Source organism: Pteronotus mesoamericanus, unplaced genomic scaffold (genome assembly GCF_021234165.1).
Source record: "Pteronotus mesoamericanus isolate MK-2021 breed Mesoamerican mustached bat unplaced genomic scaffold, CSHL_Meso_final scaffold_36, whole genome shotgun sequence".
Taxonomy (NCBI): Eukaryota; Metazoa; Chordata; class Mammalia; order Chiroptera; family Mormoopidae; genus Pteronotus; species Pteronotus mesoamericanus.
Window position 1 is genome coordinate 17101255 of NW_026555313.1, and position 72089 is coordinate 17173343.

A 72089-nucleotide genomic window follows, 5' to 3' on the forward strand; every position below is an offset into this window, starting at 1 on the left:
CAGCTCCTGTCTTTCTTTAAGTACACAGACCCAACTCTGATTTTTCTAGTTGAAAACTTCTAAGTGAGAAGGAATGTTGGCAAAAGATGGTGGAGATAAAGGTTTCCATTGTGGGTATATTCTGGGTTACTGAGAATTTCCCTCACCCAAATTCATCTTCTTTGCTCTCTTCTCCCATGGGTCTAGACAGTTATTTTGAGGTCCCAAGGACCAGTAGGATTTTTTCTTCTGCTTCCCACTCTTCAGTGGTCATTGAATACCAAGAAAATACTCTGCAACTTTCTTTACCCATCGGTGGCCCTTACATTTCCTTATGTTCTAATTCAACCTTCAAACGTGTGTGCTTTACTCCTGTTCCCCTCCCTCTGATCTAGACTAAGAGTAGGGCCCTAGTAGTTTAGAATGTGGATGCATCATTATGTATTAGGATGGGAGCATGGTTTGTATGCCTGGCATATGGGTAATGGCTGGTGGTGGGGTTTGAGTTGAGTAGGCAGCAGACCAGGTAGGAGAGAAGAACTTAGGGAGACATTAAAGAGGGAAGATACCAAGCAGCAATGCAAGCTGATTGGAGACAGGAGAAAATGGCATGCACCAAAATAATAAAATGTTAACAAAGACATTCACTTAGTTTACAATGTGGACTGCTCTTTACTACTGTAGGTGTAATTATTGAAACCATGAATTTTTGAGGAAGAGAATGCTAATTACTGAAGTATAAACCTTAAGAAACTCCCACATTTCGGTATGAGGAGGAAGAAGAGGGGAATTTGTCATAGAGTGTGAAGGAAAACCAGGATAATGTTTCTGAGGTCAGCAGAGGAGAAAAAGAGCTTCGAGGTACAAATGTAGTGCTGGCAGAGCCAAATGATGCTGAGGGCTCTTGGACTTGGTACCTGAAAGCTGTTGGTGCCCTGGGCAGGAACTGCTCTGGCAGAATGAATGTTTGGCAGCAGGGACTCAGACAGTAAGGGGATGAAACAGATACAGGGTCAGTAGTTATTCAAAGGGGTTGAAGAACTTGTCTGTGTATAAAAGATGAAACAAGGCGATGCTAATGAAACATGTTCATCAGATGAAGGAGGTTTTCGTTGCTTTTTTAAAAATTAAAGCTAAGGAAACCTGTGCCTATTTGTGTTTCATCTTCTTTCTCAGGGGATCAAAGGAAGAGCTAAGGAAAAGTGGAGTTTAGCAATAGAAGGAAAAGTCAAAGTGTTTACAGCTAAATCCTCCATATCCTTGGTAAGGAGGATGTGAAAACACAGGGAGTTAAGCATGCTTTCATTATCCCAGATTTTCCAGTGTTATCACTTGGAAAGAAACAAACTCCAGCTTTCTGAAATTAATTGCTGAGTTAACTTTTTGTTTAATTTTGAACTTTTGGATTTTGGCATCTTAAGGGCAACTGCTGTGGACTGAATGTTTTTGTGTCTCCCCCCAACCTCTGCAATTCTTATGTTGAAATCCTACCTCCCAATGCCAGGATATTTGGAGATGGGACCTTTGGGAGGTGATTAAGTCATGAGGGTGGAGCCTTCATAGAGGGATTAGTGCCCTTATCAGAAGAGACTCAAGAGATAACTAGTTCTCTCTCAGTCTTTCTCTTCCCCGTGTGAAGGAGACAGTGGCCATCCACAAGTCAGAAAAGGGCCCTCACCAACAACTAAATCTTTCAGTACCATGATCTTGGACTTTCCAGCTTCCAGAACTGTGAGAAATCTATGTGTGTTACCTAAACAGCCCAGTCTGCAGTATTCTGTTATAGCAGTCCTATGGACTAGGATAGAAAGGCAAATTCTACCTGCTCTGCAGCCCCAGACAGTGAGGCTGCTGTCCCTCCCTCCCCCCTCCACTTGAGTCTTTAGGCTGTCTACCTCAGTGTTCCCAGATTATGATCAGCTTTCTGTTGACAGGCTGCACCGAGCGAGCGCTGGCTCATTCATGGGGAAGACGGTTGTTTCCTGTTCTCCAGCCATGACAAATTGCTGACTGTTGGCATCACTGATGAAATAAGTAAGGTCTCTGCCACCCCAGCTTCTATTACTTTTTAATATGAGTTACTTTAATAGAAGGACTTAAATGTTTCTTTCTATTGCTTTGCCTCAGCACTTCTGGGGTCATAAATTCTTCTTCCTCTTGTCTGCTATTACTGGCATATCAATCCTTTCTAGTTCTGTGAGCACTAAAATTGAAAGAAAACAAGGTTGTGTCTTTATGCATTTTTAATTTAACAAAATCTCAGCTTTGAAGTTGAGGGAAACAATGCTTGTGGCAGAATGGTGTGGCCACCAGGAAAGCCTTTGGAGGGGCTGGATCAATGGAAACTTTGTAGGCAACTGTCTCCACCCTTATCTTCAGGGGACACTCAGCTGAATGTGTGTGTACTCATTATAAATTCCAATCAAGTTATAAATCTTACTTATTCCCCCTCTTGTTTTGTCTCCCCCTTGAGAACATACAGAAACTGACTGGAAAGGAAGGGTTTGAGCTCTCAGCCTTGGAGACAAATTCACGCATCATTTGATTTGTCGCCAGAGCTACAGAAAATAGTATTTAGCTGGTAGGTTGACAATGAAGGGAAGAGTGTCTCCATTCTTAAAACTTTCTCTTTAAGGCAATTTCCTTCCATGCTTACTTAGATCCAGTGTATCAAAGGCTATTAGGAAGTCCTTCCTCACCTCTAACTCACATTGCACTCTTGCGGAGAGAGCTTATTCCCTACAACTGGAAAAAAGTGCAAGTTGGCATAGGGCCCAAGAAAGAATGAAATAAATGTCCCTTTAGGCATGGCCCAGAGGCATGATTAACACCACTACTCATCAGCATAAAATATATTCAATTATGAGGGATTACGAGGCTTGGGAAAGCAAAATACTAAAGCAGATGAAATATGAGCATATTAGTAGAAAACAGTGCCACAGGAGAGCAGAGACCGAGGCTGCCTCCAGATGGAAGTTCTGGTCAGATGATGCAAAGGACATGAAGCTACACATTCCACTAAGGATTGCCTCCCAAATTCTGGGTTCTTGAGAGGTTCTATACTGTCAGGAGGTTATGGAGCTGGAGAGATGCAGCCTGCCTACTCTGGCTACGTTCACCCTAAAGAAGAAAATGCTTTGCAAGATCTTTGTTTTCCTTGCAGCAGTGGTTGCTAAAATACATCACTCAAAGGAGCTCCATTGTGGGCTATCTGTTGAGATGCTCCACAAGGGGGAACCACTTGAATAATTCTCCCAGATTCTTTCCTGTGGATTTATACAGTTTAGGCAGAGAGGAGAGTGGGTTAAGCATGCTGTGCTTTTGCAGTGGGGGATGGAGCAGGGCGCTGACTGGTTAGATGACAGCATGCCAAGAAAAAGGCAGAGAATCAGAAGAATGGCAAGAACCATGTTTCGAGGTACAAATTAGTGACCCCAGAACCAAGATTAGAAGGCCTACATGCATGGGGTGGAAGACCAGCAACCCATCAATTAGCTGAACAAGTATTTGTGGCATTTTCTGTTTGCCCAGTACTATTATTACTCATTATACCTTTAAGGATGCAGAGAAAAGCTAGTCTGAACCCAAAGCTATGCTAGGGAGAGTAGGAATTAGGATAGGACTGACATTAGAGAAGCAGAGATGGATACTCTTAATCTTTCCACGAGGCAAGGAACACTTTTTAGATGATACCAGAGCTGAATTTCCAGAAATAGAATAAGATACTCCAAGATTGGGGCACGTTGTTGGAGAGCAGTGTTGTGGTTAAGAAAATGGTCTTTAGAGTTAGGGAGATCTAGGTTTGAACTCTGCTTCTTATACTCACTGGTTGTATGACTTGAATGAATTGCTTTACTCATCTCTGTCTATTTGTTCTAGAAAAGGAATCATAATTACACCTATCTCATAAAGTTGTGGTGAGAATGATGTTCAGTAATGTATGAAGTAACACAGTACCTAACACATAGTACTACTCAATGCATTTTTATAAATATTATAATCACTTGAGATGAAGCTGAGAAATTGAGCAGAGAATAAGAGAAATGGGAATTCAATGAGGTGGCAGAAACAAATGGCAGGAGATTTGAAAATCTTTCAGGCACATTTGCCTAGCTTACGGTTGTTTGACTTAAACCGGGAATACAATGTTTCACTTACTGGAGGGGTCTTCTGGAGATACAGTACTTCAGAAACCTAATCAGAGTGTTTCACCATATGCATTGGGATGGCTTGAGTTGGACTCATGATGAATGAATAGGGTATGAGATCAGGTCCAGAGAGAGTGGCTTAAGTAACACTGGCAGGGTTATCTGCTGCTTGGCCCCATGGTGGTGTGGGAAGGGTAAACCCATTGACATCTAATTGGCTTTTCTGTTCCCTAGACAGAAGTATATTACTTGGACTGCTTTATAGAGGAAAGGCTTCAAGCAGCTTTGCAAACAAAGTTCAAATGTATCTGTCTTACTTAGGACTTGGGATGCAAAATGGGAGTTACTCTCATTCGTCCCAGGATAATGGAGAGGTGGTTTTCCTTCCTTCCTTCCTTCCTTCCTTCCTTCCTTCCTTCCTTCCTTCCTTCCTTCCTTCCTTCCTTCCTTCCTTCCTTCCTTCCTTTCTTTCTTTCTTTCTTTCTTTCTTTCTTTCTTTCTTTCTTTCTTTCTTTCTTTCTTTCTCTTTCTTTCCTGAATCTGTCCTCTCAACTTCTTTTGAACAAAAGCACTACCAGGGCATCACTGGTATCGCTTTGTAATTCATTAATTTTTTCATTTATTTGACAAAACTTTATTGAGCTCCCCTTACATGAAAAGCATCCTATTAGACCTTGGGAATGAGCAAAGCATCCCTAAAGGAACTCCTAAGGGAAGTAAGCCAGATTAACAAACATCTGTGATCAAGAAAGAAGAGAGCAATAATGAAAATAGGTGAAGAACTGATCCCCTCTGCCTCTGGGATGTATAGTCAAACTACAGAGCAGGGATGGTGAAGAGGAGTTGTAAATCGGAGGCAGACCCTTCGTTCTTTGTGAGCTATAGCAGGGTATAGCCACATGATGGCTAATAAGCAGATCTCTCCAAGGAAGCAGAATAAAAGGCATGAAAGAGATATCATTAAGATAATAAACATACAGCATCTTTCCTGGTACCCTGAGTCTCCAGATCATTTAAACCTCCAGCTATGCTACTAGAATTCACAATAATTGCTTTCCAGGTTTGTGTCACCTGGCCAGAGGGAATGTTGGAACAAGGGAGGATGGGAGGCATGTCCCTGATCTCATTCATATTCTGAGCCACTTCCACCTAGATTCTAAGCCCCTTAGTATGTGCATCACTGGTAGCAATTTCTTTCCTTGAAAACCAGTTGACCCAATAAAACTGAAGGTAAACCTTAAAGTGGAGCAGTCTGCTACAGGAGCTGAGAAATGGCAGCAGGAGCGGAATTCTTTCATGTCTATCATAACAGGAAATTACACATACCCTTTTAGGCTATATGACACTGTGTTAGGGTGACAACAGAGCAAACTAACACAGGCAACAAGAAAGCTCAAGCCAGAAAGTTGAAATAGATGCCCTGCCCAATAGGAGTGTGTAAATATCTGTTGAATAGATGAATGAATTGCATATGCATGCACCATATTTTTCAAGCCCAAGATTTGATTTGGTTTCCATGCCTAGAGGACAGATGCCTACTGGGAAGTCTTCCAAATTGCCAGTCTTGATCTTTTCTTAACTGCTCCCAGGGGATCCAGAGAGTGATTCTGGTACCTGGCATGAGCAGCATGGCACTGTGCCCTGAGAGGGCCAATGTACAACTCATATTGGCCTTAGGTCCAGGCACCCGCTATGCAGAAGATGGTATAGGCTCAGATTCCAGTCCACTCAGGCCAGATCCTGCCAACTCCATCTCTAAGGGCATGGTCTGTACAGAACCCACATGCCAAACTACCCATGACTTTGCCAACCAAAATATGGCAAGGGGTCCTGCCCTGTCAGCCCCACCTAAACCAGGCAGCAGATGGGAAGCTGGGGCAGGGGGTGGAGAACAGCTGGATGACATTTGCTGCATAATAGCTCTTGAGGGATTTGAAAATCACTGTTTAATTTTCCTTCCCGCCTTCTCATGTAAACAAATGTCCTATATCAGGGCTGTGGAAATCAGAATGTTTAGTGGTTGAAGTTCATCTTCACAGCTCTCCAGGCTTGTTCTTCCTGACTGCCAACATGAACATATAAGTGCACGTGCGCGTGCACACACACACACTCCAGAGTGCACACACACAGACACACCTTCATCCATGGGGCAATTTGGCTGACTGTGCACCTAAAGCCTATTTCATTTATTTAAGGCTTTGTCAGGGACCCAAGCTTCTTCTCTTGTCTCTTTTAAAAATTAAATCTGGCTCTTTGGGGTTTCAGCAGGAAAACTGAATGCAAGATACTGTAATTCTAGATATTTATATCCCTCTGTCATTTGCTCAGTTGGTCTTCTGCAGCTGTGGTCTGTTAGGAATTATCCCACCAAAAGAAAGAGCAGAACTACACATATTTAATAAGAATTTTTTCTCTATTTTTTCCCTGGCTGTAAATTGCCACTTGAGGGGAGGGAAGTTCTGCCACAGGAGAGACTCTCAGGGGCCAGGAACTGTTGCCCAGGAGCTGGGGAGCCAGGCATGCCAGGAGAGAGGAGGGAGACGGGAGCCCGGAAAAGCTGGAGCTGGAGTAGGGTCCCCAAATTTCATACAGAGGAGAGGAGAGAGGTTATGCTGATGCCCCTTGCAGAAAAAGTTAAAGCCCACTTCTGCTGTTTTAGCCCCTGGTTTGAAGGTCAGGTGTTCTCTGGTCTGGGCAATCCATTACCTACTTTCTTCATTGCTTCTGGGTATATTGCTTTGGGCCCAAAAGAGACACTTTGGGACCTTGGAGGGCTCCTGATACTCTGGAGCTGACATTGTGGATCATTCCTTTTTATAGGCAGGAGTGGCAGGTCCTTATCTGGGTGTGAGCTAACTCAGCTGCAGGCCCCAGAGACGCAATCATAAACAGCCAGTCCTTAGCTTCAATCCTAAATGTCCTCTAGGTGCACAAACGCTCAGCGGCTGCATATCCATTTGCCTTTGACTATTGCTGACAGTGTCCCAGGAATCTTTGGTTGGGGGTGTTTGCATAGGTGTTTCCTGAGTCTCTTTTGCAATAACCCCTCAGCCGAGGCACGGGCTTATTCTTCCTTACCAGAGTCAAGAGAGAGGAGACAAGACTTTTCTTCTCTTTAAAAGCTGTGCCCTTTCAATTAAGAGGCACTCAGTCCAGCTCTCTGTACTGTGGCAAAATCTCCCCAAGCTAACTCATCACGTTTTGGGAGCTCAGCATAAAAATTACAGCTGCCTTAGAGGCCGCCTGACCCTGATGCATCAAGCCCTGGAGTGAGGCCAAACCTCCACTTAAAATAACAATCCTGTACAAAGTGGTACAATGACATGTTAAATATATATAGATGGATATAGATGTAATATGAAAATATATATTCTCCCTGCTCTCACCGTCAGACGCAAGCATGTTAAAGGTATTAACAATCAGCGCTCCTCTCCAGAGGGATCTTCTAGTTATATGCTTTGGAACCCAGACAGGAAACGTGAATCATGCAGCAATGCAAAATTAATCCAGACAAAATGAAATGGTGTAGCCGAGTTATCTGGGATGGAAGGTCCTCCAGGGCAGGAGGTCTAACCTGTCCCCTGCCCAGGTCTTCCCAAGATCCATGGGAGTAGAGAGGCTGTGTTTGAGGGGGTGCTTGCTATGGAACCCAGGAGCTACTGAAAGCAGAGTGAGTTGGTACATCTTTTCATTCTGAGGGGCAGGATACCCTGGGAGGAAATCTCTGTGCAACGGCTGGGCCTCCAAATGGCTGTCCCTGACTGTCTGGGGCATGTGTACAAAGAAGGCACAGATGTGGTTCCCACCCTCCCACTCCCTCAAGGCTAGCCCCAGGCATGCAGAACTGGAGGTTATTTTTCTACTCTTACAATGTAGCACCTTTCCACTGCAAAATACTTGCTCTGGCTTTTTGTAGTGTGATGTGAAATCCCTGGTACTGACAGACTCACAGATCAAATTTCCGGAGTAAAAGAATAATTTGGTAACACCTCTGTGTTTTCCAGCCCCTTCTAGGCTTGCTGGCAACCACGTTACAGCCTTCTCTATCAGTTCTAGCATTTACTGCTTTCTCCCTCTACTTTTTATTTTAATCTTTGATTTTGGAGCTCTGACATCTGCCCTTTTAATAACTTTTAAATTGAGATGTAGCAATAAAGTGTACCCTAATCTTACCTGCACAGCTCAATAAATGCTTATATGTAAATACACCCAATCAAGTTGAAAGACCCATCTAGTGGGCCTCAGCCCCTTCCCCATCAGATATAGCCCCATTTTTCATGTCTTTCACTGTAAGAAAGGTTTCTCTTTTCTAGACTTTCATGTGAATGAAATCATCCAATAAATACTCTTCCCTGGCTTTTTTGATTCAACATTGTGTTTTTTAAGATTCTTCCATGTTGTTGCATGTGACAATAGGTTTTTGTTTTTTAATGCTCTATAGTACTCTATTATATGAGTATACAGAAATTATTCCCCTGTTGGATTGTTTCTAGTTTGAACCTATATGAATAAAATGAATCTAAATATCCTTTTACATTTTTTGTGAACATATACTCTCATTTCTTTTGGGTAAACTTATGAGTGAAATTGCTGAGTCATAGATTATTTGTATGTAGATACTTCTTTTTTTATTGTTTACACTATTACAGATGTCCCCCATGATCCCCCCTCCACCGTCCCCTGCCCCCCTCACCTTTACTGCATTGTTGTCTGTGTCCATGGGCTATGCATACATGCATATATGTTCTTTGGCTTATAGCTTTCAGTTCCCCCTACCCCGCTTCCCCTCTGAGATCTGTCAGTCTGCTCTATATATCTATGTCTCTGGTTTTGTTTTGTTCGTCAATTTATTTTGTTCATTAGATTCCATGTATGAGTGAGATCCTAGGGTATTTGTCTTTCTCTGAATGTCTTATTTTGCTGAGTATAACATTCTCCAGGTCCATCCACGCTGTTGCAAAGGATAAGAGTTCCTTCTTTTTTACAGCAGCATTGTATTCTATTGTATAAATGTACCACAGCTTTTTTATTCACTCATCTACTACTGACGGGCACTTCTAAATCCCATGTTCCAAAGTGGTTGTAACAATTGACATTCCTCTCAGCAATTCATGAGAGTTCCAGTAGCTTCATACTCTCTCTAACACTTGGTTTTGTCTCTCTCTCAACTTATAGCTGTTTACATATGAAGTTGTCACTTGTTGGCTTACGTGGTACCTTTCCCCCTTAACCACACCTTAAATTCCTCAAAACGTACTATGCATGAATTAGGGTTACAAGTTCTCTGGGCTATACTAATGTTGAAACTTGAAAGTCCCATGTCCCAGGGACCCAGCTGGGGTGGTTGGTCATCCTAAATGGAACGAAAGTGGCTTTGGAAAGGGACTGACCTGGTTGGAATCCTAGTTCTACTAGCTGTGTGAAATCAGTCCGGGGAAACTGTGACGGACAGATGGATAGCTATGTGACAGGGCAAACATAGTAAAATGTTAATGGAACAATTGGAGTGATGGATATACATGTATTAACTAAAATTCTTTTAACTTTGCTGCATGTTTGGAAATTATAAAATCTTGGGAAAAAGATAAAATAGGGAAAATTCTGTTTGACTCTAGGGCACCAGATCTCAAAACTCAGAGAAAACTTTCTTTCATGTCCTGAAGCCACTGAAGAGAACAAATGCCCTCATCATTCTCATCTTCACATTGAAGCTGCCCATCCAGTTCCTCTGCTTCCTAAAAACCTTTCAAGGGAAAAAAAGAGAGAGAGAGAGAGAGACAAAGGAGTAAATAGCAAATAAGAACAAATGGGGAGAGCTTGCCTTTAAATGCCAGCAGGCACCTTGCTTTTCTCAAGGTCTTCTTGTGAGCAGAGTAGGTAGGAAGCCTGGTATCACCCCCCACCCCCATGACCTCCTGCTGGCCTCAGGCAGAATAGGCTGGATCATCACCCATGACCTGATGCCTTCTTGAGCCATAGTGTCTAGCCTCTCTGCTTCTAACTTTGCTGTCATCCCTGGCAAAGCCGACTTACTTTTGTCCTCTTTCAAAGCCACCTCTTGTTCCCATGGCAACTTACTGGGGGTCTTCTATCACCATGGGAACATGGCTGCTGGGTTTAAATACACCTTATCATCACAGCATTAAAAAATATGGAGAGAGAGGGAGACTGGTTGTCAAGGAAACAGAATTCAGGTCTTCTCTGTGAGAGAGAGGCTAGGGAAAAGGAAGTGCTGTTTGGAGTTTAGGACAAATGCCACACCCAAACCTGGTCCTGATGGGGTAGCCATGCACTCAGTCACTGTGCAGATTCTATGGGGTGTGCTCTGTGTGTGTGTGTGTGTGTGTGTGTGTAATTGTCTTTCCATCTTGGCTACCTGAAGAACCTCATAGGAAGGTACTTTGGGGATTTCAAGGGTCTCAGAGGAAGCTCTTATATCTCAGCCTGAAAGTAAAGGAGTAGCATGCACTCTCTCCCCCAACCCCACACAATCAATGAGCAGGTCACTTTCGGGCACCTCCCTTGTCATTGAGAGGGTAGCAACTCCACGGTAAGCATCCCAGGAAAACCAAACCAAAAGAAAGACCCAAGGTATAGAACAAGAGGGCATAAGAAGAATTTTAATGATGGGAAATATGACTCCCATCCAGGACATGACTGAAAAGATTGTATATGAAAGAGTCCAATACTGTTTCTTCTGTGTCATCATTTTTTTTTTTTGTGGCAAATGGGACACTTGGTCAGTCAGCCACCCTGTCTCAGGGATAGTTGATGAATATTGGGGTCATGGACCTTCCTAATCACAGTGAGAGCTGTATGCAACCACTCCGCAGTGGAGGAGAAAGGAAACCCATGGCAGACTCCTAGGTCATGTGCTTCTCGGGACCAGTCAGTGTCCCTGCACATGCAGTCACAGAAACAAAGATTCAAAGAAATGAACAAAACAAATACCACCTAATTAATCTCTAGGTCATTACTTCCCAAATGCCCAGTCCTTAATCACCCCTGGGAGTTTATCTGTACTAGGCTTGGCCCCAGGAAGAAACAGAAACATGTCCCAGGTTCAACTGAAAGCTCCTCCCCCTTTTAGGCAACTTCCAGGTCCCCAGGGCCCTCAGGCTGTCATTGGTTGCTCAGAGCCACCTGGGGAGATCTCTTGCCCAGCTGACTCCCTTTTCCAGGCCCAGTCCCATCGCCCCAGTCCTCCCATCCCATGGGCAAGGAGAGAGAAGAGACAGGGCTCTGGTCTTAGAAAATTCTAGGTTTGAATTGAGGCCTTGCCATTTTCTAGATTTGTGACCTTTGAAGAATCTCTGATTGAATTTTTAAGTTTCTATTTCTAAAATAAATTCATAAGATGATTCTAAGGATTAAAATTTGTCATGAACATAAAAGTGTTCAGCACATTATGAGCACTATCCACTGACAGGGACTGATACTTCTGGGTACCACATTCCCAGTCTAACATGGAGTCTTAGATGATAGGGGTGACTGAGGGCTGCTGGTCCAGGTCAGAGCCAGGATGTGGCCATTTTTGGTTTTGAGCTGATGGAAGCAGGGCCCATGCCCTCAGGGCCCAGCACAGGGCCCTAATAAGTTCAACAGTGGCTGCTGACTGACGGCTGGGTGCTGTTGACTGGGTCTTTTCGTGTCCTACACACTGCTCCACACAGGTGGGTGGCACAGTGTCCACCACATCCATGGGGCAAGGCCTCTTCAGCAGTGAGAGTCGTAGTGCCTAGGTCCAGACTGAGCTGAGGCAGCATGTGGAGTAGCAGCGGACAGCAGGCAGGAGGGCTACGACTTGCTATTCTCCTCCAGGACTGATGTGATCCATTGCCTGGCTGCCAGGACGGGACCTCTCAGCAGCCCTGACTCAATTATCTTGAGCTCACTCCCCACCCTGGTCACTGCCCTATTTTCTCCTCTTAACACTTGTCCACTGGGCAGCCAGCCTGGTAATAGCTTCAAGAAAGACAGCTTATCAATCCCTCTCCCCCCAAAAAACAATTATTCATGGCCTCCCCTGAGTTTTATGAATGACAAAAAAATGTCAAGAGGAGTGCTACCTCTTGCTATCACTGAGAACAGAGTGTGGGTCAGATTGGGACTGATTAAGATCAAAGGTAGGCTGTTGGATAGAAGAGCAATGAAGCAGAAGTTGGGTGCAGAATGCAGGCAACAGGATGCAGGGGTGGAATCAGGAAATCACTCAGGACCAAGCTCCCAAACCTGGCTGTGCAGACCACCAGGGGCAGGTGGCACTGTGCCTGGGGAAAAACCACAGGGTACATACAAATTGTACTTTCTTATAAGTAAATGAAAACCTCATTTTATGTAATAAAATGAACAAACATATATTTTGATGCAAAGTGTAATTTTTGGATGAATTGTTAAGAAAACAATTGAGACTTCCAATTATTTTCCTTGCTACTCGGTCCTCTGGTCATGTTCCTAGAGCCCTCAAGGTATGAAGGTATTCTCTTCTGCCATGAGAGTATTTCATTCAATCATCCTTTCATTCATTCAACAAATATTTATTGAGTGATGACTATGAGTTAGGCAGGGGAGCTGCAGTAGGGAGTAAAACACATGAAATTTGAATTCATGGAACTTACATTCTAGGGGAAATCTTTAAAAGTATTGATGAGCCAAAATTTTTTCATTTGTGTTTGAAGATCTGGTCAAAGGAAATGGTGAGCTTCCTTTTCTGTCACCAAATCTGAAAGCAGAGATTAGATAAGCAAGAGTTGCTTGTTGAATGAATGACTGAATGAGGAACGGTGTTCAACATTGGATGAGAAAGACAACGGGCTGACTCCTAAGGTTCTTTCCAATCTCTGACTCTATGTCTTCTCATTCCTGTGTGCTCAGGACATGGGAGGGAGGTACCTTTGTCCCTGGAGGGGTTTCTGGAGCTCCTTTCTATTTGTCTCTTTTAGAGTCTCATACTTTGATGTCTTAAAGTCAAACTGAGCTTTCTTCTGGAGCCTGGGCAGTCCAGAGTCTCCAAGTCTTTCCATCACCCTGTCTCCCTTCATCAGTCAGGCATTGGAAACGCTATGGGCCAACAATCTGAAAAAAAAAAAAAAAGGCTGCCTGTGAGAGACAAAAAGGAAAAATTTAACATTTCTCTCCTAGTCCTGTTTTGACTGCTGAATGCATTTGCTTTAAACATGGTCGAAGACCCAGCAAAGACAGGGTGGTTCTTCATCAGAGATGTATAGAACTCTAGCTCTGAAAGTCAGCATCCAAAATGACCCAGTCCAGAAACAGGAAGGAGAGGTACATAGTGCCTACATACTCTTCCCTCGAGCCTGGGTGCAGCAGGTAGAGGGGACGAGAAGGAGGTCCCTGGGCATCTGGGTTTGGTTGGACATGAGAGTGATAGGCTCCAGATGGGCTCGCCCTGTGGGATGGCCATTCCCATTGGTTTGCTTGAAAGTGCATGTGTGCATGTGTGCGCGCGCGCTTGTGTGTGCGTGTGTGTGTGTGTTGCATTCGCAGAGCAATTTAGGCACATTCACATGCATTAACATATAACTCTTACAACTCATTCATAAGAGGTAGCATTGTTATTTTAGAGTTAATAAAGCTGAATTTTAGAAGGGTAAAACAAGTCTCTGGGTCTAGGTCTAATGCATCATGATGCCTCTCATGACATCTCTTGATGTCAAAGACAGAGTAATTCAAATTCCCAATTCCTTCCAGGTAGGAGAGGTGCCTGGCTCTTAGAAGACCCACTGCCAGAGTGACTCCTCATCAGATTCCACTGGAAGCAGCTGCAGGCCCTTAAGTGCCCAAGAAACTACCAGCTCTGGAAAAGGAGACAAAGCTGGTCCTGTACCTTCAGAGCTGCTGCCCTTCAAACAGGGGGCTCTCCTGCACTGCTGAGCTGCTCTATACACAGGCCTCAGGCTGCTGCCACTTTTCCAGGCTTCCCTGTGAACATCTTCCATGCTAAGGGATGGTGCAGCTCCAGAGCCAGCTCCCCCAACAATGACTTAGAAGAGAGGCATCTTCTTCCCAGCTCTGAGCACCACTGGCATGGAAGCTTGCTCAGAACTGGGGAGATATTCCTCACTTTTTGCCTTTCTGGGCAATCTGTCACCCAGAAATAGGGTTATGGAGGGATGTTTAATGTGGAAATAAAGTCTTCTAGGCATCTGGAGGAATAATCCTGTCCCAAAAGCACTGTGTCTCATTCTGGCTGCAGTGGAGGGACAAGGAGGGAAGTGCAGCAGGGAGAAGGTGAGGCTCCAAGGGGGCAGCTGAGTGAACACGGTGAGGCCCTAAGGAGAAAATGGCTGAGGAGTTGCAGCCCTGGGAAGGTGAGTTGATCATCCTTCTTACCTGGAAGCCTAACAATCCTTAAACAATTCTGCTGAAATCCCAGCCACCCAGTGACATAGGTGTTTCAGAAACCCTGGCCCCATCCCGTGTGTGCCAGTATCTCAGAGACAGGGAGCAAACATCTCATTGCACCAGGAGTCCTGTGTTACCATGTGGCTTTCTGGATCCGAGGCCAGGCAGAAGTTGAGTGCCGTTTACTCCGTGCCCAGGATGAGCTTGGAGGCCAGAGAGCAAGAGGAGAATGTGGTTGTCTAGGACAAAAGCAAACCAAACTTTGTTGCTATGAGAAACAGGGAATTGAAAAGGGTGATGTGTCCCTCTTGTATTTCCAGGACACAACACTTGCTTCAGTTTCCCTCAAGTCCATTACCACCCAATTCTATTGAGGAGGTCCTCTGTCATTTTTATTTTTTTAGATTTAATCTATTTATTTTTAGAGAGAGGGAAAGGGAGGGAGAAGGAAAGGGAGAGAAACATTAATGGGTTTCCACACCCCCAGCTAAGGACCTGACCTGCAACCCAACATGTTACCTGACTGGGAATTGAACCAGAAACCTTTTGGATCACAGGCCAGTGCTCAGTCCACTGAGCCACACTAGCCAGGGCTTAATACAATATTTTAAAAAGTCAAAATCAATGCAAAAAATTCTTGATGAATAAAATCCAAAATTTAAATAAAGGATTAGTATTAAATTTTTCTTTCATCACAGGTTTCAGTACAGCTCAGCACAGCACTGGCTACAGATACCATTCAGTATGCTTGGCACTGGGAGGTCCAGTAAAAAGCAAGACAAACATGATCCCTGAAACTTTCCACTAGTGGAGCTCCTAATATTAGTGGTCTAGAGAAATAAATGAGGAAATCCTCAAAGGTTGACAACTGCAACTGGTGAGACAGGTGGAGTTTGGTGGTAGAGATGGTTGGAATGGAGGGTGAGAGGAGCTTCTCTGGGGGTGTGATTCTCCTGCTGCAGCTTGAAGAATGGGAAGGAACCTGTGGTTATGGGCAGCTTTTTGTCCCTTCAAAATATCTTGAGGCCCTAATGTCTAGTACCCTAGAATGTGACCTTATTTGGAAATGAGGTTTTTGCCGATGTAATTAGTTAAGGTAAGATGGGGTCATAATGGAATCCCTTTAACCCAATATAACTGGCGTCTTTATAAAAGAGGAACATTTGAACACAGACATGCACACAGGGAGAATACCATGTGAAGATAAAGACAGAGGTCATGGTGCTGCTTCTATAAGCTAAGAAACGCCAAAGATGGCCAACAAACCACCAAAAGCTAGGAGAGAAGCCTGGAACAGATCCACCCCTGGTGCCATTAGAGGGAGCGTGGCCCTGGTGATGCCTTGATTTCAGACTTCTAGTCTCCAGCACGTCGAGAAAACAAATTTCTGTTATTTAGGTCACCATTCTGTGGAAGTTTGTTATGGTAGCCCTAATGAACCAGTGCATTAACCGGATAGCAGTGACAAGAGATGTCCAGGGAAAGTGGGTGGTGTGAAAAGGCCCTGAGGTAAACGAGGGTTCAGCACATTTGGGGAGCTGGAATAAGGTAAGTGTGCCCAGAGCACAGAGAGTGAGGTCAGTAGGAGGCAGGAGCCAGGTCATGTAGGACTTTCTGGATTAAGTCTGTCTTTTATTCCTTGTATTAGAACACCTTCTACTTTTCCTATGACCCCTTACTTTATGATAATACTACTGAGTTCAAGCCCTTTTCAACACCACTGAGCTAAAATTCTGCTCATCTTGGGAGAGAGGACAAGGGGCTGGTGGGGGCATAGAAAGCAGAACAGGATGTGAGAATTTAATGGACCTCATGAAGTCCCCAGTGGACACTTCTGGTCCTGGGGGTTTGTTTGATTACACCAGCCTTTGCCAGTTTAGTAACTACTGTCAAGTATTAAGACATTCAGCCACCAATACCATCGAAGTGAAGATTTCAGATGAGAATCTGAAAATGGGGAACAAGAAGGCAGAGAGAAAGCTTGACATTGTGAAAATCCCTAATGTAAAGTGGATAAGAGGGCAAAAGAAGTGTTGAAAATCTGATGAAATGGATTTGCTTTCTCATTGCCCTCTCTTTCATAGAAAATCAAGCTGTATGGGAGAGGGGAGATGGCAGGAGAGTTTGTCCTGCTCCATCAGCCACCATGGAAGCCTTTCAGCCTACTGCCCCCTGGAATCCCATCCTCAACGGCAGCTTGTCCAGAGGCCCTGATGGAAGGCACTCCCCAGGCTATAAAGGTGGCAGGTGTATTCTTTAGGTACAAGGACAGCATAATTTTCAAGCATGGTGGTCAACCTTCCTCTGGGCAACATAACCTTAGATCCAGAGCCACAACTGTCAACTTACTCAGCAATCTTGTCATTGGCAGGGAAGTGACACTGATCAACACATGATTCTAATATCCAATGTAAGCTTATTTTTACTCTTCTCTTATATCTGCATCACCTTTTGTTTGGGTTCTTTGTCATCATTAATAAAACTGTAGGAACCTGGAGAAGACATCCAAGAGGGATTATTCATGTCTGAGCTAATCTTTCTTATCACAGGGATCCTGATGGGAGATGGGCAGTGACTTAGAGGTCAGAGGTCAGCAATAGGAGTCTCTTGGGCTGGATGGAACTGTGAGAAGGATCCTTTATTAGTCCCCAAAGTGTGGCAGGTGGAGCAATGTCACGGACAGCAAAATGAGGACCTGAAATAACACCACAGGGTTCAGGGTGGAGTTTTGACAAGATACTGCATATCTTTGGAACAGGTGGCCTCTTCTATCTCTACAATCAAACAGAATTTTTTTTTTTTTCAGCTCGTCTGTAACAGACTGCTGCTGGGGATCCTAGAACCATTGTGTTTTTTTATTTTATTTTTATTTTTTATTTTTATCTCTTTTCATCACGGACTTCCCAGCAGATCCCCAGCTGGAAAACCCTGCCCTGCCTCCCTCTGAACACTGGGAGTCCAGGGAGTCTGTGCTTTTGGGGAGCCCCAGGAATTACTGGAGGTGTGTGTGCACAGAAGGGTGTGGACAGTAGCACCCTTTTTTTTTTTTTTAAGTAGTCTTTTCTAATCTCCACCCAGAGGCACCTGAGAGAGTGGATTTAAAACCTCCAGTGAAATTACCTTGTCTACTGACTAGTAAACCAGTGAAAGAGGAAAGAAACTAGATTTTCCTTAAGAAACAATTCTTATCTCTTCTTTTTCTCTTCTCCCCAGTAAACAGCACCCCAAATTGGAAGTATCACGTGTAATTTATTGTCCCACTTTAAATGTTTCTAGTAACTGTGAAGATTATACTTGGATCAGGTTCCATTTTACTGAACTCCACTTGGGCTCCGAATTCTTTTACAACAGTGTAATTGTGCTAGAATGGATGCATTATTATAAATCACATTTCCAGATTCCAGTCTGGAGTTTGCATGTGATTTTTAGCTGCACAGCTAACCAGCAATGCGATCTTAGGGAAGTCATTTAAACTCTTTGATTCTTAGTTTCATCTACCATAAACTTGGGACATTACATATAGCTGTCTTAATTCCTTATAGATTTGCTGGGAACCAATAAGTTTATTTTGTAAAAGTATACTGTGAACTCTAAAACCCCACCTAAACGTTAGCTTATTCTTGATGGAACATTGATCACAATCGGAGAATCTATTGCGGGCTGTCTGCAATGCGGGGTAGTGGTATGAAATCCAATCTGCTTTGGCTAATTCATCTTCCTCTTTGTTTTCCAGCATTAGATATGCCACACTCCACTGTAACCTTGCATTTCCTTACCCTGTCAGCAGGGAAAACAGTGCTGGTCTGTCTCCTTTCAGCTCTTGTATCATTTAGTTTTTACTTTTTCCCAGTTGATATGTAGGACTTAGGTAATTTTGGTGGCTATCTGATTTACTGATGCTGGGCAAAGAGGAGGACTCAAACGAGACATTCAGTGCCAAGTCAGATCTTGAAAAAAGCTCATTTCTATTAGAAAGCTTCCCAGTGCTCATGAGTGTTCCCTGTACATCTGAAGATGCCAGGAGCTCACAAGAAGGGAAGTGAGGCCAGTAGGGCAGAATTGGAGGCAGAGATTGCATCAGTAGGCTCCTTTCTCTCCTTTTATAATCACATCCTGAGGACTATCATGGGATGTATAATTTAGCGATGATAAGGTAGGGGAGCACTGGGTTAGGAGAAACCTGGGTTAGAGAAAAAAATTAACATACAGCTGTAAATTACAGATACTTTAACCTAGGTTGGAGATACCTAGAGTCTGCTCCTAAGGTGGCACCCTGCAGCCAGTGCCATAAATCTTTAAGTTACACTTTTCACCCTCATGCATCTCTAGTGGGCATGGACTTGGGGAGGCATTCCAGAAAGCAATCAGGCATGATTTCATCAAATTGAGTTTACACATACCCTCTGACCCAGTAATTCCAGTGCCAGGGCTATATTGTAAAGGGGACATGTATGCTCACAACAGAATGATTTGTGATGATGGTGAGAAGTTAAATGCAACCTGGGCATCCATCCCTGAGAGAATCGGGTAGGGGGGAGGAATGCAGTGGGTGTATACCAGGAAGCCTCTGCAGCAGTTAGCAGCCATTGATTAGATGTAAACATAGGAAAGATGAATCTTAAAGTGGAGCTTGTGAAAAGGTAAGAAATAGAATGAGATCTATAACAGGACATTTACACAAATTAAAAATGCATGCATACAAAACAGTACCCATTTGCATTAATACATACAAATAAACAGATAAACATTGAACCATTAGAATGACTGACTGTGGGTATGGGGAATGGGGAGGTGACTATGTGAATAAAAGAGAATAAATAAATACATAAAACAAATGAGGATCCTTGAATGGAAAAATATAAGAAGTATGATTTATTCAATCCTCTGTACCTGAGGACCAAAATAAATAAGTTAATAAAAATGTGAAGTATTCTACATTTTTCAGTTGGTCTGAGCTCTCTAGTCTGTACATTCCTCGATGACCCAATGGTATATATAATAAAAGGAGAGGGTGTTTTGTTGAATTAAAACCAAAAAAAATAAAAAAAAAAAGAACAACTTGTTCTGCATGATCTCTCAACTGGGTCTTACATAAATCCCTTTTGATCCTCAGGACTGCTCAACAATTCCTATATTTTTCTCCTGAATGCTCCAACATGCCTCCCTCATGGCACCCTTTTTTCTTTTTTATTTTTGGAATTGAATTTTTATTTTTAATTTTTTTCATTGTTCAAATATATTTACACTTAACTCTTTAAGCATCCGACCTCAGTTAGTTCTGCCTTCTCCCTTACTCTCTTCACATGAGCTCACCAATAACTTTCTGGAGATCAACATCACCTGTCCCATTTAGGGCTCTCAGTTATAAACAACAGACACTAGCCTTGTTATCTTTAGCAAAACAAGGAGTAGAAGCCAACAGAATCCACAGGAGGCTGGAAGAGCAAACTTGGAAAATAAACAGGACTCAAAGGAGGTTCTGGAGCAGGGCTGAAGGGTATGGCTGGATGCTCTTGAAGCTGCTGCCTCTGACATGCCTGCTGCCCCCGCAGGACACAGGTGCTGGACAGCCAGTAGACTGACTGTGAGAGGCCATAGTAAGCAGCCTCCAAAATGGCCCTGGTGACCTTCACCCCCTTCTCACACCCCTGGTAGTCCCGCCTGCACTGGCAGGGCTTCCCTGTGCATCCAGTGGGATCTTGTGGAGATAACAGTGTGCTACTTCTGAGGATAGGTTATAACAGATGCTGTGGGTTTTGCCTCTCTCTCCCTTTGATCATTTGTTCTGGGGAAAACCAGCTGCCATGCCATAAGGTCACTCAAGAAGCCCTACAGAAAGTTCCTTATGAAGAGAAACCTGAGGCCTCCTACCAACAGCCAGTGATGAACTGTGGTCTGCTAATAGCCTCTTATGTGAGTCAACCATCTTTGAAGTGGCCCAGTCAAGCCTTCAGGTGACTGCAGGCCCAGCCAAAATCTTGACTGAAATCTCATGAGAGATGCTAAGCCAGAAACACCCAGATGAATTCCTGACCACCAGAAACTGAAAGAATAAATATCTGTTGTTCTAAGTCACTAAGTTTTGAGGTAATTTGTTCTAGAGCAATAGTTAACCAAAATAACTCCCTTCACTTTTGAGTCACACTCACTGCACTGAAAGACCATCTGCTTGACCGAACATAAGTCTTGGGTAATACTCTGGATTCCAGAGGCTAGAGGAATGGAATGAAATGAAGAGAGGCTATTTCCTTTTTTGCCCCTTTAGATGAGGAGGGTACTGTCTCAACTACTAGTGCACACAAAGGGCAGCCCCCTACCTGGAAAGGTAGTTGGAGGTTGGGCAGTCAAGATGAATTCCTATTACCCCTTTGCATCTGAATTCCAGTGATGTCTCTGCCCTTCTAATCAGAATCTGCCAGGACCACCCTCCTCCCTCTTCCCTTCTTTCCTGTCCCTAGTGGGAAATGCATACTTTCTTCTCTCCAAAGCTACCCTTGAATTTTGCTTGGGCTCTTGGGCTCATTTCCCCCACTGGCCTCCTTTCTGTCTTCCCTGTTAAATGTTTGCTCTGAATACAGGATGTTCCCTTTGTGGGTAAACATCCTGTTCTGGATTTTCTTCCCTAATTTTTTCTCCCCAAGTAGGAACAGTTTCTTTGTATCTGGGACCTCTTGCACAACTTTTCCTGGTGAACCCCTGGCTGCACAGCCTACCTGGGTAGAAGGGTTGGGATAGCAAATGGCTCATTCCTGAAAGACCCAAAGCCAATGTGCATATATGCTCCAGGGAGGTGGGAATAGTGGTCACAGTCAACCAACTGCGCACCTCACATAGGTGCCCTGCTCACCTCCATCATTCAAAGCAACTGTGTAGAGAAAGGATTTTAAAGCATGGGTGGAACTCCTGGAGCCCCCTATCCCCACGGACTAGGATGTCACTAAATTGGAAACTTCTAGATGAAGGAGCTGTGCCTGTTGCCATTGTGTCCCAGCACCTAGGACAATACATCAAACCTAGATCATAATCAATAAGTAAATATGGAAAGAATAATCTAATGATCAACTGAATATAGGAAATGTACGGAAGGCAGAGAAATTCTGACCCCTACTGCATGTGTGATTGAGGTGGGTTTCCCCAGACAGGCCCTTGAGAGGGAGTGAGAATGAGACCTAGTACTGGGGATGAGAAAGGCTGTGACGACAGAAGATGCATGGAGGAAGAGCTGGGGAGGGCAGGCCCAGGACCAGAAGCTTGCTGAGAGCAGGGGCTTCTGATCTGACCTTTGGGAGGATTTATAACCCTTCCATGGCAGCCCCAGAATTGATACAGACCCTTCCCCAGAATCCCATTGCATGGCTGAGACAAAGTGGGGCAATAAAAGAGAAACAGAGTAAAGGCAATAAGTTAATATGCCTTCCAGATCCTGCTAATTCACCTTCAGCTTCTGGTTCGCTAAAGGCGCCCTCCTGCTTCTTTCAGCAGAGACCATTGCTAACCTGTCCCACCATGAGCACAGGTTCCGGTTCAGGCCTCCTGATTCTGAAGGCTGCAGCTTGAGGTCTGAGGTTGAGACTGCGATTGAACTTACTGCCCGAGTTCTACCCGCTGAGTGCTGGTTCTCATCTGAACGCTATCTCTTCTCTTTGGTTGACACCAGGATCCTCTTATTGAGGGGAGATATTCTACCCACAGGGCAATGGTCTTTCTGGTGCCAACATGCAAGGCAATGCAGTAGTTGTGGCATTCCCAAGAGTGGGTGGCACTGTGGAACTGGGGGTCTTTTTGTGATGCTGAAGGGTAACAGAGCCAGAAAGGACTTGAGCCTGGAGGTGGAAGGTGGAACTGGACATGATCTGAACTTTCCTCTCTCCTTTTCTTTTTTCTTTTTCTATTCTTTTTTTCTCTTGTCTTTTTTATTTGGGGTGGGGGCATATTTCACAGGTATTAAAACTGTTTGGGTGTGGACTCCATCAAGTACATCATACTGAGGTAGGTGTGGTGTGATAGTGTTTATAGAAGCATCTGTTTATAACAAAATGAAATCTGTGACAGCACTATCAATCATTCTCTGTTCACTCCATGTCTTTCCTCTTTTTCCTTACTGCCCATTCCTTAATCTTTTGTCTGGGCTTCCATCCTTACCACTCTGTCAGGAATGTCATCAGGTGTCTACCCACACATGGAACGCCTTCCCTCAGTTCTCTTCTCCTCTCTCTCTGTGGTGTTGACATTGTGGATCTTGCTGTCCCTTTGCTTCTGTGACATGCTGGCATTTCTGATCACCTCTCTGGGCTCCCTCCAACTTTTTTTGTTGTTGTTGTTGTTTGCCTCTTAAATGCAGAATGCCCTGAAGTTTCATTTTCTGCCATCTCATCCTCTCTTATCCCTCTCTGAGCTCCATACACAACCCCTGTTTTATTTACCATTCTGTGTAGCCTAGAATTCCTTTCCAAGTGTTAGACCCATGTTTCTGACTATCCAGTGGGCATCACCACATGGACATGTTTGGGAAACACTAAGTCATTCAGTGTGATTAGAACGTTGAAGAGGAGGGGGAGGTAGGGTAATAAGAAGACAGCAAGAGGCAATAAAGGGGCCACGAATGCCAGAGCTCAGATACCGATAACAGAACCTGCTCTCTCCAGAGCAAGCAGGAAGGGTTTTAATACAGGGGGTTATGTGCTGCGAAATTATTGGAAGGAATGAGTCAAGTGTGAGAAGCACTCAGCTGATGGCATGATAAAGAAAGCTGCCTCTACAGTGCAGAAATCTGTCAATCAGGAAGCGCCTCCTAAATTGGGAAACTACTGACTGCAGAACAGCCTTTCCTCTACCTCACCAGCCCCTCAAACTGGTTGCTCTGAGTGCTGCCTCTCTCCCTGACTCGGTTCTAAAACAAAGGCTCACTTGAGCTATTCTCATCAGTGGAATCTAAGTCATAGCCTGAGCTCCACCTACAAGAAATCCTGGGAAATTTATGATTTTATTTCCAACCTCTGCCTTCTATAATATACCATGTTGGGGTAAATGCTGAGCAAGCCAGTTTACAGTCTACCATGCTGTGTGCATTAGGCATGGTATTACAACTGGCAGGGATCCAAATTTATCTGACTTTGATTTTAAAAAGAAACATTATTGACTTGTAATGAATGCCAAGGAAAGGCAGGGGTAAGTTTTGCTTCAGAGGCAGGTGGCCCTAGAACTTCTTCTTTTGTTTGTGCTACATCTGCCTTCCTCAATGTTGATTCCATCCTCTCCAATAAATATGAATTTTCTCCACGAGCCTTGAGATGTGGCCATAATGTACCTGGGCACACATCTTTTATCTTTTTCCACTTCAGAGAACAAGACTAGTTTTTCTTGGTTTTAATTGTCAAAATACCAAGAAAAGACTCGTATTTGTCCAAGCTGACTCACATGTCCATGTGTACAGTGGAAACAGGATTCTATGATAGGCATCCCCTTTGAAACCTCCCTTTGGAGATGAGTGAGAAGCTGGTAGCCAAGGGAGGGGATGATAGCATAGTTACAACGACTGGAGAATGATCAGGGGTCAGGAGGTTGCCACAGTATGTGTCAACTACACTGTGATATGCTTTTTGTTTTTTAAGTCCTAAATGTGATAGAGAACTAACACAAAATCTTTAGCAGTGAAGTGGCTTGATGAAATAATATTTTTTCTTTATCCAATTGCCAACAGGACTAAATGAGGTAATGAATGTATAGTACATAATACATAGTAGGTGCTTGTCTTGTTCTGGATTCTCCTGGAAGTAGACTTAGAAACAAGGATCCAAGTGCAAGTCACTTACTTGGGAAATGCAGGGATAGCAATAGTGGAGTGGAGAAGGGAAGACAGACGATAAAGGCTGCAATATTCATCCATCCCTACAGTGGTTGACTGGAGCTTAAGCCCATGAGGATACTATTGGGAGCCCAAGAAAACACATTCCTCAGAATTATCCCACCTGGGAGTCAAAGGAGTTCAGATATTTATATATCAACTCTGGAGAATCATTGGATAAGGGCTGCCCCAAGGGGGTTATTCCTCAGCATTACTTGCCTGCTACACGTGTGGACAGAGTGCTTTTCTGTGGTTCCATAGGCAGAGTCTGCAGTGCTTAATATGTGTGAAGCCCCCTCCAGTCCCCTGTTTTCCCACCACTAGTTAAAAATTCCCTTGGATGTAAGAATCACATTTTATTTATTCTCAAGTCTTCCATGTAACCTGGCACAATATTTAACACATAGTATTGGTCAATAATATTTATTCTTTGCTTAATTAATGACATTTCAGGGCATCTTTTTCCTGATGATCTATTGATATTGTCTCTGTATACCTTTGACTTGCTGGGACAGAATGAGTTTTGTGTTATTATATTTTTTATCCATTAAATATATTTGAACATGATTTGATTCTTTTATACTTTGTAATGTTTTTCAAACAATTGCATTCCTAAATAAATAAGGAAGTGTCTATTAGACAACTGATATATATATAAATATATATAAATATGTATATTTATATAAACCTTATCTGTATGAAGCTATCTCCAAATTGGGGGAATTTGGAGGCTCCTGGCATATAGATTCTTATTAGCTTTGTTGCCTGAATCACCCTAGCCATCTGCCAGCAATAATAACTTGCCTCTGTATGCTTAGCCTTATCCAACCTTGGAGCCAATGAGAACAAGCTTTCATACTGTACTGAGAACTTCCTTCCCCTGTGGATAAGGAGCAAATTCCATTTTCTAGGTCAGACCACATGGCTTCAAAAAGCTTCAGGTGTTAGGTAAGTAAAAGCTCTTGCTTCCCCTTGCCACATCACTGTGTAAAGCCAATTTCTTTCCAGTATGCTTATCTTGAAGCCTGGCTCTAATTGCAGATCAGTAATCCTGAACCCTAACTCTACTCACTTAATCTGGGGGACTCCTCTCCCCTTGGCTGTTGTGTTCTACCTTTGAGAGCCCAACAGCTACTCTAACTTGGACAGAGTCCATGTCACCATAACTATCTCCCCCAAGAATTGTCCCTGCCTAGAAGACACTGGCACTGTGCTTGTATGTTCCATCAGATTGAAACCCTTAGAAACTCATGATGGATTTTATCATACCTTATTACATTTGGGTGGTCATAGACGGTCCTGGTCAGTCCACTCAACCCTCAATTCTTGCCAGCTTTTGCTAGGTGCTCATTCACTATCCCTTCCATTCTCTATTCCTTGTATTGGTCTTGCAATATGCTTGGAGCTGAAGATCCACCAGTTAAGACATTTACTTTGGGACATTGTTAGAAGGGGCTGTTTTGTTAACATTTCCTAGATTTGGGATTCCATCTTGCTTTTCTTACCCCTGGAGCGCTGGTTACTGATGCCATCTTTCTGTTTCCTTGTAGAGTAGAAAAACCAAGAGACAGGACTTGAAAATGAGCTTCCAGCATAGAGTTGTTGAGAATGAGTGACATGAATGCCTTGTCCACGCCATGGACTCTCCAAGCCAATGTCCAGCTCCAGATGACTCTCCTGTGCCCTAATTGCTTCCATGCCATAATTCCTGAAGAATGAATGCCGTCTCCATTTGAGGTTTGTGGTAAATAGAGATGGAGATGCTTCTCTGTGTCCTGGGATTCAATGTGATGCCAGAACAATCCTCTTTCTTCTTGGATTCTTCTGTTGCGCAGAGTTTCTGGTGTTGCCTTTCCTCACACCTCTTCCCTTGAATCTTCTCTTGAAACTTGCTTCCTCTCTCCCTCCATCCCTCCCTCTGTCCACCCTTCCCTTCCTTTCTTCCTTTTTTAATGTTTTTATTCTTATGGTCTTAGTACCTGCTGTATTTTCTGTTTTAAATTTCCTGCTTTAGCTCTGGGCTACAATACAATCCTTATAATTTCCAAAGGAGTTAGATCACCTTGGTGCTCTCCCTTGTTTCCCAAAGGATATATGTATTTTGTGAAAAGCTTCTCAAGAATCAAGTGACATCTACCAAAGCCCAAAAAATTATTTCTCATGTGGATTCTTCGCAAAGTCACTATCATAGACTCCAGAGCTCTAGTCAGTAAACAGCAAAGCTAGGAGACCTAAGTAATCATCTCTGGGTTGTACACTTGATTTTGAAATGGTACCAGCCAGTGTCTTACTTGAAGCCTGAGAAGGAAGAAAGGACGAAGAACCATGAAATTTCCATTTAAATTGACAATATTTTCCCTGGAAACCTAGAGGCCTCTCTGCTGGCCTCCCGCTGTTTGCCTCCTTCTCTGCACCCTGTTTGGAGGATGGCATGATTATTCCCTAAACATATTACTGTGGCTCTGTCGGCAGACTCTCTCCTCGAGGAATGTCACGAATGAATTACCATGTGGTGTTGGCATGAGGCCTTAGCCAGCAGGAGCCAATTATTTTAAAAATTTCCAAGCAAATCAGATCAGTGTTTCACAAGTTCCTGGCCAAGAATCTTCAGAAAGTTGCATGGCATTCCTTTGCTGCATTATGAATTTCCCACCTAAATGAGTACAATTCTAGTCATCCCCAGGTCCATACTCCTAACACCAGTGTTTTGTTAGGACACCAGCTCACACTGATTTGCAGTAATCTAATAGGAGAATTTCACTTATCAAAACTGTAAATGGATCTTTGATCAGATCAGATCATTACATTTCCTAATTAGGCAGCACAGACTCCCCTTTGCAAGATGGATTGAGACACACCTATTTGTGACACAACTTAATCACACTTTGCCTTGAGTTAAGGCTGAGTTTCAGGGAGGAAATATGTTCTCTTGGCTAGATTAACATATGCTGTCCAAACCAGGCATCTCCAGTAAGGGAAGGAGACTTATTTACTGAATGGAACACGGAAGGATGTATGTCATGGTTCATACATTAGTAGTCAGTAAATGGGGAGATTCTGCCACATCTGACTTGAATTCTTAACAAAATGGTCCATTTATGGAAAGAGTGGACTCTGCCTTCATTAGTTAGCACATCCAATGGGTATTTGAAAATATTTAGCCTTAGAATAAGAGTAAGCACAAAAACAAGGTATCCCAGGGCCAGTTTTTGTAGTTTATGTTTCTTTGAACTGTCTGGATGTCTGGAGATTGTGCCATCCCCAAATGACAGGTGCTTTTGAACAGCAAGACGTTTAAATGTCACTTAGGCAGTAACTCCAGGATCTTACGCATCTTTCCATCAGGTGTTTCTCCTGCTATCTAATCAAAACACTTTCTGGTAAAGTTTCAGTCTTCTTCTTATTAGGTTATCAAGACAGAGAGAAGCCCCTCTGTCACCAATATCCACATCCAGTGGATTTTTTACTCACTGGGTAGTGATGGGTCATGTGAGTGTTGAGAACTCAATAGAAAAACATTTTTAAAAAGCTCATAGTGAAAATGCTTGAGAAATTATGGTATATACTTTTGTCTGAATAGTGCTATTTATTTTGATTTTGCAGATTTTATAACAGGATCTGAGATACATTATTGTTACTATTTCACAGAATTATCACTGGATCAGTCTGAATCTGTTCTGATCTCCAGGCATTCATCTCCGAATATGGACCACTATGTTGAAAGGGTTTGGTTGTTATGTTTTTCTTTCTCTAATAGGAGGAATATATACTCCTGTTTGTTTTTTTTTCTCTTACCTGAGAACATGCTTATTGATTGTAGAGAGAGGGGAAGGAAGGGAGAGAGAAGGAGAAAAACATTGATGTGAAAGAGAAACATTGATCAATTACTTCTCATATGTGCCCTGACAAGGGACTGAACGCACAACCTAGGCATGTACTTTGACTGGGAATTGAACCTGTGACCTTTTGGTTTATGAGATGATGTTCTAATGAACTAAGCCACACCAGCCAGGGAAAAATATACTCCTTTTAATTGAGATATGAATTTAGGTTAATTTTAGTTATTTCCTAGCCTTTGAGTAGAAATGCATCATGTCAATACTAAAAGTTAAATTTTCAGTCACCATATATTTGTATCCAAAGTGCATGAATAGATTTGTAGTTTCCTGGCCCTAGATACCTCTGGGAATTCTCCAGAGCTTGCCTCAAATGCGTCAAGAATTAATTAGTATTGGATCTTACTCGTTAAGTTATCCACTTGCAACTGTTGGTGAGCCCTGGACTACTGGTGAGAACAATGCCTTGTGCTCATTGTCTACACCATGACTTTTTGTCCCAGATCCCTGGGACCTAAATGTTGCAATGCTTCAAGTCCATCACTGCCACCTCAAAGCAGGCCACCTCTGAGTTGCCCTGGGCATTAATTCCTTTTTTTTTTTTTTTGGAAGAAAGAAGGGAATATTACTTCTCTCTACTTTTTTTTTCCCTCTCAAATGAGGGCTTCAGCAGTGGGAGGCAGGCTCAGGGTTTTTGCTTGGGCCCCACTGCTAAGAGCTCCTTGGCCTGGCTATCTCCTCTGCCTTGACCCCTTTCCCTGCTGTGCAGTCCATGCCACTGCTGTCCATCTCACTGGGCTGGGTTGATTCTCTTTGCTTCATCTTGGGGTGGCTCAGCAGGAAATTCACAGCAGGCAGAAGATTCCCTTGGTGTTCACTAGGCCATGGTAGCTCCAATGTTGAAAGGAGACAGACTGTTATACTCAGTGGGGAGGGAGCTGCAGTTCAGACAGACAGCATGTCCCAGCTGGGTGGCTCGAATCCCAAAGTGTTACCAACTTCTGTGAATCAGTCCTTTCAGTTCACACACACTGCCCCTTTCTCCCCAAGGGCATACACTGCACCATGACATCTGGGCTGGGCTGGGTTCCCACACAGCTGCAAGATGCATCTGGAGCCACCGAGCCCTCTCCTTCCTGAGTCCTAGCTCCCAGTGACAGTCTCTTCTCTCTTGGACCCCACCTTCCTTCTCATTCCTGTGGAGAAAACCCTGGTTCACTGGGTGTCTGATGGTCTCTTACTTACAACAGGTAAGGTTCAGTTGTTCCAGAAGACTAGCTCCCACTAAAATCAAGTGATAGGAACATAATAGAGGGAGAGGAGCATTAATTACCTCCACATGCCTGGCATTCTGGGCACCATATCTGCTCTCAACAATGTCCTCATAGACCAAAGTTTTCTGTTATCTTCCTTTCTCTTACAAAAAGACAGGCTGTTTTTACTACCTGTCTTTTCAGATTTAAGGGCCACAGAGTGGTGCAAATAATATATTTTGACATTTTTTGATATTTAATTTTTAAAGCAGCTTCTTTGAGGTATAATTGATATATATATATTTTAAGTTGCATATAGTTAAAGCATACAATTTGATAACTTTTGACATATGTATATATCCATGAAATTATGGCCACAAATCAAGATAATAAACATATCTATCACCTCCAAAAGTTACTTCTGTGCCCCTTTATACTCTATTTTTATTGTGTGGCTTCTTTCATGGAGCAAATTATTTTGAAATTTATGTATGTCATTGTATATGTTAAGAGTTTATTCCTTTTCATTGCTGAGTGGTCCTCCAGTGTACAGATATACCACAGCTTGTTTATTCAGTCACATGTTGATGGATATTTGAGTTGTTTCCAGCTCCAGATTATTACAAATAGAACTATTATGAGTATTCATGTACTAGTCTTTATATGGACACATGCTTTAATTTAAATTGGGTGAATACCTAAGAGTGGAAGAGCTAGGTCATGTAGTAGGTATATATTTAATTTTATTTAAACTGCAGAAGAGTTTTACAAAGTGATTGTACCATTTTACAGTCCTATAAGCAATCACTAAGAGTATCAACTTACCACATATCTTTACCTACATGTTATGGTCAGTCTTTTTAATATTAGTCATTCTGATAGGTGGATAGTAAATGTTCTGGCTTTTATTTGCAGTTTTCTAAAGACATTTATCCTGTACACAAAGGATGTCAAGCATCTTTTCACATTTATATTTGCTATCTATGTATTTTTTTTATGAACTGTCCATTCAACTCTTTTGTTATTTTGTTTATTTATTTATTTATTTATTTTCTTAGTTTTGCGAAATCTTTATGTATTCTGGATACAAATCCATTAACAAATATGTGTTTTACAAATATTTTCTTCTAGTCCATGGTTTATCTTTTCATTCTTATAACAGTGTCTTTTGAAAAACAGGTTTTAAATTTTTTATTAAGTCCAATTTCTCAATCATAACTAAAAAATCTTTGCCTAACTCAAAATTACAAATAGTTTCACTAATAGTCTCTTCTATAAGTATTGTAGTTTCAAGTTTTACATTGAGATCTATAACCCATTTTGAGTTAATTTTTTTAATGGTGGAATATATGAATTGAATTTTTTTGGGGGGGAGATGGAGTACATAAATATACAATTATTTCAGCACCTTTTGATTGAAAAATTATTTTTTCCACTGAATTTCTTTGCACCTTTGTGAAAAAGTAGGTGTCTGTATACACATGTGTTTGTTTCTGGGTTGTTTATTCAGCTTCACTGATGTATTTGTTTATCTTGGCACCAATATCATACATACTGTCTTGAAATCAGATAGTGTTAGTTCTTCACACTTTGTTTTACTTTTTCAAAGCTGTTTTGGCTATTCTAAGTCCCTTGAATTTTCATAAGAATTTTAGAATCAGCATTTTGAGAATTCACCATGATTGCATGAATCTACAGACCAATTTGAGGAGAACTAGCGTTATAACAATGTTAAGTTCTTTGACCAATTATCATGGTATTACCTGTCCATATAGTTAGGCCTTTTAATTTCTCTCAACAATGTATTATAGTTTTCAACGTACAGGTGTTGCATATCTTTTGTTAGATTTATTATTGAGTATTTTATATTTATATGCTATGGCAAATGATGTCTTATAAAAATTTCAATGAATTCTAGTAGATTGTGGGGGGCATTTTTCACTATATTCTTCATAGACAATCATGTCATATGCAAAAAAAGAGGCAGTATTACCTCTTCTTTTTCAGTCTAGGTGCATTTTATTTATTTTTCTTTATTTATTGCAATAGCAAAAACTTCTAGTTCAATGTTGAATAGAAGTGGTAAGAGTCAATATCCTTGCTTTATTTATGATCTACAGAGGATAAGCATTTAGCCCTTCACCATTAAGTGTGATGTTAGCTGTTGGTTTTTAATAATGTCATTATGGGTTAAGGAAGTTCCCTTTTATTTCCAGTTTGCTAAGAAGTTTTTGTTTTTGTTTTTTAAAATTATGAATAAATGTTAGATTTTATCCATTGCTTCATCTATTTAAATGATCACAGAGAGGTTTTTCTTTATTTGTTAATATAATAAATTATATTGATTTTAAATGTTAAACCAACCTTGCATTCCAGGGACAAACCTCACTTGGTCATTACATAATATCTCTTTTATATCTTGTTGAATTTGGTTTGCTAATTTGTTTGCAATTTTTGAATCTATGTTGTGAGGGATATTGGGCTGTGATTTTCTTTTCACTCAATGTCTTTGTCTGATTTTGTTATCAAAATACTGTTGATTTCATAAAATGAGTTGGAAAGTGTTCCCTTCTCTTTCATTTTCTGAAAATATTTGGTATAATTCATAGATAAAACCGTGTAGACCTGTAGTTTTCTTAGTTGAAATGTTCTTTGGCCCTGGCTACATAGCTCAGCTGGTTAGAGCATCACCCCTATATTCTAAGGTTATGGGTTCAATCCCCAGTCAGGGCATTTACAAGAATCAACCAATAAATGCATAAATAAGTAGAACAACAAATCAATGTTTCTCTCCCCATTTCCTCTCTTTCTAAAAACAATAAAAATGTTTTTTGAATGTAAAGTTATTTCTTTAATAAATATTGGGCTATTTAGGCTATCTCTTCTAGAGTGAGCTCTGATAACTTGTGTCTTTCAAAGAAATTGTTTTGATTGTTTTGTTCACATAAGTTGTTGAATTTATGGACATAGAGGTGTTTATAATATTTATTTGATATCTTTTTAATGTCTGTAGAATTTGTATTTAATTTATTTCTCTCATTTCTGATGTTATTTGTTTAGTTCTTGATTTTTCTTTCATCAGTTTGGCTAGAGGTATATTGATTTTCTCTATTGTTTTTCTGTTTCCTCATGCATTGATTTCTGCCCTGATATTATTTATTTCCTTTCTTATGCTTATTATAGGTTTAATTCAGTCTTCTTTTTCTAGTTTCTTAAGACAAAAGCTTAAGTCATTGATTTGAACCCTTTCTATTTTTAGTGCTATACATTTCACCCAAGCACTGATTTAGCTGTCTTCCACAAATTTTAATGTGTTTTTATTTCATTCAATTTAAAACAACTTTAATTTTTATTTGACTCAGTATATTATTTAGTTCTCTAATATTTGGGAATTTTCCCAGAGATCTTTTCTGTTATTAATTTTTATGTCAAATTATGTTATGGTCAATGGACACATTTTGTATTATTTGAATTGTTTTACATTTATTAAGTTTTTAATGATTCAGATTATGATCTATTTTGGTAAATGTTCTGTATTTATTTGAAGAGACTGTGTATTCCGCTCTTGTTGAATGTAATATTTTATAAGTTTCAATTAGGGCAAATTGGTTGATTGTGTTGTTTAAATTTTCTATACTCTTGCTTATTTTACTTATTATTGAGAGGTAGGTTGAAATCTCTGACTAAAACAGATTAGTTTATTGGTCCTTGCTGTTCTATCAGTTTTTGCTTCATATATTTTGAAACTCTGTTAGGTGTATAAGTATTTAGGGTCATTATGTGCTCCCGATGAATTGACAATCTTCTTCATCCCTGGTAGTATTTTTTGCTTTGATTTTTACTTTTTCTAATTTGAGTAGAACCACAACTTTCTTTGGTTAGTACAAGCATTGAGAGCAATGATTAAGTGTTGATTAATAATATATTTTTCATCCCTTTACTTTTAAGCTTTTTGTGTTTTACACTTAATGTGCGCTTCTTCTAGACAGTACATAGTTAGGCCTTATTTTTCTCTCTGATCTGAAAATCTCTGCCTTTATGTTAGGTGTTTAGTGTAGGGTTTGGCAAGCTTTTCTGTAAAGGGCCAGATAGTAAACATTTTAGGCTTTGTGGGCCAAGCCTATATGATCTTTGCTGCTTCTGTTTCTACTGCTGCATACTCCCCCTCCTTTTTTTAAATAACTAAAAATGTCAAGACCATTCTTAGATCAAGGACCCTACAAAATCGATTTGCAGGCGATATTTAATCCATGGATCTTAGCTTGCTGGCCAGTTATATTTAATGTGATTATTAATTGTTAGGTTAAAAATCTATCATTCTGCAATTTTTTTCTCCTTGTACCATCTTTTTTGTTTTTGTTGTTGTTCCCTTTCTCCACATTTTATGCCTTCTTTTGGATAAAGAGTTTTTTGTAATTATATTTATCTCATTTTTGCCCTATCAGCTGTAAGTCATTATTTTGTTATTTTAGTGCATGTCTTAGGGTTCATAATATGTATCTTTAGCTTATCAAGCCTACCTTCAAGTGATATTAAAAAGATCACTTATAGTCTGAAAACCTTAAAGTAGTATACATAAATTTCACCCCTCTCATAGCCCTTCTTTGGGCTATTGTCATATATCTCACTTTTAAGTATGTTCTAAATTTTATAACATTGTTATAATATTGATTTTAATAGTCAATTGCATTTTTAAAAGATTTAAACAATTAGCAAAATGTTTGTATATTTTCTTGTATTGTTACCATTTTCAGTGCCCTTCTCTCTTTTGTATGGATTGAGATTTACATCTGGTATTATTTTTCTTCTGCCTGCATGACTTCTTTAACATTTCTTATAGTATGAGTCTGCTGATGATGGAGTCTTCTGGCTTTGCATTTCTGAAAAAGTCTTTATTTTCATCTTTGTTTTTGAAAAATACTTTCACTGGGTATAGAAATCTTTTATTTCAGTAGGTTAAATATGTTGCTCTATTCTCCTCTCACTTGTGTTGATTCTGATGAGAAATCTTATGTCATCCTTATTTTTATTTTTATTTACTTATTTTTGTATGTAAGGTGTCTCCCCAACTCAAACTTCAGGTTGTTTTTAAGATTCTCTCTAGCACTTACTTTGAACAATTTGAACACAATGTGCCTTGACGTATGTTTCTTTATATTTGTTGTGCTTGGGGTGTTCTGAGCTTCTGTATTTGTAGCTCTAAAGTTTTAATCAAACTTGAAAAACATTGGCTATTATTTCTCCAATTCTTTTCTTCCATTTTCTTCCTTCAGGGACTCCAATTAAATGTACAATAAACTGCTTGAAATTGTCTCATAGCTAATTTTATAAAATTATTATTTCCCTCTGTGTTTCATTTTGGATAGTGTCTATTTTTATGACTTTATGTTTACTAATCTTTTCCTTTGCAATTTCTAATACACTGTTAATCCCATTCAGTATAGTTTTTATTTCATATATCATAGTTTTCATCTGTAGAGGTTTACTTAGGTTTTTTAAATATCTCCCATGTCACTACTTAACTTTTTGAACATATGGAAATAGGTTATAAGAACTATTTTAATGCTTTTTCTGCTAGTCTAACATCTGTGTCTATTCTGGATGGTTTCAATTGATTGATTTTTCTCCTCATTATGGGTCATATTTTCCTACTTCTAATGTCTATTAGGTTTTGATTGGATGCCAAGCATTGTGAATTGTACTTTGTTGAGTGCTGGCTGAATATTTATTTATGTATTCTTATAAATATTTTTTATCATTTTTTTTCCTGGGACAAAGTTCAGTTATGTGAAAATACTTTGATCCATTTTAGTCTTGCATTTAAGATTTATTAGGCAGTGCCAGAACTGTATTTAGAATTAAATTTGTTAATTCTGGTGTTTCTTACTCCATCTTTGCCAGAAGTAAGAGTCTTTTTTGACAGATTTTTAATTTTAGAAAAACTGTTGAAGGCTGAAAGACATATCGTACCACCTATGGCACCAGAATTCAAGAGTCAACTCTCTAAGTTAATATTTCACTCTTTTTAGTTCTCTGGATAAACTTGTCTGTTAATATTTTTCTTCCCTAATAAATATATATATATCCAGAAATAATCCACACCCTCACTCTTTTATACAGTTTTGTCTTCTCCTTTCTTTTACTTTGTATGTAGGTTTTATATAACTTTTTAATTTGCCTGTTTCATTGATGCTGGACAAGAGGTGGACTTAAGCAATATTGTAAGTGATACAATTTTATGACAGCCCATGTCCATGTGTTGTAGCATAACATATTACTTTACAACTAAATGGCTTTTAAAACTATTTTATTATATTCATGGATTATGCAAGTCAGGAATTCACACAAACACAGAAGAGTTGGCTTATCTCTCTTTCATGATGTCTGGCACCTGAGCTTGGAAGTCTTATGGCTGGCTGTGACTCAATGGCTTGGGACTGGAATTATCTGGAGACCTCTTTACTCATATATTTAACAACTGGTACTGATGTCACCTGTGACCTCATATGGGGCTATCAACCAAATAATCTCTCCCTGTGGTCTGGGCCTTCTCACAGTGACCTCCGGGTAGTTGAGTTCCTTACATCATGTCCCAGGTAAAAGGGCATAACTGTATCATACTTTATGACCTGGCCTTGGAAGATACATATCATTGTTACTATTTTACCCTATTGGCTAAAATTGTCACAAGCCCACCTAGACGAAAGGGGTAAGAATTAGGCTCCATCTCTTGGTAGTATATTAGCAACATTACACTATAGATATGAGATATTATTGTGGGTTTGTTTTTTTTTTTTTTGGAAAATGTGATCTGTTACAGTCTGCTTCTGGCTGCAAAATATTCACATTCACTTTCATAGGCATTCAGTCATCCCCATTCCCCAACACCTTCAAAGTTTCATCCCATTATGGCATGAGTTCAGTGTCTAAAACCTTGTTAACTAAATTAGGTGCAAGTGACAATGAACTTTCTCTGGTATAGTTCTTGTGGTATATACAGTTCATCTTGCTCTAAAGATCTATGAACTAAAGAGACAAGTTATCTATCCCCTCTTCCCACACACCCAGGTGAGACTAGCATAAGATAATAGCTATTATTTTCCTAATGGAAAAGACAAAAAATAAAAATCATGCAGAGTTGTTGTTCGAAGGCAGTTAAAAAATCCAGCCAAGCATACACTGTCAGATCCTTAGTTAGTCCTGTTCCTTGGAGTCATCCTCCAGGACTCCTGACTTTGCCTTCTGGTCTTAGTTCCACCCTCTGAGTTATTCCTCTTTTCTACACAAAGTCTTCCATGTATGCAACTAAGTAGTCTCTCAGCCTGCTTGGTGCTCATAAAATTTAGGGATTCTCATTTGTTCTTTCTTTGTCTCTTTCTATTTAGCTGCTGTAATTCTTTTAAAAATTATCTGTGCTCCTTGTATATTTTCATATTTCATCAGGAAAACCCCATAACTACAGATCTCTTTGAAATGAGTCCTTCTTTACCTTAGGCTGTCTGGTAGCTGCTATGAGACAACATACATAAGAGTCTTAGGAATCCTATTGTTTAACAGAGATCTGCAAGGAATGCCCTTAAGATACTCAGAAGTCTTTTTGTCTATTTGAAAGAGTCTATGACATATCCATTTTGATCTTTCTAAGGTCCTAAGAAAAATTTTCAGTCACAGCCTTGGCTTCATTATTACCCTGAGATGTTTACATATTTAGCATTTGAGATGATTTCTGTTATTCAGAATTTTCTTTTGTGAATGAATGGATAAGATAAGTAGTTTTATTTTCAAACCCAACAAATCCTGGGTCTTTTATGTTTCTTCTAAAATTTCTTTAACACTGAATGATTCCTTTTATATGGCTAAAATAGCTCAATTGACACTTTGACATTTTGTTCAGAAATTTCTTTAGCCAAATCTAACCATTCATTAGGTTTAATATTTTTATTTTCCATGCCATTGCAAACAAACAAACAAACAAAACAATGTTGCTAAGCTTTCTGCTGCTACATGTCAAGAGTCATCTTTTTGTTCCAGCCTTGTCCTTTGCCTCCAGAGCCACTCAAGGCTGTTTCTTCCCTACTGGGCAAAACAGCCACAGGCCTGCCCAGATTCAAGGGGGAGAGGGTGGTGAGGCCTTGATGGGGACAAGTCAAGGTCACCTTCCAGAAGAGCAAGTGAGGCTGTAGCCACCTTTGGAAATACAATCTGCCACATCACCGGTAACAGTTTCAGTGTTTCTGGGCACGTGGGGTTAACCACAGATACAAAAAGCCCACAAGAAGACATTCTCATTAGCTAAGACTAATGAAGTCTACTTCAGTTTGGGAGCAGAAATTGTATGATTGGGTTTATCCCTCTTGAATCCTCTAGGAATGCTACTTATAAAATAGAGTCGTTTTGGTGAAAGCTGAGAAGCGATACTGAAAGGAAAGGGCAAAAGGTAGAGAGTATCATGAGGTTCTAAAGCTGCCAAAATAAAGTAAGCTAAAACAACCTTTGCTTTTCTCTTTATTACTCTGTAACTCAAGGAATCAGGGCCATTAACTAAAGGGTCCTACATTATACATTATAAAACAGTTCAGTGGAGATCTTTTATCATCCCACATATTCACTTGCTCCACTGTCATATTTTAGGGCTTACAACAATATTTAATGAGCATCAACATTGTGCCATTTATTGTGCTTGGTACTGGGGCTGTGAAAAATATGGTTCTTGACCTAAATTAACTCAGAGTAATGGGGCAGAGATAAACGTGGTAACAAATAATTTGAATGTACAAGGATAATTTCAAAATAAAACTTAAAAAAAAAAACAACCAACAGCTAAAGGAAAGTAGAAAGACCAAAAAAGATTTAATTGTAGGGTAGATAGCCAGAGTATTGTTGGTATTTAAGTTAATTCATAAAAGATAAAAATTAATTTTAACAATATTCTTGGCAGAAGGAAGAACAAGTACAAAAGCATAGAGTTGTGAAAGGGCACAGTTTGTTTGGCAAAGATTAAGACATTCAGTCGACTGGACCATAGGGCTCCTCAGGGAAAGAGAGAGATGAGCTTGGAGAAGGTGGATTGGAGCTTGTATGCTACTTTATGGAATTTGGTGTTTATTTTATAGATATTGGAAGGCCAGCAAAGGTCTTTAAGTAGAAAGGGACCAGAAAGATGACACTGATAGTGAAATGAGAGTAAAGGGAAAGATTGGGTGGCAAAAGAATGCTTAGGTAGTTGTTGTGGTAGGTCAGGAGAAACTAGCCCTGTGCTAAGAGAGATAGCCGAGTTTCAGACATAGGTGCAGACACCTATTATGAATCATTTGGAGATCGAATAAATGTGCGGGGCAAAATCATCCAGCTTTCTAGCATGGGAAGCTCAGTGAATAGTGATACCATTCATGAAACAGAAAATATATAGAGAGAAACAAATTTGTAGAAGGATAGGATAGAAAACTAGAGTTGAGTTTTTTGCTTGTTAAATACTTGGTGCCTTTAGAATATTCAAAAAGAGATGTCCTAGAAATAATTGAAAATATGGGTCTGGGATTTGGGAGAGAAGTTGAATTGGAAGGGGATGTTGAAATCATGGGAATCCTCATGTTTTAAATTATGCAAATTTTGGGAATTGGGGTTTGTTATTGTGCTAAAGTAGAGTATGTCAACTATTGACAAAACTTTGCTCAGTTTTAAAGTTAGGAGACTTTTATCATTTAAAAAGATCCAGTATCTCTTCCTGGAGAACACAAAGAGAAGGCTTAGGGACCAGCTAGTAATGAGAGTCAATAGAAGACTGGTGGATTGAACTGGGGTTAAAGCCCAGACCCCTGGTGACCTGTCCCTGACTCCACCATTGAGGTATTATTTCTTAAAAGCACCCCACTCACTTCCTAAGGGAAGAGATGGCTCATCTAGAAGATATATACACCTTAAGGATGATTAAGAGAGTCCAGTAATATAAGGAGAAAATAATTTGTCAGAAACCTTCAGCTAAAAATAACTATCACTGAATACAAAACATAACTGTGAGTTTACTGGCAGCTCAGGAAAGAAGATAAACACGATGGCTTTATTATTATTCCTTGAATTAAATACTAAGTAAATAGTCTGTTCCATTTATCAGAAAGGATGAGCAGCTTCCTTAGTATTTCATTCAAGGAGGAACTCAAGGGATAATAATATGAAGAGCATCTTTGAAACCTACCTTATAAAAGACCACATATTATTTTTATATTCGTCTCTGAAACAAATCTCATAATGTTGTCTTATTTTTGTAAAGACATCTCTATGAAGAGGCAATGTAGTATGATTTACCCCTTTCAAATCCTCTCTTTTGCCTCCTCTAGAGAGAGGCTAGGGGTAGTGATCCTCGGAGAACGGTACAGATTAGTAGATAAGAGTAAAATTCCAGGAAAAGTAGAGAAAAAGTAGTTTCAGACTATATTTAAGTGGAACCTGAGAAGAAACAATTCATGACAAAATAGCCCCTTTCCAACTCAGAAGCAAGGTTGACAACTCCAAGCATTATCTGTGGTTTGAGGCTTCCTATAACTTTGTAGGTGAAAAAGAAGAAGCTGTGCAAGGATTAATTGCTTGATACAGAATCAAGGAAAGGGAGTTTCCAGCAAGATTTTGTCAGTCAAAAGTTCCTATGGGCCAGGTGTTCTACCTGCATGAAAGCATCTTGGGAAGTCACAGGTATGTGCCAGTCATTCCTGAATTTTCTTCCAGTTCCTAGATCCTTACCTAAAGCAAAGACAACCTGGCTATGGAATACATGTGTCAAATATGTCCTATTTCCTCTACCAAGTTCAACTGATGACTGCCCCAAGACTGTGTTGAGAAGTTTTCAGAGGCCCCACCTAAATCCAATAATGAAGAGTATCATTAAATAGCAATGTCTTCCATAGATGTGGGATCAGAGTAATTAATATAATTATTATATTCATATATTAATGGACACAAGTGCTATTAATCAGTTTAACTAATATTAACATATTTGCCATCCTTGATGTTGGCACAATAGCAAAGTGGTGTTAACAATAATTGCACATGGACTTTCTAGTTAGTACTCTTAATTGTGTCCTCAAAATTTATGTGCTGAAGCCTCAGCCTCCACTGTGACTGTATGTGGAGATAGGACCTTTAAGAAAGTAACTGAGGTTAAATAATCCTAATCCAATAGGACTGGTGTTCTCATAAAATGAGGAAGAAATACCAGAGCTCATTCTCCCTCCACAGAGAAAAGGCTATGTGAGGACATGGCAAGAAGGTGGCAGTTTGCAAGCTGGGAGGAGGAGCTCATGAGAAACCAACCCTGGCAACTGGATGTTGCTTGGACTTTCAGTCTCCAGAATTGTGAGGATAGATTCCTGTTGTTTAAGCCTCCCAGTCTGTTTTATTCTGTTATGCCAGCCCGAGGAGACAAATGCAGCACTAAATCAAGCATCCAGGAACAATTTACATTGACAGAAAAAAGTATCAGAAAAGTGAGAGTTGTAACTACCCCCAGAATCCCTCCTCTCCAACTCCATCATACCTTTTGAGCAAGAGGAAAGAAATTGAATGGTCTGATTGCTATTAATTTGCCTGCTGGCTGTAATACTAGTGTGTTACCCTGAAGAAACCACCTGTTGCTTCAGTATACACATTTCTGGGTGATAAGACTTAAAATATGGGTTTTACAAACTCAAACATTCTCAGTGTCCAGACAGAAAAAGTAAATGAGTGAAGCCAAACACATGTGTAGCAATGAGATTCAGTGGGGATTGTGGTGATCTGGAAAGTGAAGGTCACAGCCTAAACCCATTCAAAGCTACACTTTGAAAAACTTGTACACTGTATGTGTGTGTGTGTGTGTGTGTGTGTGTGTGTGTGTGAGAGAGAGAGAGAGAGAGAGAGAGAGAGAGAGAGAGAGAGAGATGGCAGTGGAGGAGACCCTGCTTGCACATTTGTGGCTGAATTCAGCTGTTGGCAATCGATTTGCTCTGTCTGAACACAGGAAGCAGTGGCTGGTATGGCCCTTAAACAATGTCTCCCAATGCCTATTTTTCAATGAGAGTGCAGTGAGTGCTGCAGGCACAGATGCTTTCTGGGGCTGATGAAGAGGACACCACACCTTAACTACCAAATGAAGAGGAGGCGAAGGTGGTGTTTGCTTGTGAGCATTAACTGGGTCAAACCATCGTCTTCTTCAATGGAGGTAAACCCAGCTTTGCAAGGTGTCAGAAGGCTTCTAGAGTGTTCACAGGCAGAGTGCCAAGATTGTTCCAAAGAAATGACTTTGTATTTGTTCAGAAGCTTGACCAGATTTTCAATGAAAATTTCAAACATTAACCATCTAACAAGAATGAGATGGTATTGACTTGGAACGTTTTGAGTTTCTGCTTTTACCCTAATATTCCCGCTGAACATACTTAATTTTAGCCAGAACGTAGTCTTCCTGGGCCCACCAGGATGAGCTGGCTATAGAAGGACTCTGCAAGTAATGAAATGAATTGCCCTGTTGAATGGGGATATTCAATCATGTCCATCTGGATGCTGAATAGCCTCTGCTGAATATGACCATTTGAATTTAGCACAATTGATATTGAGCTGTTCTTTCTGAGAGTAATTGGCCACCTGGTTCATGGCCATCCTTCTAATGTCAGGAAGGCTGTGTCATCAGTGCATTAAAATCTACTTGTCTCCCAGTCTGGCAGCCAGCATTCTGAGTACCTGAGAGCCGACTTACATTTAGTAGGTGTTGGTTACAAAACAGGAGAGCCAGGACTCAGCCCTGCTCTGGGTCAAGTGAGGTTAAAATTTGCTCACTTAGAGCCCCCTTCTTACTCAGAGTCACTTAGCGCTGTGACCTTTGGGGAGGCAACATCCATCCCTTTTTCCTGTGTGAACCAGGAAGGGAAAGTGTCAGCTGTGAGGGGAAAAACACCCATTAAATGTACACAAGCTGCCAGACTGAATCATGAAACCAAATGTGTTTCTGAACTTGGCATTGTTTTAAAGGCTGAAGTTCAAAATTGCATGAGATAAAAGTTTGTTTAATTCTCAATTAGGAATTGTTTTTATGCAATGTCAGTGGCATGAGACTTTTATGAGCTCTGCTATTGATTAAAATGGTGCCCTCATTGGGTGTTGATTGAGTGATCTTTTGATTCCCTCCCCATTAACATGCTAATGGTTAGGGGTACAGCCCCTCTCAAAGGCGCCTGTTATTCCAAGGATGGATGTGTCTGACCTCACACTGTTTTCCCAAGAGGCTGGGGAAGGAGGGGTGTCTGGGACTCTTCAATGGCTTCATTAGCATAGTGTAACTCAACTCCCAAGGGTGATAAATTTAAAGGAGGTGGAACACAATTAGGAAGATTTTTAAAAGGTTACAAATGGTAGGCGGGTTCTGAGAATGGCTGGATCTCCATGTCAAGGGCATCTAAGTCAGTTCTGAGAACAGCTGGAGCCCAAGGGCCAGCGCCTCTATGTGCACTGAATTTCCATAAGCTTTGAAGATATTTTTAGCTTCCTGCATTCACTCTTCTTAATATTCTCCTGCTTCTCTGTCTCACAAAGGGAAGGTTGCATGCTTAGAATTCAGAGATTTTCATCTTCAGATGTTTTGATGTTGTTTTCTTTTTCAGATCTTCTGGGGACAAGTAGAAACAGAAATTGATGCAGGAGCCATAGCTGCTATACTTAGAGCCTTTATGCATGGGCACCAGGGATGGTGGGGACACTCCTTCATGGTGTGACATCTGCTTACTTGGGATTGCTCATTTTAAAATGAGATTTGCTGAGATGATATGCATTTAAATGTCTGCCATAGTACTAACAAATTTATTGTTCTCTTTTCTTCCCTGTCTACTCTCTCATGTGAAATAGTCTAATTGGGACTCCAAATCAAGGTTATAATGAAGGCCACAGGAATTTTGGGAAGGTAAACATTCATTATACTCAATATTCATTCATTCAACAAGCATTTATGGAGTGGTGACAGCATCCTAGACATTGAGTTAGGTGGAATTCAGAATAACAAAAGAAAAAGACCTAGACCCTTTCTGCAGTGTAAGAGTTTAAGCTTGTGTGTGTATGTGTGTGTGTGTGAGTGCACATGTGTCTGTGTGTATGTGTGTATATGTGTGTGTGTACACGTGCATAAGGGGATATAGAGGGATTGCATAAGCTATTGTCTCATCAAGGTAACAAATAAGTTCTAGGTATTCATTCATATCTCCTGTCCTTGAATATCAAGAGAGAACCAAAGGTTCCTAGGACTGAGAAAACACTGCTTTGCCATAGGAGCCCCAGTCATTGATCCTGATCTTGTCTCTGAGCAGCTGTGTGGTCTTGGGCAAGTAAGCCACTGCACCCCATGAGCTCCAGGCTAGTGGTTGGATGCAGCCGGAGATAAGCAGGAGAGAGCATGCCCTGCATATACATGTTCTCTTTATTCATTTTGTAGGTTGGATTGAACAAAATGATGGGCAGAGTTCTACCTCCAGTTGTGAACTGTGAATGCTGAATGAGATGATCTCAAGTTTCTTACAACTCCACCATTCAAGAATTCAAGGACATTCTGTCCTATGCACTCCCCAGCAAGGTTAGTCCACTATAGCCAATAATTACATATGTAAAATAACATGACAGCACAAACCTTTGGAAAGAGAGGGTTTTTATTTCTATTTCAATGAGTCACAGTCTTTTAAAGTAAGATTTCAGTGAGACATCAAGTTACAAATATTGGATGAACCACTTATGGGATCCATTCTGGATCTAATTACTTCTGGGGTGGATCTAATCCAGAGCATTCAGTGTCCTGGTTTCCTATCTCTGCAAAAAGGTGATGGACCCTCATCCCTGCTGATTTCTCTTCCTACAACCATTTGGAAACCAATTTGTGACTGTTGTACTGGACACATATCCTTCGATGTGAGAGACAGATGTGGGTGCTGACCACCCAGAGATGCTCCATTTTTTACCTGCATCAGCTCTCTCCAAGGCCATCCTTAGGTCCTCTTCTTCCCTGAATCTGGGGAGTCAAGACTTCTGGAGCCTTTGGGCAGGAGTCTTCCATGGGAGCCTGGTCTCATGGCAGTCATCGTTATCCTGATTTCTGACAACACTGTGATATGAAGGTCAGATCATGAAGATAGAAGAGATTTCTTCATGGTCCCCAAAGCCCTATTCACACCCTCATGGCTCAGGGAATATAGTCCAAATGAGAGAGCCCTTGAGGATGCCCAGGAGGGAGGTGAAGTGGGGGCATTCACATGAGGTCTGCTAGCTAGGAGTGCCTTTTTTGAATTGTCACATGGGAGCCTGCTAAGATAGCGCTCTCTCACCTCCTCTTGGTAAGTGAGATTAGAAACAAATTATTAGTAGAGAGTCCATGAACACCCCCAACTCTGAATTCTGTATTCCATACCTTTTCACCAGGCCCAAACTGGACAGGAGACAGGAAGGAATTGAAGGGTCTGCCAAAACAGTGTAGATGATCAGGCAGTGAGGGACAAGGCTTACCTCCTGGCCCCCTGTAGAGCTGTCACAGTCCCTGGTCCAAGACAGCATAGAACTACACACAGACACTCTAACAGATACACAGGCATGTGCACACAAAGTACACACACACACTGATAAACACATCAGCACACTCAGAATACTCTCAAACACACACCGTCTGAAGTAGACACTAAGATGCATGACCCAGATCTTCCATTTTTAACAGAGGACTTATTTCTCCAACTGCTAAGCATGGTACCAAGAACTGCCCTCGGTCACCAACCCTTTGTGGATGGCCTTGCCAAGGTCACATTTCCTTCTACAGGAAGCTCAAATCCAGTGACTTAAATCCTCCTTGCCCCAGCTTGTGCCTTCATTCTTTTATTCTCTTCTAACCACTCTTCTTTCTTCTTCACTAGCCTTTGTCCACCAACATATCCTCATGGCCTGGCACAACACCAGGCACATGGTAGGTGCATGCTAATTGTGTGATGAGTGCTTGAATGAATGAAGAAGCTGGATGACCAAGCACCAGAAGGGAGCTATAGAAGAGGTAACTGTCTTGTAAAGGAGGTTAAAATAAGTCACCCCAGTCCTTTCCAACCCACACTATGATCCAATGATTCTGAGAATTAATGGGCACTTTCTCCCAGAGCAGGAAGAAGTTATCTTCTCCACAAACATTCACTCACTTTTTCGCTTCTACTTGCCCTTTCCTACTCATTCCTCTTCCCTGCTCTTGACCCTCCATCCACTATCTGGGGAGTCCCAGGTGTTGTTGCCTACACTTCCACATATCCCATGAATGACTCTATCCCAGTCTTTCTGTTCCCGCCTTACTAGTTTGGCTCCTCCATAACAATCCCCAGAAGAATGTGGGCCCCCAGCCTGCCCTCTCCATCCATTTCCCCCACTGCAGCAGAGCCTTCTGTCTAAAGGCAGCACTCACTATCCCCTTTTTCTGCCAAAACCCTTCTCCTCCCCAAACATAAACCTTCAAGACTTTCCAGTTTCCATTTTCCAACACCCCATTTGCATATGGTGTCCAGTTCCCTATGTGCACCATGATTTTCTGCATCTCCACCACTTTTCATTTATGGTCCCTGTATCCCAAAGGCCTTCTCACAACTTCCCTGACCACCTAGTTACTCCTACTCTTCTTCCGGATTCTGATCAGCCTGGTCTTGCCAAACCCCAGGACTGACTCAGGTGCTCCACTTCTGTACTTTCTAAACACTCACTGCCTCTTTCTAGCACACCACTCTACACTGCTCTATTGTGACGATTGCTTTTCTTGACCATATCCCCTGCAGACAGTGTGTAATTTCTGAGTGTCCTAAGTACCTGGCACGGTGTCTAGCATACAGTAGAATCTAAATAAATGTGGAACAAATGAATGAATGATTATATGAATGCTTCTCCCCCATTACCACCTTGCGCAATTCCTCATCGGTGGGACAGGAACCTGCAATGCACTATGGAAAAGTAGCAGGAGGGTATAAGAAAACCACTTTTCTTCCCTGAATTTTTTTTTCAGTCTTGGGAAAACAAGAATACTTAAGAGAATCTCACTTCCCTTGACTTATTTCTCTTCCAGACCTCTGAACCATGACCTCAGTATTCACTTCCCTCACAGGTCTCTCTGCTTGGACTGGAGTTGTAGAGAGAGGACATTCAGGTGATAGCCCATTGGAATTCCTACATTATTCTTCTTCCTTTCCCTCCTGCCTGCTCTCCTCTCCTGTCTCTCTGGACCAATTGCTGAATACTCAGCTTCTGGCTTGAATGGCAAGAATGCTGTCATCTGAGTCACTCCAATTTCTTCCTGATGACTGTAGATCATTTCAAATATTTTCTGAGCACAATTTACAGTACCTAGCAGGGAGCATATCACTGAATCATTAAGTAACATATCCCCACCTTGGGTTTTCTGTGGAAGGCCAATTAAACTTCCACTTCAGAAGTCACAGAATGTCCAAGATGCTCAGGAAGGACAAAATCTACCAGGGACACGCAGGAGTCCACACTCAGAGAAACCCAGATGGCCTAGAGCATCCTGTGTGACTCAGAGAGATGCATGGAACCACAAAAACTCTTTAGTCTATTACCTAGCCCCAACCTCTCTCAGCTTTTCAAAGTGTTTCTTCATATTCTATTAATTGGATTTTTACCTGTATCTAACTTAGATTCTTTATGCTGCAATTGCTATGTCTTGATATTTTCTTATAAAGCCAATTAGGGTAGAGCCTATCCTAAACAAAATCATGTACTAGGAATTTAGATTCATGATCTCTCCATTTCCCTTCTTTCTGAGCCATGCTCTGTGAACTGCAGTTACCTGGGAGCATTTATTTTTGGAGGAATTAATTCACTCCCCTGTATTACTGACATAATACTCACCAATTACCCCCAGAACCTATTTTTTTCTGAAGAACAGAGCAGAGGGTTAAAGAACATGCTTAACTCAAAGGCTTACACCTCTACTCATAGAATTGTAGACATTAGCATGCCTGAGATAATTTGGAGCAAAATAGACTTGTATAAATTCTATCTAGATTACTCAGTCAAGGTCTTAGAATGTAAGAGCCAGAAGAGAAAGCTGAGATGATCTATTCCCTCGTCTTTTTGCAAATGATAAAACTGAGGCCCAAAGAAGCATCCCCGTGGTCACTGGCAGAATCATTATTAAAACCCAGCCTTTTGTTTCCTACTCTAGCCCTTTTTCCACTATAGTAATTGTTAATCTTTCTGGAGCACACTTGATGTGCAAAGTATCACTCTAAATTCTTTACACATATGTATTAATTTATTTAATCTTGACAGACTTGAGAGAAGGGTGCTATTATTATTCCCCTTTGTAGAAAAGGCAACTGAGGCCCTGAGAGGCTAGGTCTTCCAAGGATATAAGCTAAGAGGTGGAGTGTCTTCAGCTCTCCCCCACTGCACTCTATTCACACAGCCTCCTCCACTCTATTTTAGGGACTCCTTTGAAGCCCTGTTGTGACATCAACTTTCCACTACTTCCCATTATTTTTCAGGCATCTGTGCCTTTTCACTACTAAAAATGAATCCCACATTCCCCACCACACCCGTACATTAAAGGCCACCAAGACCTCACAGAAAACCCTCATTTCACACAGGAGGTGCTGTGGTCCACTAACAGAGCCTCTTGCTTGCACCCCTCTTGTGTGGTTGATTGTCACTAGGGTTGTTATTAAAGCCAGAAATAGGATCCTAAACTCTTTAGTCCTCTCCTAGACTTCTCACCCAGGAAGTTCCCACATTCCTGTGATATCTCAGCACTCCCCCTCCCCCTCCTCCTATGATGTCATCTACATATTTCAACTTCCTCCCTTCTCCAAGTTCTCACCTGCCCCAGGCAGGAGATACAGACTTTCTCAAGTGTTCCCCACCCTGCCAATTTTAATTATGAAACTCATTAGAAATAAAATCTTTCTCTGGCTGGGTCAGAAACTATTCTCTCTCATCTGCCTCTGCCCCTTCCCAGAATATTTTGGCTATACATGTTAGCATAGTATCTCCCCAAGAGTGAGGTGGAGCCTTCACATGCTTGTCCTTCTCACCTCCACCTATTTTCATCTTGAAACAAGAGCCAAGATCCTTCCACTTTCAATACTCCCACTTGTACATGGTGTCTCCACTCAGATATGTGTTTCTGTGTGTGTGTGTGTGTGTGTGTGTGTGTGCGCGCGTGTGTGTGTATGTGTGTGGAAGGGTGGCATGGAGTTTGTCTATCACTGGACTTTTGTTTAAAATAAACTAAATTCCCAAGCACAAAATGGAGCTGGTCCCTGATTCAAATAGACCCACTGCCTCTCTTTTGACTTGCAGAGCAGTGAGGGCCTGGGTAGGGTTCAAGCCTCTAGAACGGGGAGTGAATTGGCAGGGGCCCAGGGCTCTAATCTATACAAAAAGTGCATATTGGCTTATGGCTTTCAGAAATGGGATCCAGACTTGCAGCATTTATGAAGTGTCACTTCAGTTCTAGGTGCTATTCTTGATATGGGGCATATACATAAGGGAAAAGGGTCACAAAATTTAATAATTAAGATGTGAGGGAAAATGAACTCTATGGTTTTTAACTATTTCGGTCTTCTTCCCCAGAGAAAGTAGGGAAATATGGAGAAAAGCAACCAGATGTCAAATCCAGTTTAGAGCTTGAGCTTGCCCAATAATGCAATAATCCTTTTAGGAAATGCCAATCCACACAAAAGATGCTCAGCCTCTCATTTTGTTTCTTTGTCTCCTGTTCCTCTCCCTAAGACAAAAGAAGGAAAGAGGGGGATTTATGCAGCCTCAAGGTACAGGGAAAATTTCAGGGTTCTACAGTTCCATTGGTCTTCAGAACCATGCCCTTCTCCTCTTGGCTGGTCTTTGTCCTATTGGTGTCCTTAGCCAAGTCTGTGCTTACGCAATTTATAATATAGTTTCTTTCTTTGGATTTGGTCAGAGTCCATGTCTCTAGCCTCCCTTGGTCAGTTCACCACACCAGGGCTCTACTGGGTCTCTGGACTCCCACAGCCTTGAGAGCCTACCCACAACCTTCTCCTATGTCTGTGGTGACCTGCCCCACACAGGACCCATGGCTACTTCCAGTCCTGTCCAAGATGTACAGGAATCAAGGATGGCTGAAGAAAACCCAACCTTAGGACTTCCTTTGTCTCTCTATGCCTGTGGTCAGTTCTGACTGCAAGGTAGCTTTGTATCTGTCTTGTCCAATGTTAGTAAAGTGTTAAAGGGTAGGTATAGTGTCTTATTTTTCTTTTTATCCACAGAATCTAATTCAGCACTTGGCATATAGTAAGAGCTCAATAAATGTTTATTCAATGGATGAATAAATAAAGCATGTTTGGCTGGGACACCACATTATGAGGGCCACACAGCATCTTTTGGAGAAATTTCACATCTTAGAGGAAGACAACAGCTGTTTCCAGAACAATTGAAAGAGGGGTTGAGGGAATTTCTGTTCAAGATGGAGGTATAAGTAGATATGCTTCACCTCCTCATACAACCACAAGAACTACAACTAACCTCAAAACAAAAATCACCCAGAACTGCCAGAAAGTTGAACTGCATGCAAGTCCAACAACCAAAGATTTAAAGAAACCATATTCATCCAGACAGGTATGAGAGGCAGAGACAGGGAACCAGGCAGAAAGGATGTGGTGTGGTGCTGGAGAGGCTGTAGTGGTGGCAGTGGTGGAACAGCAGTCCCACATTCACATGAGGTGGATAAAATTGGGAGGGACACCTTTGGAGTGAGCAATCCCAGCCCCAGGCCAGACCACACAGCCCAGGGTTCCAGCACCAGCAATATAAAGCCCCATAACTTCTGGCTGTAAAAGTCAGTGGGGGTTGGTGAACTGGAAGAAACTGCAGGTTTCTCAGTAGAGTCCATTTAAAGGACCTGCACAGACCTAGAATGTATGCACATCCACCCACTCTGGGAACCACCAGCAGCACAACAGCTAGAAAGGCACCAGTCACATAAGGGAAGCAGGTGAAGTAACTGGAAATGGGGTAAGTGCCAGGAAAGCCTCCAGAAGCCAGGAAATGACATAGTCCCCTTTCTGACCCCCTCCCCCCACACAGAGCCACAAAGTGGTGAACTGGGTTGTCCTACCCTAGTGAATACCTAAGGCTTCACCACATACAACTTAACAGATGCACTAAGATAGGATGTCAAAGCAGCTTTACCTAATACACAGAAACAAACACAGGGAAGCTGCCAAATTGAGGAGACAAAGAAATATACCTCAAATGAAAGAACAGAACAAAACCCAGAAAAAGAACTAAATGAAATACAGATAGCCAACCTGTCAGATGCAGAGTTCAAAACACTGGTGGTTAGGATGCTCAGAGAACTCACTGAGTATGCCAAAAGCATAAGGGAAGAAATGAAGGTTACATTAAGTGAAAGAAAGGAAAATCAACAGGGAACCAACAGTGGAGGGAAGGAAGCTGGGATTCAAATCAACAATTTGGAACATAAGGAAGAAATAAACATTCAACTGGAACAGAATGAAGAAACAAAAATTTTTTAAAATAAGGAGAGTATAAGAAGACTCTGAGGCATCTCCAAAAATGCCAACATTCAAATCATATGGATGCCAGAAGGAAAAGAGGGAGAGCAAGAAATTGAAGACTTATTTGAATAAATAATGAAAGAAAACTTCCCTCATTTGGCGAAGGAAATAGACATACAAGTCCAGGAGACCAGAGAGTCCCAAACAAGTTGGACCCAAAGAGGACCACACCAAGACACATCATAATTAAAATGCCAAAAGTTAAAGATAAAGAGAGAACCTTAAAAGCAGCAAGAGAAAAGCAGAGAGTTACCTACAAAAGAGTCCCCATAAGACTATCAACTAATTTCTCAAAAGAAACTTTGCAGGCTGGAAGGGACTGCCAAGAAGTATTCAAAGTGATGAAAAGCAAGGACCTCCAACTAAGATTACTTTATCCAGCCAAGCTCTCATTTAGAATGGAAGGGAGGAGAAAATGCTTCCCAGACATTGTAAAGTGAAAGGAGTTCATTATCACCAAGCTCTTATTATATGAAATATTAAAGGGACTTATTTAAGAAAAAGAGGAAAATCTAAACTATGAGCATTAAAATGACAAAAAACTCACAACTATCAAAAACTGAATCTAAAAAACAAAAGCAAAAGCAAACTAAGCCAACAACCTGAAAAGGAACAGAATCGTAGACATGGAGATCATTTAGAGGGTTATCAGCTGGGGTGGGGGGAAGGAAGAGAATTGGGGAAAAGGTGCAGTGAATAAGAAGCATAGTTGGTAGGTACAAAATAGACAGGGGGAATGTTAAGAATTGTATAGGAAATGGAGAAGTCAAAGAACTTATATGCATGAACCATGGTCATGAACTAAGAGGTGGGGGGATTGATGGAGAGAAGGGAGGTACTGGGCAGTGGGCGACAAAGGGGGAAAATTGGAATAACTGTGATAACACAATCAATAAAATCATACTTTAAAAAGGAGAATGTGTTGACTATAAAAGTAGCTAACTTAAAAAAAAATTACTATGAGTCAGGCACTGCACCAAGAGCATCACAAACCTATTTCCCCACTTAAATGCCACAAAATCCTTTGAGGTAAGTGGGTAGGTTTATACTTTTGTTACCATCATTTTATGATGAAGAAACAGGCATAGAGATGTTAAGTAACATGCACACAGCTGAAAGTTGGCAGAGTTTGACCTTGAAAACTAAATTTGAGAGCTCTCTCCTCTCAGCTTAGAAGTTCCATAGGATCGTTCCTAGAGGAGGCCCCGTAGGACTTCAAGAACTGAAGAAATTGTGGAACTGTGAAAATCCCCAAGAGAAAGGAAATTCTGATTTAGTGGAGCCCAAGACTGAGCAAGAGCCGAAGTCCCTTAGAAAGTAGAGACAAATGTAAATACAAGGCAGAACTTCTCTAAAAACCCAATACCCTGTGGAAGGTTAAATAATTAATGTATTCTAATAGCTTCTGTCCTATGCTATGAGGTGGGCCTGACCTCCATACCCATATGTCCTGTTAAGTACAGCAGACTGGGAACTCAGGATAATGGATCCCTGGACATGGCTAATGCAGGATGGAAAAGCATTTGTCTCTTCTAGGGCTGGCAATGTAATTTTATACTAAATTTACTGTGGTTTATGTAATTCTTTTCATTCACACCAGAAGGAGTTTCTTTGCTGCTTCCCTTTTCAGAAACTTAGACACCATATATCCTTGCAAAGTAGATTTTTAAAAATAAAACAGAGAAGAGAATATTAAACCAGAGAAGTTCCCAACTTTCCTGCCTTCTGCCTGGACCAGCTTTCTATGCTTCTTTCTTTCCAAAATTGACGTGGTAAATGTTACTGCAGTAGCACTGGCTCTGAAAAGCCCAGGCCTTCCAAGAAAGCAACCTTCATGGAAGAATTCTGCAGCACTCTCTCCTCTGGGAGTTGAGCGGGGGGAGGTGCTGGAAGGGTTAGAGTCAGAGGGAGAGAGAAACAGAGAGAATCGCCCCCTCAGTGACTTTCAGGAGAGTAGGGCCAAGTGACACAGTCCCAGATCTTGTCTCCATGAGCCTTTCCTTTTTTCCACTGTCTCTTGAGCCACCTCTGATCCCTTCAAAGACCCTTGCCTGGTAATCTCCAAAATGTTCAAGTTCTCTTATCTCCTGGAAGAATCTGCCTTCTTCTGCTCCTCTGCAAAGGCAGGCTAGAGCCAGGAGCTGGGGTGGAAAGGGGAGGGGCAGGTCAAGATGTGGTGGGAAGTAGGGATGTCATCAGAGTCCCCACTCCTGCAATCCCCAAACTTGGAATACTGATCTTGAGCTGACTGTGGAATAAAATCATCTCTCAAATTCTACAAAGTCCTGTTAGATCTTCCTCCTGCATTTTTTCAGCCTCATCTCATGCCATCTCTTACCACATCTAAGCACAGTGATGTCCTTTGTGCTTCTTTAACAAACCAAGGTCTTTCTTGCCATTCTAGTAGCTTTCCCCTCTTCTTGGAATGCTCTGCTCTACCCTCTTTAATTACTAGGCTTCTTCTTAAGCTTCAGGTGGAAACCTAACTGCCTCCTTCACAGTGAGGACTCCCAGGTCACCCTTTCAAAAGCAGATTCTATCCCTCTCATACTCTATTCCCTCACCTTTTAAAGTTCCTTCATGACACTTTGCACAACAGGTTATGATGACCTCTAAGTAGGACTTGACTATTGTCTGATTCCACCACTGGAATGTTATGGGATATTCTCTAATGCCAGAGACCACATCTTTCTTGTTCCTGCCAAACCACCAGTGCCTAGCACAGAGCTCATACTCAACAAACATTTATCAAATGGATAACTGAATTCCAATTGTTTATTGTTCACATGGCTGCCTGGCCTAAGGACTGTAAGCTCCTTGAAGGCAGGGTCTGTCTTTCCTCTCTGTACCCTTGACACATGGCACTGTGCTTGGACTAGAGAAGACCTTCCACACACATTGGTGAATGAATAAAATTGTCCCCCTCCGCCACATTCCATATCAGAGCCATTCTGCCAGTAATTCCTGCAGATGAGTCCATCTAATCTTCGAGAGCTCAGGAAGGCAGAGCAGGCCAGGCAGGCAACAGGCTGCAGGTGAGTGTCCAATTCCCAAATGACATTATCTCCAGATGAGTTGGAAAGAAAATGATCATCAAAACCAGTCACAGCCCATTGAATATTTCTCTGGCATTTATAATCATTGCTATACAGATGCTCATGGTCCCTTTCCCACACCTGCTCCAGAGAGCTACAGATTTTGTGAGGTTGTTTTTTCCTGAGAATTGTTGGAAAAGATATTGGAGAGCTTCTAGTACCTAGCCCAATTTCTCATCCCATTCAGACCCTCAACATCACTAGTGGCAAGAAACACACTGTCTCAAGATGCAGGGCCTCCAGTACTGTACAGCTCCAGGGTTTAACTAAGTGTTGCCCATGTAGAATCCAAAATGTCCTTCCTGTGGCTTTACCCACTGATTGAGGCTCTTCCCCCTGGGACCAACTTCTAAGGATGGCCCTGTAGTCATGTGAGATGACTATAGAGACTGTCTGTCACCCCAGCTAATTGTTCTACACCAGTGACTCCTTCCTGTTCCTTGCTTACTGCTATTCATCTCTTCTTTCCCATGGGCCCAAGGACTCAGCCTGCTCTCTCTTCTCCAAGAGGGTCTCTGTCCCCTGTAGCTGGCATGCTCTTGCCCCAAACTCAGTAAGAAGGAACTGGGGACCCAGTCCCTCAAATTACTTCTATTATGTTAAATACATCTTGCCCACCCCCAGGACTGCAGAAGGAAGGAGGAGTTATTCTGCTTTCTTGACCAGGATTGACCAAAAAACTAAAAGTGGCAAGCTTACACATCATAGTCTCTGGTCTGTAACTCTGTCCCTTTGCCAAGAAGCTCCTGGGAGCTTCAATGAGCACCCACTTTCACTGTCGTGAGGGTAGGATTTGTAACATTTCTCTGCTAACTCTTCCCTCTTAGGCTTCTCTCTATGGATGAGGTGATATTAGGTGTGTCTTATTTTTAGGTGGGCAGTTTGCTGCCCCAGGCAGCTCCAAATTGGGGAGCAGCTAGTCATGGCTTTCACCTCTAATGACTGACTCCACTGAGGGGAATTCCTCATAACCCCAACTCTTCTTGGAAGAGGTGAGCAGCCCTATTCCCTAAATTGTTATCATATGACACTGTTTCAAGTCCCTTCTCTTGCCTGACAGTTTCCCTTGGGTCATTGTCTAGCACATCATTGTCAGGAATAATGACAGGACTTGATGCTATGAGATGGCAATATAATCATAGATTAGGTGAGCTATATAGGAATACCAAAATCCTGCCCTCAAACAGCACCCGGAGAAAAGGAACAAAGAGACAGCCAGAGAGACTGTCCTGATATGGAGTAGGATGGTCTTGGCCACTTAGCCCAGGTCTACTCAGGCCAGGTCAGTGGTCCTGGGACTTAAATCAGTCAGGTGAGAGGAGAGAGGAGAAAGTCAAAGGGAAAGACCCTGGAAGCTGATTCTGACCCAGAGAAACAAAAAGAAAAAGGGGCAAGATCACACCTGTATGCTTGGACATATTAATTCTTTTGAAAATTTCACCTCATTAAAAACCAGAATCAATTAATTGCCCTTGAATCTGACTAATCCTAATTGGGAGTGGGCCTCAGTGACGTGTGCTCTCCCCGGAAGCCCAAGCTCTATATCCCCTTAAAAGAGTGCCACCTAGAACAGCACACAGGCTTCATATTTGATCATTTTTACCTCCCTTAACCTAAAATGGCATGTTAAACGTGTAACTATGCAACTCAAGATTACCTGAGATCTCTTAGCAGCTGCATCATACTCCTGGATTACTCTGAGTTTATGCATGTTGCACCAAACTTCCAATTAGTTGCCTGCTTTTAAGTCATCTCTTCCCCACCCTAAAATTGTATAGATGATGCTTTCTATCTACATTTGGAAATTTACATTTATATCTGCTAAAGGTTATCAGGTTGATTTTGGTCCATGGTTGCAACACACAAAAATTATTCCAAATTGTAATTTGCTGCACAACACATGAACTATTTCTGCCTTCACTTTACTGAGACTTTCACGCAGTGTCTAAAGAGTTGCTCTTCAAACAAAAATGTCCTACTTAGCATTCTTCCAGCTGCCTCCTTCACGTCTTCCAAAACAGAGCTCAAAGCTAAACTCTCGCAGGAAGGCTTCCAAGATTAAAAGGGGACAGAAATCAAGCTTTTTCTTTCTAGGACCAGGGGAAACCCCAGAGCTCTGTCTCTGAGAGGCCTGGGGCTACTCATGGATTTCAAATGGTAAGCTCCCTCCTTCAAAATGAAGAGCACAGAATGTGCAACCGTATAATGTTAAATGTGCTGCTTCTGTGGAGAGAGAGACCTAATGCCTCATGCCAGGTGCCTTCAGATGCCTTCATATGCTAGGTGCCCCCATAACCTGAAAGGCCAAGAACCCTTTCCAGAGAGAGAAGAGAATTCTCCAAGAGCCCTCTTTATGAACTCCTAATCCCCAGCTCACTAGCAGAAGTTGTAGTTGAAACCAAAGAGTAGCTGGAATATTTTGGCTTAAGAAAGGCAGTATAATTTGTAGATGAAGCACTCAGAGCTTTGGGTTCAAAGCACTGGCTCTGCCACTAATTCATAGTTTAGTTCTGGGCAAATACTTCTGCTTTATAACCCTCCGAGTCCCTCATCTGTAAAATGAGACACTTCAGAGTTCCTCCCTCTAAAAGATAAAATGAAATAATGACTGTGAAGCACCACATATAGGACCTATCCCACAGGAGATGCTCAGTAAATGGAAGTGTTTATTGTCACTTTCTTCTTGGCTCATCTCCGACTAGAAACGTGGGAAGTCTCAGTTATTGGCACCAATTTCCCACTTGCAAGCATGCTGACCGCAGTGTATATTTAAAACAGAAGTTTTATTAAAAGCACAAAAGATCAATAAGCATTATGTTCTGAAACCAGCAAATTAGTGATGTTAACTGATCTGCCTTTCAGTGTCTCTAAGCAATTGCTTGTAAGTCACCCTGTCTCAGTTATTTACTGCTACATTAAAAACAAAACAAAACAAAACAAAAAACCCATAAAAAACAGACTAAACTTAGTGGTTTAAACAGCAAGGATTTACTATTTGTCCATGATCTTGTGGGTTGGCTTGTCTCAGCTGGGTAGGTCTACCCGCTGTGATGTTGGTCAGAGTTACTTTTGCAGTTACCTTCCACTGGAGTCTAGGATGAGTGGGAACAGCCTTACTGACTTCACTCATACCTGGGGCTTCAGCTGGGCTGGCTGGGCCATTCTTGCTCTCTTTATGGCCTCTTTTCATTTAGTGGTTTAGTATGACTTTCATTATATGGCAGCTGGATCCCAGGAGGGCAAAAGCAGAAGCTACAAGGCCTCTTAAGGCCTAGGATTGGAAATTATGCAACTTCACTTCTGTTGTCTACTATTAGTCAAAGCCAGTCAGAGGACAGACCTGGATTTAAAGTAAGAGAAAACAGACTCTACCTCTGGATGGAAAAATAGCACACTTGTTCAGAGATGGGAGGGATTGTTGGTGGACATTTTTGTAAACACTCTACCATACACTCTTCCTCCAGTTTCTATTATAGACTCCTAATATGGACCATGCACATCAGCGCTACCTGGAAGAACCTCACTGTTAGCAGTGACCCTGGCTGCCTCCATTTCTCCCAATCTTGCTGGCTGTTTTTCCTGCTCATGTTCTGTGGCCCTCTTGGCAGCACTTGAATCTTCACCATAGCTCCCCATACTCACCTTGGGCCAAGAGTAAGGGTTGGCTCTCCTTCCAATCATATTCTCCCAAGTTAGTGCTTTTCCAACATGTTTTTAAAAGAAATATATTGATCCTTCAGTTTTTGAGACCATGATGGAATGACGTTAGACCACAATGAGAAATATGGGCACAGAAGGTAGTACCTGTTTTGTATTTTTTAACCTTCTGTCATGAAAAGATGTCTACATAGCTCCAGCAATAAAGTGCCAGTCCAAGGACACTTTCCCCATTCTTGAGACCCAGCCTCTGAGTCCTGACCCTGGGCAGACAGAGTCTCAGAGAAGAAGGAAAACAATGTGTCTCCTCACACCCCCAGGACCTGGATCATGTGATCCAGTGCACCACCTCCAGTGTGTAGAGAGGCTAAAGCTTCCTGACTCCTCCTAAATGAGCTCCTTTCTGCCTCTCCACCAGTGTGTACAGTGCCTGTCTCCTGTTTGTTTCTTACTGAAGAGATTCTTCAATAATCCTCTGGATCTGAGTGGGATGGTGATGATGATGATGATGATGATGATAAATACTGTTTTATTATTAATTTTTAATCATAATATATAATTTTAATAATTATGATTACAATGATGATGCTAAACAACGTTAAAATGATTGCATTTACTGAGTACTTTCTAGGTACTAGGCACTGTGCTTAGTGCTTTGTATACAATGTACAGTATTAATTAAACCTCACACATTTCTAGTAATTTGCCAGGTAACATAGCTTACAGCCAGGAAGTGGCCAAACTTGGCCTCAAACTCAGGTTAGGGTAGCCCTGGAGGCAATGCCATCTTCATCAACCTAAGCTGGGGGGTTCATTTCATCTGAAGTCCTCTCACCAGAGCTGAATGCCACTCCCATCCTAGATAAAACTACACCCTCAGCAGCTGCTGAAGTCAACACACCCAGGACTCTGCCTATTCCGAAAAGGCAGCATGGTGTGGAAAACTCTGGACCCATGTTCTAATAAAACAGAGCACAGTTTCCCTGGGAGAAGGTTTGGAGAGGGCAGGGAGAGGAGGAGCACTGACAACAGTGGGCCTTGGAGACATGCTGTACTAGTCAGGGTTCTTGAAAGAGGCAGAACCAGCAGGTTCTTTACAAAAGGGGATTTATTATGATAAATTGGCTCATGTGATTATGAAGGGTGGGAAGTCCTGTGATTTGCCATCTGCACATAGAAACTTAGGAAAGCCAGTGGCGTAATTCTGTCTGAGACGGAAGACCTACAAACCAAGGAAGCTGATGGTGTAAAGCCCCGTCTGACTGCCAGTGAAGATGAGGTATGTCCCAGCTCAAATAATGAAACAGGAAAAAAAGGGTGAATTCCTGTTTCCTCTGCTCTGTTCTAATCAGGTCCTCAATGGGTTGAATGATGCTCACATTGGGGAGGGCAATCTGCTTTACTGAGTCCCCAGTTCAAATGCTGACCTCATATGGAAAGAGTCTCACAGACACACTCAGAAGTAATGTTTAATCTGGGCACACCATAGCCAGTCAAGTAGACACACAATTAACCATCATACAGGGGGATTTGGACAACTTTTGCAAAAAAATCTTCCTCCAAGTGTTCCCTTTGGTTCCTCTTATAGCATCCTCTCCTGCTGTGGTAAGAGAAGGCATTATTACTTTTCCAGTGTCTACACAGGGGTCTCAGGCATCCTACTCCTTCAGCTTTCCTGGAGCTCCCAGTTGCTGTGTCCTCAGGAAGCTCCTGGAGCTGGAGCTCTGGGTCTGGCTGCAAGGAGGTCATCATTTTACTTAGCCTCATCTACTATACCACATCTCCCCAAGCCACCTGAACCTTCTCTGTAACTCTGATCCTGACTTCCCAGGCAGCTGCTATGAACATAAATATGTGTTCAGCCCATCACCAGCCCAGACACTCTGAAATGGAACAGACTTTGCTAGTTTTACATCTAATTTGCATGGAAAGCTACACTTTTGCCTCAGTGCACCTTGACACTAAATTTTTATGTTATATTCCCTTTGTTCTTCTTGGCATCTTTTAGTCTAAAATAACAAATGGATTGATGTTAACTCAGAAGACAATGTCCCTGGGCTTCCTAAGGTTTGTGTCACGCTCTCTCTTTTTGTTTCCTAACCACTTATTGTTGAATGTAACAGATACATAGGGAGTGACTTTAAAAAAAAATGTACAGCTTAATTAGTTATCACAAAGCAGACATTCATAAGAATCATCACCTAAATAAAAATGGAACAATATTGTAGAAGCTTTCTCAGGCCTCCTCCAAATCACCTCTCTCCTGTCTCCTCAGAGATAACCACTAGCCAGGTTTCTATGGTGATTACTTTCATTTCTTTAGTTTTATCACTTAATCAGGCATCTCTTAATGATATAGTTTTATAGTAAAAAATGAAATCATACTGTATATGTTTTGTGTCAGGTTTGCTTTGATCAATGTTATATTTATGAGATTCATACACATTATGGCTGGAGTTCATTTATTTTAATTGTATCAATTTCTTTTGTATGAAAATATTGCAAATTACTTAACCATTCTCCTATTGATTGACATTTGGGTTGTTTCTAGTTTGGGGCTATTACAAACAAAATTGTCATCACCGTTATCGAGCGCATCCTGGTGTCCCTGTGGAATTGCTGAGTCATACAGCATATGTATGTTCAGCTTTAGTAGATAAGCCAAACTGTTCTCCCAAGGGATTGTAAAAAGTTTTACACCCATCAGTATGAAGGTTCCCTTGCTCCACATCCTTGCTAATACTTATGGACATTTCTTTTAACTTGAGCCATGCTAGGTAGTGTTCTGTATAATTATACTTTGATTTGCTTATTTTTCCATTTCACTGATTACTAATGAGGTTGGCTCACTCTTCATATTTATTGGGCAATTGAATATTCCTTTTTGTGACATTCTTATTGGTGATTCTCACCTATTTTTCCATTAAGTTGTCCATATTTTTCTTGCAATGAGCATAGGGGTGCTTATGTACTTTTGAATTAGTGTTTTGAGTTTCTTCAGATAAATTCCCAGAAGTGGAATCATTTGGTCTTAAGGCAGTTCCATTTTTAAATTTTTGAGGTATCTTCGTACTACTTTCTACAGTGGCTGCACCAATCTGCATTCCCACCAACAGTGCAAAAGCAGTCCTCTTTCTCTGCATCCTCACCAGAACTTGTTTGTTGAATAATCATTCTGACTGGTGGGTGGTATCACCCCTATGCTCATCTTTTTATTTTAGGGACATGAGACTTTTGTCAGTTAGGTGTGTTGTGAAATATTTTTCCACATTTGTTTGTTTTTTCATTTTCTTTATGCTTTCTTTAATGTTTTTAATGGCGTCTTTTGATGAACAAAAGACGTTCTTAATTTAATGGAGCCCAATTCATCAATCTCTCCCTTTATCCTTAGTGCCTTCCTGTGTCCTATTCTAGAAAGATATCTTTTCCTACCACAAGTTCATAAAAATATTCTATATATTTTTTTGGAAGCTTTAGACAGTTGACCCTTGACCAACATTGGTTTGAACTGCATGGGTTCAATTACATATGGATGTTTCCCCCCAATAAACAAATTTAAAAACTTTTTGGAGATTTCCTTACTATTGTGAAGCAATCACATCCATTACTCTAGGCTACCATAAAGCAATCATATTGTTGCTTCTTCTTTATCAATGCATGAATTGTTATACCTGTACATAGGTATGAATTTCTTTTTCACATTCTCTTTTAATTTTTGATGTCCAGTGTTAGTAATAAAGATAACATCTACAGTGTTTTGTATCATATAACACAATATTGCTGTAGGGTACGAACAGAGAGATGACTCATCCTGTAAGCAGGTGATGTAAACATATGGTATAGAGAAATGCAATGAAGTAACTGTAAGTGTATCTTCCTTATAACTTTCCTAACAACATTTTGTTTTCCTTAGCTTACTTCACTCTAAGAATATAGTATATAATATATAAAACATACAAAATATGTGTTGATTGACTGTTATCAGGAAGGCTTCTGGACAACAGTAGGCTATGAGCAGTTAAACTTTATGGAGTCAAAAGTGAAATGTGGATTTTCAATAACTTGGGGGTCAGCGCCCCTAACCCCCATGTTATACAGGAGTCAACTGTAGTTTTATCTCCCGTATATCTGCCTGATAATGACCTATTTATGTACAGTGTAATGTGGGGGTCAAGTTTAAAATGTTTTTCCATATCCAATTGATATGAGAAATTATTCTTAAAAATGTATTTTTTCTCTGTAATGGCACTTTTGTCAAAAGTGAAGTCTCACTCTATTTGTGGATCTGCTTTTGGGTGAGAGAGCTATTTTATTTCATGGGTCTATTTGATTTTCTTTGAACTAATTCTTCATTAGTGTGGTCTTATAATTCTTGTTTTTGGTAGAGCAATTCTTCCCACTTGTTCTTTTTTCTATAAGTGTCTTGGTTGCTTTTATTTCCTATACATTTTTTAAATTTTACTTATTTATTAGAGAGAGAAAGAGAGAGATTGATTTTTTTGTTCCACTTGTTTATATATTCGTTTCTTCTTGTTTGTGTCTTGATCAGAGATCTAACTCACAACTTTAGCATATCTTGACAATACTCTAACCAACTGAGCTACCTGGCCAGGGCATCTATTTCCTATAAAACCATCAACAAAATAAAAAGACAACCCACAGAATGGGAGAACATATTCACTGATACATCTGAGAAAGGTTTAATATCCAAAATTTACAAAGTACTCACAAAACTCAACACCTAAAAAATGAACAATCCAATTAAAAAATGGGTGAAGGACCTGAATAGACACTTCTCCAAAGAGGACATACGGATGGCAAATAGACATATGAAAAGATGTTCAACATTATTAATCATCAGGGAAATGCAAATTAAAACCGCAGTGATAACTCCCACCAGTCAGAATGGTTGTTCAACAAACAAATTCTAGTGAGGATGTAGAAAAAGGAGACTGCTTTTGCACTTTTGGTGGGAATGCAGATTGGTGCAGCCACTGTAGAAAGCAGTACGAAGATACCTCAAAAATTTAAAAATGGAACTGCCTTAAAACCAAATGATTCCACTTCTGGGAATTTATCTGAAGAAACTCAAAACACTAATTCAAAAGTACATAAGCCCCACCCATTCTCATTGCAACGTTATTTACAATCACCAAGATATGGAAGCATCTCAAGTGTCCATCAGTAGATGAATGTGTAAGACAACTATGGGACATTTACACAGTGGAATATTACTTAGCTATAAAAAAGAAGACAACTTTACCCTTTGCAACAGTATGGATGGACCTGGAGAACATTATGCTAAGTGAAATAAGCCAGTCAGAGAAAGATAAATACCATATGATTTCACTCATATGTAAAATTTAATGAGCAAACTGAATTAGCATGTAAAATAAAAACAGACTCATAGATAGAGAGCAGGCTGACAGCTCTGGCCAGGGGGTGGTGGAATGTTAGGATGTAGAGGAATGGAGCCAAAATAAAAAAGGACATATGAACATGGACAAAAGTATGGTAATTGTGGGGGGATGGTGGTAAAAGGGGTTAAATGGTAATGAAAAAATACAATGAAAATACTTTAAGAACTAAAAAAATAAATAAATAAAATCAGCTTGTCAAGATGAAAAAAAAAACCCTTTGGAATTTTGACTTGGATTTCCTGATTCTTCACCTAAATTTGGAAAGAATTGACATCTTTGTAATGCTGAGACTTCTAGTTCATAAGCATGGTCAACCCCTTCCTTTCCATTTATTTGTTTAGATCTTCTTTCTTTTCATTTCCTCCAACAATATTTCCAGAGCTTTTTGCATACAGGCCACACACAACTTTAGTTAGATTCATTCCTAGGTATTTGATTCTATTTATATTGTAAATGAGAATCTTTAATTTTTTTTTATTTTTAACTACTTCCTTTTGCTTGATAGAAATCAACTGATTTTTATATATTGACCTTGTATCTATAAACTTGCTTATATCTGTAAACTTGTAAGAACCTGTAAGGATTCTTTCTTTCCTTGCCTCACAGTTTTGGCTAGGACCTTCAGTCAACATTGGCTTGGAGTGTTGTTGGCTAACTGTGTAGTTCAAATTTTTCTTTCTATGAGAAGGAAAGCTTTCAATATTTCATCATTAAGTTTACTTATTTTAATGACAAATGGATGTTGAATTTTTATTGCTTTTTCTTTATTAAGATGGTCATATAAATATCCACTTTTATTCTGTTAGTGTGAATTAAGTTGATTGAAGTCTGAATGTTAAACTAACCTTGCTTTCCTGGAATAGATCCCATTTGATCTGATGCCCTTTCCTTTTATACATTGCTGGTTCCATTTGCTACTATTTTGTTTAGGATTTTTGCTCTTGTGTTGAGTGTGATTGGCCTATAATTTTCCTTCTTTATCATGTTCTTGTCAAGTTTGATATTAAGATTAGGTTGGTCTCATAAAACAAGTTGGGAAGCATTGCCTTTTCTTTATGCTCTGGAAGAATTTGTATGGGATTAACTTTTTAAAAAAAATTTCTTAAACACTTGACAGAATTCACCATTGAAGCTACTTGGGTCTGGGAACTTTTTCTTTGGAGAAGATTTTTAATTACTTATTATATAAATATATTTTGATTTCTTTTTCTTGTGTCAATTTTGGTAAATTTTGTTTCTCCTATGAATTTGTCCATTTCATCAAATTTTCACACTTATTGGCATAAAGCTATTCACAGTGTCCTCTTAATATCTGTTTAATGTTTTACATGACTGCATTTCATCTTCATTCCTAACATTATACCTTCTCTTTCTTTTTTTCTTAATCAGCTTTCTCAAAGATTTTTCAAGTTTGTAACTCTTTTCAAAGAACCAGCTTTTGGCTCTGTATATCCTCTCTATTTTAGAATTGTTTCTATTTCATTAATTTCTGTCATCTTTCTTCCTCTTACTTTCTTATGCTTTAATTTGCAGAGTTTTTTTTCCTAACCTGTTGAGATGACTACTTACATTGATTTTTACAAATTATTTCTTATTTTCTAATAAAGAAATTTTAAGTATAAATTTCCCTTTAAGCATTACAAGGTGAGACTATGAATCAGCCAGACAACATGTATACAACTTGACTATGCTGATACCACCATTCTGTGAGGAAGCCTAAGCTGGCCATGTGAAGAAGCTGTGTGTAGAGGATGCCTGACAAGCCAGGGGTATTCCAGCTGCACCTACCCAGAGCCCACACAGGTGACTGAAGTGGTCTTCAGACAACTTTAGTCCTAACCATATCTGACTGAAACTTTAAGATACTGTGCAAGAACAGCCTAGCTGAGCCCATGCAACCCACAAAGTTGTGAAAGATACTGTGCTGTTATTTGGAAGCCACTAGGTTTTGGCATAGTGTATGATATACAAATAGAGAACTAGAACAGTAGAATGTTAGAAAAGAGTATAGGTTTTGAGGATCAGAAAGCCTTGGCCTCAAATTTTGCTTGTGTTTGTTAAAACACCAATCAAGGTACCTTAGGTTGAGGGCTAAGTGATTTATATACAAGATTATTACACTGTTGCATATTTTTAAAGTACCTACTGAAGACAGGGAACATGCTTATGAGACACAAATGTGAATACAATACACTTCAGCCTCTCCAGAAATTTACAGAGCAGTGAGGGGGAAATAGACATTGTCAGTACAACTGATGACATCACTTTCAGTCAGTAGCCACGGCTGTCTGACAAATTCTAAGAAAAATAACTTTGTAATCTGAATTCACACTAACCTGATGTGTACAAAACATCAGATAATGGGTATGTCCTGGCCTGTCGGGCTTCCCTTTTGTCCTGGCTACTAGGAAGATCAGAACTGATGCAGAGTCAAACCCAGTTGTTTCTAATGTCTTCCCTCTCCTCCTTCAACATGATTTTCAATTTTCTATGTCTAATTTAACAATGTCTCATTGTAATGTATTAAATTCTTTTGAGGAGTAAGTTAGAGTAAACTTCTAAATCTGTATCAGAAAACTAATTGAGCAGCTTAAATTGAGAGCTTGGCCCAAGATCAGTCTGAGTTGTTCCATTTCTTGTTTTTGTGGCTGAGACAATCCCTGCTGAGAACATCTTTACTATGACCTCTACCATTACAACAACAGCTATTACTGCTGCTACTACTAACCATAGGTGGTAGTTACTAGAGTGTAGTGTACCAGGCACTGTGCTAAGGGCTTAAATGAATCATTCCCTTTCCTTTCTCAATAATCCTGTGATGTAGGTGTTCTTATTATCCCATATTAGAGATGAGGGCATTGAGACTTGGAGAGGTTGAGTCGCTTGTCCAGGTAATGCTGAGAGCCACGTCAGAGGCAGCTCCATGCCAAAGTCCATGAGTCAGCTTTCAGCTTTTGGTGCATATGGGTCCATGGGAAAAGGTGGTTGAATAAACTTTAATGATGACTCAATCTGGTTATCCCTCTGTTTTTCTCAAAGGTCTTTCCTGGCAAGGCCCAATGTGCCAGCCAAAGTCACCACATACTCATCACCTCCTATACATGGAATTTGATTTTCGCAAACATTTTTATTTCTAGACCCTGAATCCAAGGCAAATATACAAAAAATAGGTTGTGTTTGTGTTGAGAGTGACTGGATGAAATGCAAGAATGAACAGAAGAGAAAGTAAATTCTGGCAATTATTTCAAAATGTTTGGTAGATTAGCCGTGATGTTCAAAGCATGTGTTCCTCGCATCATTAAGCTCCTTCTCTTAAAAACCAAAGGGTTATATCTCTAGTAGAGAAAAATAAGAACAGTGTAGTGGGAAAGAGAGGGAGAGAGATATGATCAGAAGCACAAAGGAAACTAATATGTATTACATACCAGTAGGTGCCAGGCATGCATCACCTCTTCCATCCATGCAGAGTAGGTATTTATGGTGAATTGACTAGGATAAGAGACCCCGGAGTCTGGTGTCTTCCACTGCTCAATGAAGAACCTTGGCAAGTATTTTCTGTGGGCCTTGGTTTCCTCATTTATAAAATAACAATTGAACTCAGCTCATAGTGTCTCTGGGAGAATTAAATAAGATAATACACATGCTGAGTCTCAGCAGGGAGAATGTGCCCTTCTCTTAAATGCCCTTGTACCTGCTTTAGTGGATGAGGGAAGGGGTAGTTGAGGAGGGGAGGGAGGGGTTGCAGGAGGGGTGAGGGTTTGGGGCCCTAAGGCAGCAACTGCCACTAGCAGGGCTTGGGTCCCAGGTGACTGGCACCTCAGAAGTGGTAAGGTGATTGTCATGTTCCAAAGTAAAAATGATTTGGGTATCATTTAATAATGGTTTTCTCTTTTTCAAAAAATCTGTGCTTGTCAAATAAATATGTATGTCAATCCTTTAGCAGCTTCATCTAAAATTTTTACTTATTTTATCTCTGTGATTAGTTGAAATGTTATTGGTTTGATGCTGTGTACCAATTTCAGTTTTAGAACTTCTACCAGTTTGTTACACTTTTTTTGTTGTTGTTCTCAACTGAACTAAAAAGCACCTAGATGCAACTGAGCAACTCTGTATTTAATTACATATTTGGCCACTCTGGTGTTTAATGGTAAAAAGGAACTGGTGTGAGGTGTCTAATTTCTTACCTAGTTTCTAGGGGAAACAAGAGTTTAGGTCCTGGGGCATTCTTGGTCTTCACTTCCTTGGCTAATGCCCCGGGGGAAAGTGACAATGAGGCCACCTTTCCAGGGGACAGCAAGAAGGAATGGAACATGAGCCAGATGTGTGTGAATGCAGACACTGGTTCCATCCTGCTTGACCCTCCCTAGCTGGATGGCTTTAGACACATCCCATCTCTTCTCTGGGCTTCAGTGGGTTAGACTTCTTGATTTAACATGTTTCCCAAACTCTACGATTTAAGATTTGGTGTTCATTTGCAGAAGAGCCTGGCCCAGCTGGACAAGCTGTCTGCTCCATCAGGCAGAGTTGGAAACACTTGCCAAAGGAGGAAATGTGCAGCTTGAATGGTGGCGGAGAAATGTCTTGGTGAATAAGCAGGGTTTGTCATTATAGTCAGATGGCACAGGCTGGTAGTGAGTGGGAGTTGAGTCTGGGAAGGGAGTCAGTAGAAGAGGTATGGGTATGGAGCAAATGGGAAAGAGAATGAAGTAGAGAAGGTACTGTGGCAAAATGCTTATATCAAAATGTTCTGGGATCCAGGGGAAGGTGTCTTAAATTGCAGCAAGAGAAATGTCCCAGCTCCTGAGAACATTGAGGGGAGAAGGGGATATCGCCTTAAATGACAGGATAGAGGTGAAGCTGATGAGGGTGGTCATAGGGAGGCAAGGCTTCCAATGTGCTCATCATGGCCCTGAGTAAATGATCTCTTCTCTCCAGCCCTCCATTTACTATCTATACAATGAAGCAAATACTACTCGATACTCCACCTTCTCCTTGTGGAGTGCAGGAGCCACTGTGGTGAGTGACCGGGGCTGTGCTGTGAGTGCAGGGCACATTACTTGGATTTGATAAACTTTTAACAAATGCTCTCTATTTTTATTATTTGGCCAGAAAGAGCTCATAGTAAAAGAGGAGAGAGATAATTGGGTCTGAGTCTGTAGTCCTAAGGAGGGATCTAGGGTACCCTAGGATTGCAAGTTTACTAGATTTATAGAGTGGAAAGGGTTTCTAAGAGTCAGAAGCAAGGATCTGACCACAGAGGCCAGAAGAAAGGAGAGCAATAAAGACCAAGACTAAATTTTCTGCGAGCTAGGGTTTGGTGAACAGGAGGCAGTGAAGTCAGATTTAAAGAGAATAAAACAGTGTGAATATCTTGCACACCTGAACTTGCAGAGTAAGACTCACCCCCTCATATCAGTTATTCCAACATATGGTGTTATTGTGTGTAAGAAGGGAAAAAAATAAATCCAGAAATGATGAACTTCAGAGAGGAGGAATAAAATTTCAATATGAGTTTCATACCAGCAGAAGTGAGAAAGGCAAATCCTTCACAAATAACTGCATGAACCACTTAACTTTTTCATATGTGATCCTTGTGGCCTCAGCTTTGCAAGTTGGGGCCTTGGAGGGGTAGATTTTTTTCTCACTAGCACAAGAAGCTGAGCTCCAAACTATTAATGCGTCTCCAGTCTCTATGCTCACTTGGGGAATCTCCCCCACCTACCTATGCTGGACTCACTCTGACTGGATCTACCTAATTACACTAAGACCTTGGGGAACAAACATACCCACCACCCAGGTTCTCTAGGGCAGGGGCTGAATCTATAGGCTCAAATAATGCATTAGGGAGAAACCTAAAGCCTGCTGGGTGACAGAAGACAGCTGGGCTTGAATATAATAAAGGCAAGAAGTGGTAAGGCTTCTGTAGGAAAGGAGAGAACCATGGTGTGCAGGGAGAGAGGAACAGATAGGGACCAATGAAAGTTTACTGCCCATTTGGAAAGTGCAGTGGGAAGGACTGTGGACAAAGATTAAACTAACATGTGGCTTGAGAAGCCAGATAAACCACAGCTGATCTTAGTATCAGGTGACCTTCACTGAGCATCCCTTAAGTCCAAGGTCCTGTGGAAAGCAAAGACATAGCCCCTTTGTCCTGGGAGGTCACCTCTATTTGATGGTTTTCAGACTGTGAGGGCTAAGCTTTGGGGGAAGGAGACACTGGAATGAACTCCAGGCCCCTCCACCTGGATTCAACAAAGCTGCTGCAGGCTTAGCTTTTTAGGATACCGAAGTTTTTTACATATTGTTTAATTCAGGGAAGAAGTTCCTTTTGTTTTAGAAAAACATTGAAAAAATCAGTTTAGTAATAGGAGCGTATGAGGAAACCTAGCATAAGGACTTCTCAAATATTTCAAGCCAGCTGGCAAGCTGACACTCAATAAAAAAATGATGAAGGCATGGAGTGCCCCTGGCTGCTGGGTTCAGCTAGAGGACGCTGGATGATGTTGTATGTTTGGAAGGGACCCTGGGGACTACTGGCTTCTCTCCAAAGCAGGTCTGGACAGAAAGAAAGAAATGATGCCAGAGAGGTGGACAAGCCTTTTCACAATTGAGCCTTTGTTGCAACCCTGAGGAATTCCCAATGCCTCACCTGTTCCACATACTCGATTAAGTGCCTTGTGCTAATTTCTCCAGGTATGTCTTCCACTTTTGTCCTTGTACTTGACATTCTGGCAGCACCAAACTGATGGTAGTTTCCCACACACTGCACTATTTGTAATTAATTTGTTTATTAACTTATTTTCTTTCTGGTCTCAGTATCTAGAGTTCCTCTTTCTCCTCTCTGTTCTGGTGTTTTATTTGAGCTCAGATGTAGCCTCTTCCAAGAAGTTTTCTATTTTCCTTTATGTAAAGTTAATTTTTTACTCTGAGTTCCACTCCTTTGCCTTAAACTAAATTTTAACTTATTACCCAGCTATCAGCTGAAATCTCTTTACCATTTAAAATCAGAGTGAAGTTAATTTTTCCTTGCATTCCATGATCTGTAGGAAGCTATCTTTCCCAAGATATTTCCCAATTTTTGGAGGAGTAGAGACAAAAATGAGTTGTGATATTATAATTATTTTAGCCGCAGGCTTCAACATCTCCTTAATTTATGCTATTTATGTATATATTCATCTTGTGTATGAAATATTCAGGTTGCAGATGTTGACCCATACTTGGAACACAATACCATTCCCAGACTTCCAAAAGATATAAGATATGAAAACTTGAAAAGAGAAATCTAATTCACAGTGACAGGAAATCAGTTGTCTAGGGCCAAGGGTGGTAGGGATTGTCTGGGAATAGTTACAGTAAGGCTTCTGGGATGATGGAAATAATCTGTACATTGATTGTGGTAATGGTTACACAGACATATAAATTTATAAGAACTAAATAATCTACTAAATATTGAGCACTGTAACAGCTCTTCTGAACACAAAGGTTAAATGGAACATAGTTCTCTTCCAGAGTCTCACAGAATAGTATATGGGAGACAGTCCACTAAACAGATTATCATAGCAGTATGATTCATGCTATGATAGAGACATAGGGACCACTTGAAGTATTGTGTCTGGTGCTTAAAGCTATGTAAAAAGTGAGGGAATCTGGACTTCCTGTCAAGATGTAGGCATGGGAAACATGGCTCACCTCCTCACACAACCACAGCAAAATTACAACTAGACTACAAAACAAATATCACCCAGAATCATGAGAAAATCGGACTCTATGGAAGTCTGACAACCAAGGAATTAAAGAAGCCACGTTCATTCAGATGGGTAGGAGGGGTGGAGATGTGGAATAGATAGTCCCACATCCATGTGCGGTGGATAAAAATCAGGAGGGACACCTCAGGAACAAGGGATCCCAGCCCCACACCTGACCGCCCAGCTCAGGATTCCAGCACCAAGAAGATATGCCCCCTTAACTTCTGGCTGTAAAAGCCAGTGTCATTTGGAGTGGCAGAAGAAACTGTAGGATTCTCAGGAGTCCCCTCTTAAAGGGCCCACCAAGGACTTATGATTTATGCATAATCATTTCCTCTGAGTTTCAGGAACAGGGCAACAGCTGAAAGAGCACCAGTGGCATATGGGGAGAAATTGAAGGGATTGGCATCGGGGCAAATGCTGGGGGACAGCTTCCTCCTGGACAAAACTCCAGAGGCCAGGCAGCGACATTGTCTCCTCTCTGAGGCCCCCCTTACACACAGCCACAGAGCAGCTCCACAAGTTGCGCTGCCCTGGCAATTACTTAAGGCTCTGCCCCATCCAACTTACTGGTGTGCTTTTCTACAATAGTCCACAGTACTGACACAGGGAGTCAAAGCAGCTCTACCTAATGCACAGAAACAAACACAGGGAGGCTGACAAAATAAGGAGACAAAGAAACATGGCCCAAATGAAATAACAGAACAAAACTTCAGAAAAAGAACTAAATGAATGGAGATAAGCAATTTATCAGATGCAGAGTTAAAAATACTGGCTATTAGGATGCTCAAGGAACTCATTGGAAACTTCAACAGCATAATAAAGACCCATGCAGAAATGAAGTTTACAGTAAGTGAAATAAAGAAAAATTTCCAGGGAACCAACAGTGGAGGGGATGAATCTGAGAATCAAATCAATGATTCAATCAGAACATTCAATCAGAACAGCAAGAGGAAAAAAGAATAAAAAAAAAAATGAGGATAGGCTAAGGAGCCTCTGGGACATCTTCAAATGTACCAACATTTGAATTACAGGGGGCTGGAAGGAGAAAAGAAATAAGAAATTGAAAACATATTTGAAAAAATAATGAAAGAAAACTTCCCTGATTTGGTGAAAGAAATAGACAGACAAGTCCAGGAAGCACAGATAGTCCCAAACAA